The following is a 65,324-nucleotide window of genomic DNA, read 5'->3' on the forward strand; positions in this document are numbered from 1 at the left end:
CTCAAGAGTAACAGATAACTGTCCAATAAATATAGGGTCAAAATTGTAATAAAATACAACAAAATTCTACTGTGCGAATAATATATGTACTCATCTGAACAATGACAATTTTCAACCACCAGATAAAAATATACACACTTAAAATTCATAGTGACCCTTAGATCAATCCTCCCACAAATACTGCCTCACATTCTATCTTTCCACCAAAACCAAAATAACAAGTAAATTAATAAAAATTTACAAACACTCCCTCCAAATTAGAGTAGAACTGTCAAACACATTGTCGCACAAAACAGAACACCGATTGCAGCAGTTGCAAAGATTGGAGATAGAACCGCCAATCTACCACATGTTCTAGAGGGAACAATGATCATTCCAACCCCAAATGCACAGAAAAGAGGAAGAACTCACCTTCGTCTTACGAACTCTCTTTCGTCTTCTGCACAAACCTCTCATCCGCGTGTTTTTCCAGAGTTTCTTCTGCATCCACACTCAATTTACACAAACTTAGGTGATTTTTTTTTCTTCATAATTTCTACGCTCCGATTAAGTTATATTACCCACATGAATCTGCTTTTTCGTTTGTTTGTTTATTATTCTATATAATTTAATAAGGAAATTTGAATCATTCATGGCGTAGGATGGGATTGCTGGGCATTCAAAATTGCTCAGTGATTAGTACTTAATCGACCACACTGCTTATATTATTTAAACTTAATTGTTGTCATATGGGTTTTTTTTCTCAGGGTATGTTTTACTTCATTAATTTCTGCGATTTGCAATTTGCCATATGGATTTTTCTGGATTCCATTTCTTTTATTTATGTGATTTTAGTCGGTGGTAGTCAGCTGCATGCAATGAGAGACATTTGAGGCTGTAGCTGGGAATTTGGTTTCTCTAAAATTATATATATTCTAAAAGCCTAACTTTCCAATTAATTCCCAATATGTCATTTCAGACTTAGATCACTGTTCCTTCGACAGTGTTCTTCTTTTTTTGACCTCACTTATTTGTGTATTATTACAACCTTGCCCTTTTGGCTTTGCTGTCAAATGCTTAACAGTTACGAACACGTGTACATCTACCAAAGGAACAAACTGAGATTTTGATAGAAATGAAATTATATTTAATAAAACAAAGGACTACGGAATGGTGTATCAGCACTTTGTGATAAATATAACAAATTAAAAAAAAAAAAATTATGCCTGAACAAGTGGCTCTTCAAGAGACTTCTTTCTATAGTAATGGTTCTGTCACCTGGCAGGCTTAGCATAGTGACGCGTGTTGAGCGGGACGCGTGTCACTTTAATCATCTCCTCTTTCTCTGCTTTTGCTTCCGCCTTATCGTTGAAAACCAATGCATCTGTTGTCGGTTCAAATAAAATTTCAAGCCCAGAAAATGTATGGTTTTCTGGTCTCCGACCAATCTTGAGGAAATGGTATGCTATCGAATCTAATTGACGATTTTTTTGTATGATTGTTTGTTATTAAGATTGGGATTTGGGATGTTAGGGGATTGGGATTTGGAATCTTAGGGTTTTGGAATTAATTTGTTTGGTTTTTGTGCAGATGCAACTCGGCAACGACAAGTTGATCACATCCTGAGTTTTCCGACTGATTTATTCAATCCTATCGGTTCTGATTTTTTCCCTCCATAGTTTCTCCAGCACCATTTGCCTTGCTCTCATCACAGCTTCTTTCAGTTCCTCAGGTAAAGTTTCCACATTTTTTTCTTCAGCAAAATAACAAAGAATTCCAAATTTATTGAACAGATTAGTGATTTTCTGTTGAGTTTTTCTTCAAATTTTTAATTTAATTTTTTTAATGGGAATAGGTGGAATGGTGAATGTGAGTTTCTTTTACAGTTTTTCAAAGGGAAGAGCTTCAGAGACAGTGGACTCTTCCGCTATTCCTCCCCAATCACTTTTACCAATACCGTGGACTCTTCCCCTATTCCCCTATTCCTCCCCCAATCACTTTTACCAATCTGCACAACCCAAATTGAGAGACGGTACTCTTCCCTGAGGTATGAAAAAACTTCGAATTAATTTGAGTTGTGCAGAGGAAGCGAATGATTATTTGAATTCATTAATTTCGCTTGGGTTGTGCATATTTCCTTTGAATTAATTTAGGTTGTGTTTGAGCATTGTACAAAGGAAAGAGAGTATGGGGATAAAGGAAAGAGAAGATGCTGTGATTATCCGGCTCCATCGATTTGTTAAGGCACTTTTCGTACCTTTTTTCTGTTTAAAATTATATGTTTTTCGTCTTTTGGAAGTATTTCATTGAGGATTTTCCATGAATTTCTGAGAATTCCATTTGATCCAAGCTATGGGCGTTGAAATGTTAGTACCTTTTTATTCAAATTTTTCTTTATTTGAATATTATGAGTTTAGAAGTGTAAATTTGCACAATTTAATTTTAGTAAATTTTTCATACACTAATTGAAACAAACCAAATTAATTCCCCATTGTGATTTAATATAATTGAATGTTAATCATTTGTCATGTTATTGTAAAAAAATTCGTCTAAATTTCAGAGTTTTGGAAGATCCGTCATTAAACTTATGGGTTTTTTTGATATTTTTATCTGAGATTTAGTAGTTTTTTTTCTTCTAGATTTTGAAGAGTACTTTGATTAAATTTGTGAGTTTGGTAGTTGTATTTTTTTGTGCATTTTTGGTGAACTTGGTTGTGGGTTTTGATGTTTGTCTGCAGCAGGGAAAGGGAAGAAAATCGTTCCATGCCCTCCACCAGTTCCAGACTCTCATTGTGCACGGCCACCTAGCGACCAAGTGGTCTTTCAGAACTTGCAGGAGATGATTGAAGCGAGATGGTATAGTTTTTTTGTATTTTTTGCTATTGCTGTATGTAAATGACCTTGGGAGCAGCCTCTCCATAAATGGGGATAAGGCTAGCCGACATTCACCTCTCTCAGACCCTGCGTAAAGCGGGAGCCTTGTGCACTGGGTACGATCTTTTTTTTTGCTGTATGTAAATGACCAAATCGAATGCCTTTGAGCTCCTTACAAATTCACTTTCCTGACTTATTTTCCTTATGCAACTTTGTCCAACCATATTTTCTTTTATGGTTAAAGTTGGTGGCAGAATTCTTGAGGAGATCTTCCACGAGCAGTAAGCTTAACATTAAAGGATCATTGTTCTTCATTATCTTTATCAAGAGCATTACATCTTTAATGTGTGTGTACATTAAAGGATCATTCTTTTAATTTTCTCTTTTTTCTTCACTGAAAAAATCCCCAATTTGGTTGTTTTTTTTTTTTTTGAAAAGAGTAACGGCGCCTAAGGATGATTTGGAGCAAAAAAAAAATCCCTAATTTTCTCTGCTTCTTGAGATAGACGTGGCTTCCTTGATTATTTTCACCGAGGTTTCTCGCTTCAAATTGGTATGTTCTATAGCTCCGTTCGAATTCATATAATAAAGTAGTGAATTATTTGTTGTTTGTAGGTTTTTTCTAATGGATTTTTTTTTTGTGGGATTTATTTGAATATTTTGGGTTTGTTGGGTATTGCTGCCCTGACCTTGCCCATGAGTGGTCATGTAATGAATTAAAACTTTTTAAATTTTTGGGTTTTGCTTTAATGAATTAAAGATTTGATAAAGACATTATTTATTCCGTGGAATTCCTTTTAAACATTAGAATTTGTTTTGTCTCACATTTGATGATTTGGGTGTTGAGCAGCAATGCTTTGATGATAATCTCTTTATAAAAAGGAGCCATTTTTTATGATGAGAACAGAAGAGTTGCCACAATGCTCAATGTCACCAACCCCAGGATTGGAACTGCTTCAACCTGAAAAAAGGTTAATTATTTTATAATATAAGTTCCAATTTCTTAGTAGCTTGGCTTAATAGTTAACAGTAAATTCCAAGTGAATTTATGTTGTTTATAGAAAGCATATGAGCTTTCATCATGAAAGTTTCATGTGTATCATTCCTTCAATACCTCTATATGGTTACAAATACAACAACAACAACAACAAAGCCTTTTCCCACTAAGTGGGGTCGGCTATATGAATCCTAGAACGTCATTGCGCTCGGTTTTGTGTCATGTCCTCCGTTAGATCCAAGTACTCAAGTCTTTTCTTAGGGTCTCTTCCAAAGTTTTCCTAGGTCTTCCTCTACCCTTTCGGCCCTGAACCTCTGTCCCGTAGTCACATTTTCGAACCGGAGCGTCAGTAGGCCTTCTTTGCACATGTCTGAACCACCGGAACCGATTTTCTCTCATATTTTCTTCAATTTTGGCTACTCCTACTTTACCTCGGATATCCTCATTCCCAATCTTATCCTTTCTCGTGTGCCCATACATCCCACGAAGCATCCTCATCTCCACTACAGCCATTTTGTGTACGTGTTGATGCTTCACCGCCCAACATTCTGTGTCATACAACATCGCTGGCCTTATTGCTGTCCTATAAAATTTTTCCTTGAGCTTCAGTGGCCTACGACGGTCACACAACACGCTGGATGCACTCTTACACTTCATCCATCCAACTTGTATTCTATGGTTGAGATCTCCATCTAATTCTCCATTCTCTTGCAAGATAGATCCTAGGTAGCGAAAACGGTCACTTTTTGTGATCTTCGCTAGATTGCTCCGGTCATTAGTGTGGATAAGTATATAGCTGGATAGAGATAGGAAAGCAAACACAAGATGTACGTGGTTCACCCAAATTGGCTACGTCCACGGAATAGAAGAGTTCTCATTAATTGTGAAGGGTTTACACAAGTACATAGGTTCAAGCTCTCCTTTAGTGAGTACAAGTGAATGATTTAGTACAAATGACATTATGAAATATTGTGGGAGAATGATCTCGTAACCACGAAACTTCTAAGTACCGGAGTGTGGTATCGTCTTGACTTGCCTTATCTGTCTCATAGGTAGATGTGGCATCTTCTCTGGAAGTACTCTTCCTCCATCCAGGGGTGGTATCTGTAACTGGTGGAGATGCACAAGGTAATGTATCAATTTCACTTGAAGCTTACTTGTACTTTCAGGCTTGGTCAAGCGCGATACAAACCATGTAGTAGGAGTCCCCCAAGTCGCCGAGCTAGGGGATCTGCTGAAAGAGGTGACAGACAAGGTAAGCAATCAGAGCTCCGGCTGATTGTTCACATTCTCCCTATCTTGCAGGCAGCATGAAGGATAAAGAGAAGAAAAATGAGAAGATATGATATGGGATACTTTTGCTTTTGAAGAAGTAACTTTCCACAGGCTTATTCTTGAACTGGGCTGGAGGGTTTTCTGGTTTCCTCCAGAATATAAGGCCGACTGAAGAATTTGAGGGTCAAAACAAGTCCATCAAATCTAGAGTACGTTCGACTCTGCTGATATGGGATACGTTTGCTTTTGACAGAGTAGTGGATGTATCGGCACGTGTGCTGTTAATCTTGTCTCCACATGCTTCCTTGTATCCTTCTCACTTGCCCTATATGTTCCTCAGGCAGATGCGGTATCTTCCCTGGAAGCATAAGATGTTGAAGATGAGTACTCGAGAGCAATGCCAGGTAAGTAATCAAGTAAGGGGTTCCAGGCAGTCAGTTCCTGGCTGGAAGCTTGATTCCAAGTGCTGACTGATTGCTCTCTTTCTCCTTGTCTTGCAAGTAAGAACAAGGCCAAAGGAAAAGACAGGGAAAAAGCATGATATGGGATACTCTTGTTTTTAACCCTGATGATATGAGATATTCTTGCTCTAGTATAGCTTGTTTACAGAGGTATTATCGGGGGGAAAGAAAGCTGAATATTTCGAAAGGCTTCGTTGGGAGTGCCTTCTCAGATAAGAGGAAGGGTTGATCATTTTTGCAGGTCTGCCTGTCCGTTGGGGATGGAGGTCGACATATATACGAGTCTCCCTAACATCAAGTAATAATGCTATTCCTTTACCCTGCTTGGTCATAGCACGGTAGTGGGAGTTGCCAACTTCACATGTTTTAACTCTGTCAGAGCACTTTGAAAAAGTGGTTTATGGTATCTGGAAAGCTGATGTTGCGTGTGAAGATTACAGACAAGCTTTATCCAAGGAGATCCAGCTCTTGAAGTTGGGAAAGTGGTGCCTCTTCGGTTTTCGAACAAGCAATCCTGTCGGGGATCTGGCTCTCGAGATTCGGAGAAAGATGCCTCTTCGATTTTTGAGAAAGCAATCCTGCTGGGGGTCTGGCTCTCGAGATTCGGGGAGCGGTGTCTCTTTGATTTTTTAGAAAGTAATCATGTTGGGAGTCTGGCTCTCGAGATTCGGAGGGCGGTGCCTCTTCGATTTTTGAGCAAGCAATCTTGTTGGGAGTGTTTTCTCGAATGTGAGTAAAGGTTGGGCATGTTTGCTAGTCTACCTTTCCTCGAAGCACAGAGGTTGACACACAGGGACTTTCCAATTATCCAGCAGTGGTACTGTTCCTTTACCCTCTCTTCGATTTTTGAGAAAGTAATCATGTTGGGAGTCTGGCTCTCAAGATTCGGAGGGCGGTGCCTCTTCGATTTTGGAGCAAGCAATCTTGTTGGGTGTGTTTTCTCGAATGTGAGTAAAGGTTGGGCATGTTTGCTAGTCTACCTTGCCACGAAGCACAGAGGTTGACACACCGGGACTTTCCAATTATCCAACAGTGGTACTGTTCCTTTACCCTTGTGGGTAATAATATGGTAGCTAGACCTTCAAAATTTATGTGTCTAAACTTTGTTAGTGTTGTTTCTTTGCTATTCTTTTACCCTTCTTGGTCAGAGCGATGTAGTGGGAGCTGCAAGCTTCACGTGTCTCAACTTTGTTAGAGAACTTTGGCAAAGTTATCTGTGGTACCCATGAGCTACTGTTGCGTGTGGGAAGTGGGTGATTGAACAGTACGATTCATGTGCTTTCTACTTCGCCAGAAATCTTCGATAGAATGCCCATAATTTCCGCAAAGCTGAGTGTGCGTGTGACAGGTGCTGACAAGGCTGGAAAAGTAGGTGCCTCTTCGATTTCTGAGATTGGCCCTCGTGGTCTCTGAGCATCCCAGCTTTTGAGAAAGCAAGCCTCTTCGATTTCTGAGATCGGCCTTCATGGTCTTTGAGCAGCGCAGCTTTTGAGAAAGCAAACGCCTCTTCGATTTCTGAGATCGACCCTCGTGGTCTCTGAGCAGCCCAGCTTTTGAGAAAGCAAACGCCTATTCGATTTCTGAGCAGGCGCCTCTTCGATTTCTGAAGCTTCGTCGAGTGCAGATTTTTATAGGGGCGGACATTAAGTTCCAAAGCACACTTGAATATCCACCAGTAGAAGCTCCATTCTTGCACTTCTAAGATCTTGATTTGTCCGACCTCTTCTCTCTTCAACACCTTTGAAAATGTCTGGCCCCTCCGACCGTCGTTTTGACTTGAACCTTGTTGAAGAGGCAGCCCCGCCTTCTCCAGACAACATATGGCGCCCATCCTTCGTCTCCCCTACTGGTCCTCTTACCGTTGGGGATTCCGTGATGAATAATGATATGACCGCTGCGGTAGTGGCCAGGAACCTTCTCACTCCCAAAGATAACAGACTACTTTCCAAACGGTCTGATGAGTTGGCTGTTAAGGATTCTCTGGCTCTCAATGTTCAGTGTGCAGGTTCTGTGTCTAATATGGCCCAACGCCTATTTGCTCGAACCCGCCAAGTTGAATCATTGGCGGCTGAAGTGATGAGTCTCAAACAGGAGATTAGAGGGCTCAAGCATGAGAATAAACAGTTGCACCGGCTCGCACATGACTATGCTACAAACATGAAGAGGAAGCTTGACCAGATGAAAGAATCTAATGGTCAGGTTTTACTTGATCATCAGAGATTTGTGGGTTTGTTCCAAAGGCATTTATTGTTTTCGTCTTCTGGGGCTGTACCGCGTAATGAAGCTCCAAATGATCAACCTCTGATGCCTCCTCCTTCTAGGGTTCTGTCCAGTACTGAGGCTCTGAATGATCCCCCTCCGGTGCCTTCTCTTTCTGGGGCTCTACCGACTGCTGAGACTTCTCCTAAGCAACCTTTGTGAAGGCTCCCTCTTGTTTGTTTATTTTGACTCAAGTATATGTACATATTTGTAACTATTCGGGGATATCAATAAATAAGCTTTCCTTCATTTCAACGTATTGTGTTAAATACACCAAAGCCTTCTTCGCTAAGTTCTTTGAATTTTCTTTTGTTGAAGCTTTGTGAGTGGAGCATGTAGGTTGAGGTAGTGTTCCCTTAATTTCCTGAGTGAGGAAAACTTCTCGGTTGGAGACTTGGAAAATCCAAGTCACTGAGTGGGATCGGCTATATGAATCTTAGAACGCCATTGTGTTCTGTCATGTGTCATGTCCTCCGTTAGATCCAAGTACTCCAAGTCTTTTCTTAGGGTCTCTTCCAAAGTTTTCCTAGGTCTTCCTCTACCCCTTCGACCCTGAACTTCTGTCCCATAGTCGCATCTTCTAATCGGAGCGTCAGTAGGCCTTTTTTGCACATGTCCAAACCACCGTAACCGATTTTCTCTCATCTTTCCTTCAATTTCAGCTACTCCTACTTTACCCCGGATATCCTCATTCCTAATCTTATCCTTTCTCGTGTGCCCACACATCCAACGAAGCATCCTCATCTCCGCTACACCCATTTTGTGTACGTGTTGATGCTTCACCGCCCAACATTCTGTGCCATACAGCATCGCCGGCCTTATTGCCGTCCTATAAAATTTTCCCTTGAGCTTCAGTGGCATACGGCGGTCACACAACACGCCGGATGCACTCTTCCACTTCATCCATCCAGCTTGTATTCTATGGTTGAGATCTCCATCTAATTCTCCGTTCTTTTGCAAGATAGATCCTAGGTAACGAAAACGGTCGCTCTTTGGTATTTCTTGATCTCCGATCCTCACCCCTAACTCGTTTTGGCCTCCATTTGCACTGAACTTGCACTCCATATATTCTGTCTTTGATCGGCTTAGGCGAAGACCTTTAGATTCCAACACTTCTCTCCAAAGGTTAAGCTTTGCATTTACCCCTTCCTGAGTTTCATCTATCAACACTATATCGTCTGCGAAAAGCATACACCAAGGAATATCATATTGAATATGTCCTGTTAACTCATCCATTACCAACGCAAAAAGGTAAGGACTTAAGGATGAGCCTTGATGTAATCCTACAGTTATGGGAAAGCTTTCGGTTTGTCCTTCATGAGTTCTTACGGCAGTCTTTGCTCCTTCATACATATCCTGTATAGCTTGGATATATGCTACTCGTACTCCTTTCTTCTCTAAAATCCTCCAAAGAATGTCTCTTGGGACCCTATCATACGCTTTTTCCAAATCTATAAAGACCATGTGTAAATCCTTTTTCCCATCTCTATATCTTTCCATCAATCATCGTAAGAGATAGATTGCCTCCATGGTTGAGCGCCCTGGCATGAACCCGAATTTGTTGTCCGAAACCCGTGTCTCTTGCCTCAATCTATGCTCAATGACTCTCTCCCAGAGCTTCATTGAAGTTTACTTTTATTTTTTAAAGCAACAATCTGCAGCACATTTCTTTGTTAAAAATATGGAACTGATCCTAGACGAGAAGAAGCGTTGATACGCAATAATTTAGTTCCTAAGAAAGTAGCGTTGATTTTACTCTTAATGTATGTTCAATTTATAACCTAATCTTAATTTGTCTTCAATTTCTTTTAGAAATAAGAATTTCAATTTCAATTTTGTTTTGAGAATTCATATACTTACCTTTTTTTACAGATACCTGAAGCTTATGATAAGCCTTCCTCTTTAGAATGAAGCAATGAAGAAAATATCATGTACGGGTATTGTGTTTTATCTTTTTACCATTACCAATAGGCAGGTTTAGTACTGAGGTAAAAGTTCTAGCCCTTCTCACATAGTAATATGTATTTGATCATTTGTTTCTAAATACTACTGTCTTATCTTAAAGTGCCAATTGCTGAAATATAGGAATCCAATCTATTTTTAAAATTATTGAGAAGGATGCTATAAGACAATTTGGTTCTTCAGTCCACCATCTTCTAGGATATTATACCACATATATGCCCTTCTCCATTACAACATTGTACATCAATGTCTTCTCTATTTTAACATTCCTTACATGTTGCTCATTTATATGTTTTTGCTCTCAGACTTCACATATTCCTCATCCGCCTTTTAATACTCTATATGTTGCATTGTTTGCACATGATCCCTTTATGTATGGTTTTTTCATGAAATTAACCACAACAGATGATAATAGAGGGAAAAAATATATATATATATCGTTTGCACCTTCAGGATCACAAATGAACTCTATCTCAGTTTTACTTATATGTCCCCCTTCTGTTTCCTTATGTGAACGCACTAACAGCTCATTTTTTTCAAAATTTGTAGAAACTAGCTGAAATCATAAACATCAACATCATGAAGATGAAGATAAAGTGGGAAACAGTGAAATAAGAAAATATAGATTAAGTAACGTGTTCATAGTCTATGTAAATATTTCGAATAATGAGCAGTTTAATGCTGTTGATCTTTTATCACTGTAATATGTTGCTAATTTACCTTCTCAAACAACATACATGTAAACATTGTTGTATAAAACTTATTTATATGTTAATAGTATTGTTTTAAATGTTGTTCCTAAAACCCGCAGCAAAGCACGGGCGTTCATGCTTGTTACTTCTGTAATTGGTCAGAATTTATAGGAGTTACTAAAATTACCTAATTACTAGTTTCTGTTTTACTGTAGTTGGTAATGATTTGTGAGCAGATTGTACATTGAAAATATGGGTAATGTGTGAATTGAATTCCGATGGTTAAAATAATACGACAAACTGGTAAAAAACCATCACTGAAAAAAGATAAAGCATCACAATCGTAGAGTTTTGCCGAATGAAGAATTAGAACCGCAACGTGGGATTCAACCACCCTCCACGTTCTGTAAACTACCGACCATATTGACAAAGACTCTTCCTCTACATCGACTGATTCTTATCGTAGGTAACTTTCAAACTTGATTCTCAATTTTCTATGTATTCCTTCCAGCATTTGTTCAAACTTTCAAACTTGACTTTACTCGCCGTGATCAACAACTACAACTTCTTGAAACAGCCTTTCACTCGCCATAAACGACAAGTGTGGCTTCTTTAGCAGTATGTTTATTAGTCTCTTTTCAAATCAAATTCATTGCCATTAATTAACTGTTTCTCATATATCATTCATTTCTGATCATATTTTCAATTTCCGTTCTCTTCCCATTTATACATCTTTTTCAATTGTGTATAAATTATTTGCTTTGATGAAGCATAATTAGATTTGCATTCATATTCAATTCTAATTAACTGATGATGTGTTTCTGAATGCAGGGAAGAGGAATTTTGGAATTTAGTTTTGCGTGGGTAAAGTGTGGGCTTCGAGAGCGAGCCAAAATTATCTAGTGATTCGATAGAATCGAAGAGAGATTTTCCAGGGTGAACCATAGCCTGTACCTGACTATTGAGCCGTACAGTTTCCGGTTTCTAAGGTTTCGGATATCCACACAATCTATTGGGACCTGTTTGGAAATCCCCATGGCCATGTGAGTTGCGATTCTTCTTCTTAATAAACAACTTAGTTTTTGCATTTTTTGTTTGAATTCAAAGTTTTTTATATACAAATTTGAAGCTTTTCTTCAAGTTTATTCACTATATAGCGTAATTCTTTAGTTATTAGAGATTCCAAAATTTTAAAATCCTCTCAAAGTAGTAGGGATTTGGAAATGAACTCTGCTACAGAAGGCGACTTGCATTGAAATTACCATAATAACAGTGTTGGGTTGGGAATTTTTTACTAGTTTTTTGTTTAATATGTTTTGAATCTTATCTTGCAACCTGTCGTTTTTCTTCATGGGGTTCAGGAGGAGGAACTTCACCAAGTATTCAAGGTAATCAAAGATTCTTCAATCATGAGTTTTACCGATCATTTTGTTTGATCAGGTTGCTACTTTACCCTTTATGATAAGTTATTAGATGCATTTTAGTGTGTCCTACTGTTTGGGCTCAAAATATCGGTTTGGGCCGAGTTTAGAGTTGTTCTCGGCCTAGAGGCCGTACTTAGGAATCGCTGGGGATCATCCGGTTTATAGGCCACATAGCCAAGGTTGGTCGTGTCCTATTAGGAATCCATGGGTAGTTGAATCTTGATACGAGAAGAAGTTTCGACAAGATAAGGATGTTGAAGTTTGGGATTGAATGCGGCCTGATAAGGGGGTTGAGTTCAAAATCCTAGTAGGAGTAGGACTGGCCGAGATAAGGTTGGATCGGGGGAAGAAGTTCTAATCTGAGTATGATTGTGATTCGATTGGAAGCAGGTTGACTATTATAAATAGAGGGAGGAGGACATCATTAGAGCCCTCCCCAATTCCACACACAAACTGCCCTGCGTAAATCTTCGCTCTACTCGAAACCTCTCAACAACCTTGAGATTTTTATTTTCTTTTTTGCCGACACATCTTCAGTTTGGATAAACAACACTGTGAAGGCAACCGACGTGCATCTTCAGTTTGGATAAACAGCACTGTTGCTGTAGAATCAGCCGATCACGAAGCACCTTCAATTTGGATAAACAGCACTGCGTCAAAGTTGACTGGTTATCTATCTAAGTTTCGGTAGAGAAGGATTTTCGGATCCTTATTGGTAGAGGTCATCTCGTTAGCCTTCTCGGCAAAGTGAGGTGTTACAGTTTACTAGGGCTTAGCACGTTGAACGCCGAGTTGTTTTATGATTGGATATTCACATGTAGGCTTTAGAGTTTCGCATTCTGATGGCCGAACCACGTTTACCATCAAAACATATATCTGTTTTGAGTATATGTGTCCTTATACTCTGGTGTCGATTTGGCGTGCTTATACTCTTATGAATATAATCACTGTGACGGAATCCGACGCCTACAATTTGTGAACTTCGCAGAACTAGTAGCCTTGTCTTCAGGCTCTAGAACCCGGAGGTCGAGACGTGTTCTTTCCTCGGTCGCAATCGTGAGATTCAGAAGTCAGCAGCGCACCCAACGCGACATCAACAAATTTTACTCACCGGCCGAGCTCGGTCGTCGAGTTGGCACGCCTCGCACACAAACGAAGGACGTAGTTAGCTTATTAATTACTCGGCATGTGCACCACGTAGGCTTGGTAGTTTTTAGGGTCAACATTTTGGCACATCCAGTGGGACCCAGTGCTAAAACTACGAAGTTCATGACCATCGAGACACGATAAGTCAAAAAGAAAACAACCATGGGAAAATCAGCGACCGATCTGCCAGTTTAGAGTTCTGGACAAGAAGTGTCACATGCATGAAATTATCTCGTTGCTGTGACCCCTGAGGCTGCAAGTGTGACACACCGATAAAAGGAAGTTTGCATCGGTACCCAACCTCGAAACATAGAAGTAACCAATCGAACCGCAGGCGTTTTCATTGAAGGAATAGTGGAAGACTGCGACGAAGACGGTGGTGAAGGCTCTGAGCCTCCAACTAGGTTGTTTCTTCGAAGGCAACTTGATGAGCAATCTTGACAAGTTGAACAGACAGTTGTTCAAAAAATGAACAATTTGCTCGAGGTAATACGAAGTAATGGTGAGACCACACCAAATTGCTCGAATTATTAATTAGCAAAGTATTCAAATGAGGACTTGCTGATCAGGCTCGGCAACTTCCACTTAAAAGTAATCCGTTACAGGCCGAAGTAGTGTCTACTCGGCCCAAAACGATTGACTTAGAAAAAACGGGAGGATCAAGTAGTAGGTCAGATGGATCCAACCAGAGAATGGAAGCAACATCCGTCGATATGACCAAGGTCCAACAGATAATCGATTCGGTCATTAAAAAGGGGTCGAAATTCCCGAAATTCATCCATCCATATCCAACTTATGTGGAAAAGTTTGAATATCCTAAAGGTTTCAAGATTCCAGATTTTAGCCTTTTTGTTGGAGAGTCGTCCTTATCCTCGTTAAAATATGTGGCCCGTTTCACTGCGCAATGCGGAGATGTCAATAATGATTTCCATAAACTACGGTTGTTCAACCTTTTGTTGACAGGCTCAGTATTCGCATGGTATATCAACCTCCCACCTAATTCTATCCAAAGTTAGGAGGAGTTGGTCGAGAAGTTTCACGAACAGTTCTATCGAACGGGGATGAAAATGTCAGTTTCTTCATTGGCTAGGATGGCTTAAGCATCTGATGAGTCACCAATGGACTATCTTACAAGGTTTAAATCGGACAAGAATTGGTGCCAAGTACCTCTTCCCGAAGTCGAATTTGTTAAGCTTGCTCTGAATAGGCTCGACGTGGAGTACAAAAAGAAATTCCTGGGGGCAAACTTTCGGGATATGTATGAATTAACCCAACATGTCGAGCAATATGATTATTTGCTCCGAGAAGAAAAGATCTCAAAGTCCCCATCCCGAGGAACGATTTACAAAACTCTTACGATCAACTACGCATCAGCCGAAGGCGAAGATTCCCAATACGTCAGTGTGGACGCGACCGAGACAGTAATAGATAAACCATATGTTTGCAAGGCATTGACTCAAATTAAATCCAGGGATGCCAAAACTCGCTCAAATTAATTCCAGGGACGCCATCGAAAGTTTACACTTTTGATATCACAAAGGCCGAGGTAATTTTTGACCAATTGTTGTTAGCAAAGATTATCAAACTTCGGCTAGGACATAACATTCCCAAGGCCGAAGAGCATAAGGGGAAGACGTATTGCAAGTACCATAACTCGACAAAGAATACCACAAACAACTGTGTCATATTCCGTGATGATATTCAAAGTTGGATTGACAGGGGCAAGCTAAAGTTTCCCGAAAAACGAATGGTAGTCGACGTTGATCCATTCCCTTCGACAACAATTGGCATGGTAGATGCCCATTTACCCAAGAGCAAAGGGAAATGGAAGGCCGAGTTTGTCCCAGTACAACATGTCCCAAAGAAAAATTCCCGACCGCAACTCAAGATTGACCTATTTTCCAATGAGCCACCCATTAAGTTTTCGGGACCGGCTGTGGGCAAATCTATGTCAGATTCCAGTGCAAAAGGCATTGACAGGTCGATGGTTTTATGCAGCAATTGTAGGGCATGCGTCGTATTAACCGAACCAAAACAGAGATCGACACCACGACAACTATCCAAGTCCGTGACGACACCGCCGAAAAAACTTAGCGGAGGCCAGTGCCAGAAAGTGTTCGATAAGTTCGGCCCTCAGGAACAGATAGATGTCCCTACCTTGGCCAGACGGCATTTTGATTTCGACGAGCCGTTTTATAACGAGGATTATTACTCGCGTAATTCTAGCAGCTCGAGTTCATCAGTGAATCAAAAAACCTTCAAGTCGCTTGTGCCACGCGACCAACGTTGGTACAGGTACAACTCTACTACTGGTATATATACTGCACTATCCAAATCTTAAAAACGCAGACGCCAGTAGATAGATTGCATGGCTCGACGACAGGAAGCACATGTTATTTTGACCACTAAATGGCAGCCGAATTACTTCAAGAGAAAAAGGCAGTTGATCTCGATTTTGAAACCACCATTGAAGAGTCTGAGAAACGCATCAAACTTCTTCTTCGGCCTAGAGAGATGAAAGCTCATTTTGAGTGTTTCAAAAAAGAAGCCGAAAGCAAACCTCCCCAATTACCGTCACAAGAGCCATTAATAAAGATTTGGCGGAACCTCCACCCTCCATTCCTCTCGAATCCTTGGAGTACATGCACAAATTTCATAAGGAACATTCTGCTAATGACTTGTACGGCCTGCCTAAGGCATGTCAAGAAGCCCTCGACTTGGCACTAACCTGCCCTGATGCTGAACAGATCATCCAGAAAACCACCGATCCAGCAATGAAAGCCAAGTTCCAACACATACGAGAAGCTCGGGTCCTTGGCTTCGAGGTCGACCAATACACGAACATTGATATGGCCGAGCTTCATTTTTCTCTTGAAGACCTTCAATATTTACGACACCACTTCGAAGTCTTTTTTACCGTATCTCTCTTCGGTTTAACGGCCTATAAAAAAGATCGGGTGGCACAGTTGGACGCCTAGCTAGACACAAGAGACGCCCGAATCACCTATGAGGAACCAGCTCGTAAAACACTACAGCGGCAAACTTAGACACCAGAAACGAATGGGTTTAAAAACAACAGTCACAAGGAAGGAAGGTCGGGTTACTTGGCACAAGAGTAAGTACGTGGTGAGACACACGATAATCATGCCGAAGATGTTCTAACGAACGATGCTGCAGTCATCGATAACCCGGAAGACGACGACCAGGATCTAATGGGTCCTTCAGTCATTGAGAACATGGAAATCAGCATGGTCCATGTTCTACCTGCTGAATTCCAGCCAACTACACACCAACTAAATTTCTTGAATGGTGATGTTATGACCGAGGAAGCAACAGAAGTTGATTTCGTCACCACTACCGAAGATGAGCAAGCAAACAATGACGACCAACTTAAAACAGCCCTGGCCATATTGTTTCCTCGCTCATCCTTGGCTAATCTTCAACATTTAAAGCTGTTGTATGTCACGGCCCACATTGAAGGTTACCTAATCTCTAAAATTTTCATCGATTGCGGGGCGACGGTTAATATCATGCCCGTATCTGTCATGAAAGCATTATAACGATCCAACGACGAACTCATCCTATCAGGGATAATCATGAGCAGTTTCGTCGGTGATAAGTCTCAAACCAAAGGAGTGCTCCCTTTAGAGGTAAACATTGCAGGTCGCAATCACATGACCACATTTTTTATCGTCGACTCTAAGATCGAATATAATGCTTTGCTCTATTGGGATTGGATTCATCAAACGAATTGCATTCCCTCTTCCTTATACCAAGTTCTCATTTTTTGGGACATCAAATCGGTTGTGGTCCACCCAGCCGATAATCAACCATTCGAAACCAACATGATTCATGCCCGCTATTATGACGATCATGTCGGCTACATTACCCTGCAGGGTTTTAATGAAGATGAACGCTCGACTCGGATCTCAGTTCAGAAAGCCCTTGAAGTAAGCACCGAGACTGTACACCAGGATTTGGCAAAACTCGACTTGGCCGACTTAATTACCTACACTAATGACTGATGCCACAAGAGAACGATGACGGGCCGCAGTTTCATCCACGATGGAACGACTGCTGGCTCATTGGTATGCTATTTCCAAGCATCCACGTTCGGGCATCAACTTAATAGAATTTTTTGCCGAGGAAGATAACGGCCTAGTACTATCGTTAAATAAAGTTCAGGCCGCACCGGTTGAACTCGAGGACAGTCGACCTTAAGTTAAGGACCCCTTAGAAGAAATAAATGTTGGAACTACCTAAGACCCTCGACCATTATTTTTTAGTGCATTGTTACCCTATTCCATGAAAATTGAACTTTGTAAATTACTCAACGAGTTTAAAGATTGTTTTGCTTGGAGTTATCATGAGATGCCCAGGCCTTGATCGGACCCTTGTTGAACATGAATTACACATCAAAGCTAGTTATAAACCTTTCCGCCAGCCCCCTCGTCGATTTTCGACCGAAGTACAACTCGGCATAAAAGACAAACTAGTTCAACTTTTAAAAGTAGGGTTTATTCGGACCGCTCAATACATCGAGTGGCTGGCCAATATCGTCTCGGTGCTAAAGAAAAATGGTGCTATACGCATCTGTATCGATTTTCGTAATCTGAACTTGGTAACACCCAAAGATGAATACCCGATGCCGATCTCTGATTTGTTAATTGACGCCACAGCGCACCATGAGATTTTATCCTTTATGGATGGGCATGCTAGTTATAACCAGATTTTCATCGCCGAAGCTGATATCCATAAAATCGTTTTTCGTTGCCCTGGGGCACTCGACACATACGAATGGGTCGTCATGCCTTTCGGCCTCAAAAATACCGGTGCCACATACTGAGCTATGAACATTATTTTCCATGACTTAATTGGTACCATCGTCAAAGTTTATATCGACGATGTGGTAATCAAATCAGCACGTCGGCAGACACATTTGGATGACCTCCATCAAGAGTTCCTGTGCATGCGCCGGCACAGTCTTAAGATGAATCCCGCCAAATGTGCTTTTAACGTATCAGCTGGTAATTTTTTAGGCTTCCTCGTGCATCATTGTGGTATTGAGGTGGACGACAACAAGGCTCGCACAATCATTAATGCTCCACCCCCGACGACTAAGAAACAATTACAATTGTTGCTCGGTAAGATCAACTTTCTCTGTCCATTTATTGCTAATTCGATCGGGAAAATGAAGCCTTCTCCACACTTTTGAAACTTAAGGACTCTGACACCTTCGAATGGTGTGCAGAGCATCAATAGGCATTTACGCATATTAAGGTCTCCTTTACAACTCCACCCGCCCTCATCCCACCTCGACGAGGCCGACCTTTAAGCTATATATCTCAACGATCGAAGAATCCATCGGATGCCTTCTTGCACAAGACAATGACGTTGGGCGAGAACATGCCATTTTTTACCTTAGCCGAAATCTCAACCCACCAGAGATTAATTACTCCGCTGTCGAGAAGCTTTGTCTAGCCCTATTTTTTCGCTGCGTCAAAACTCAGACATTACATGCTCCCGTCAGTCACTCAGGTCATTGCCCAAAATGATGTCATTTGTTACATGCTCACTTGGCCGATCGTAAAGGGCTGAATCGGCAAGTGGATGATGGCCCTCTCTGTGTTCAGCTTGCAATACGTGCCTCAGAAAGCTGTCAAATGTCAAGCTTTGGCCGTGACGTTGACATTGGCATGGTGGAAACCTGTGATAATTACTGGACAATGTACTTTGATGGTTCCAGTACTTCAGTCTCGACTGGCATTGGGATCGTTTTTCAATCCCCCACTCATAATCGTTGGTATTTTTCTCTCAAGCTCGATTTCGATTGTATGAATAATTAGGCTGAATACGAAGCCATTATTATCGACCTTGGTGTGCTACACGATTTGCAGGCAACTCGTGTCCTTGTTCTTGGGGACTCCGAACATGTCATTAATCAACTCAATGAGACTTTTCGTTGCATGAGTTGTACTATGGGACCTTACCACATCTTTGCCAGCTATTTGGCCGAATCTTTCGATGACGTTACTTTCAAACACATTTCACGAGTTCATAACACTGATGCCAACGAATTAGCTTAAATAGCCTCCGATGCACAACTTATGGAGGGCAAATTAGGCCGAGAAATACCTGTGTCACGACAAGCATATTCGGCCTTGATTAATCAGCAAGTTCTTCAACGTGATTGCGTGATCTGTACACGGGTCATGTCCTTGCCTTCGTTGTTAGAACGGAAGGACATTATTGAGGTTTGTGCTGTCGAGGCATTACCAGACGATTGGAGAATGACGATTATGCGATATATTGATAACCCCAACAAAAAATACGATCGACGGACAAGGGTTCATGCCACAAACTACGTATTATACCAGAATGAGTTGTATTGAAAAAGTGAGGATGGGTTACTGTTGATGTGTCTCAGCCCGCAGGAAGCTGCTCAAGCCATGATAGAAGTACACGAAGGAAATTTGCGGAGCCTATCAATCTGGATGAAAAATACGTTGGCTGCTTCGGCGGCAAGGCTATTTCTGGCCGAGTATTTTAAAGGATTGTATTGAGTACGCAATGGGTTGTGTACAGTGTCAAATCCATGGGCCTATACAGAGAGTACAGCATAATCATTACATTCGATCACCAAACTATGGTCATTACGAGGATGGGTCATGGATGTTATCGGTAAAATCACACCATCTTCTGGTGCAGCCAAACATGCGCGGATACTCGTTGCAATTTACTACTTCACCAAATGGGTCGAAGGCAAGTCATACGCCGAGCTACCGTCTAAAGAAGTTTGTAATTTCGTTGAAGAAAACATTGTAACTAGATTCGGAGTGCCAGAAACAATCATAACAGATAATGGTACGATCTTTACATCCTACAAGTTTAAGGAATATTCGGCAGATCTAAAGATTCGACTCGAGCAATCTACGCCGTATTATCCATAGGTGAATGGACAGGCCGAAGCAAGTAATAAGGTCCTAATCGGTATTCTCGAAAAATGATAAAAGAAAGGCCGGGTATGTGGCTTTTAAAGATAAACGAAGCGTTATGGGCTTATCAAACTTTTCTACAGACAACCACTGGAACGACTCCATACGCGTTGACTTATGGACACGACACAATGTTGCCAGTCGAGATAAGTATAAACTTGTTGCGAGTAATTGAACAAAGTAGTTTATTCAGCGTCGAGTACAGTCGGGCCATAAGACAAGAGTTAGAAGATTTAAAATAAGCTCGGCTTGATGCTTATAACTTATTAATGGCACAAAAAAATATCGTCAAGCGAGCTTATAATCAACGAGTCAGGCAAAAAATGTTCGGCGAATGAGAGTTGGTTTGGCAAACCGTACTACCCGTAGGAATTAAAGACCCTAGGTTCGGCAAGTGGTCATCGAATTGGGAATAGCCATTCGTTATTCATAAGGTTCTTGGTAAGGGAGCATACCATCTTAGGGATCAAACTGGTAAAGTTCACAAGTTGCCAATCAACGAGAGATTTTAAAAAAAATATGATCCAGTCACATGGGAGATACAGGAATAAAAGTTCATTTCATTAAGCTCGCAAAAAGGTGTACAAATGGAGTTAGGCGATCAGTTACAATCAAATAATTCTAGGGTGATGAAGGTATGAGAGATTCAAGAACGACCTTCAACTCCAACCACCGCACCTCGCCCATCGTGACCTCAGCTTGCCGATTCCTCTTGTCCATCTTCAGCTGCTCGACCCGCTTCACGCTAGCCGCGAAGTCGATTAAGCAGGATTTTTCACTCAACTCAAAATCTTTTGCAAGCTCAAAAGCAATTGCTGACCTTCGATTTTGGAGTTCGGTAATTTGACGGTCAAGGTCGGCTAGGGTCTCTTTTTTCACCTTTAAAACTTCGACTTGTGGACGAAGAGCGTCTCGAACGGCTGTTGCAGCTTTCAAGTCGTCTTCAACCCGAAGAGCTTTCTCGAAAATTCCAAAATATTCTCGGGCTCATTCCAAGGTAGAAGACACTTGAGTAATAGCCTCAATGCTTAATTGACCATCAGCTGCGAGGTTGTTCAGACATGCACCCACTGAATTAAGGACCTGGCGTTCGAGAAGTTGTGAAACTGAAAGAGAAAAGAGTTCTTGCAACCGAACAAGAACAGTTGATTTGGCTGTTGATACGGAAGGCCTGGTTGTAGCTGCCGAAGGGCCAGCCACTTCTGAAGTACTCGATAGGAGAGCATCGAACTCGACTTCCCATGAAGGCTACACACGAAATGAATTTAGGCGAAAGGAAAATTGTAAAAGAATGTAGCAGAGATAATTTATTTTAGACCTGCCGAGATGAGACTTCGGCCATGTCTCCTGGTTCATTGCTCGAACCTAGAGAGCTTAATGGCCGAGCCCAGTGTTTTAGACTGCTTCTTAATTCACACAGCCGATGAAGGTTATTTACATTCGACGGCCACTGAGGTGGCCATGAAATATAGATAACACCCTTTGACGCATAGAATTTTTGGTGAAATGAATAATTGGGCACCTGACATTTAATATTTTTCTCGATTCAGACTCGTTATAACAAAATTGACAAGTGAAAGTAATCGAGCCTTACAAAAGCCGAATTAGCTTCTTGAAAGGGGATACTAAGGTCTTGGTCATGTGGGTGAATTGGAGTTTCTGACGTCGCTTCAGGTTCAATGATAGGCCTTTTTCCACGATCAGTGATAAGATGATCGACCTAGTCGGTCACCTCAACCACAGGGAAAGATCAAAGAATAGAGTTTTGGTTGGTCGAGAGCGACTCGTCGGCAAAATCTCGTCACTCTCGTCATCCTGAAACAAAAGAGTTGTTAACACGTTTCGACCAGCGGTACAGCAACTGGTTCGACCACGACCTCGGGGACCTCAGGGACCAAGTGAGCTTGGGATGTCGGGCTGGTTGAAGATGGTCGTTTCTCCACTGAGGCTTAGACAATAAGAGCAGAATAGAGACACTATGAGCGGTCGCTCCGATGGTATGGCTGGAGATGACGTGAATTTCCCGTGCTCATTTCTTCGCCAATTTCTTGACGCGTTTTATGGGGCAAGGGGCTTCACCTACCGTCTTGGTGTCCTAGCGAGGCCGTTTGCTCGGTGTATTTTGCGCGGTGATTTTAGGTTTCTTGGAGGAAGGGGCCAATTTTTTCTTGGCCACAGCCGGGGCGACCACGTATGCCTGTTTTGATACCCAACCGCTTGAGAAAGTGAAATCTAATTAGTAAAATCGATTAAGTGTTTGAAGAATAAAAGTAGAGATAGTCGTATACACTGAGGCGTCTCTTTGGATTGAGGGGCATAAGTTTTTTTTGGGTCGGTCACCAAAAATCTTGTTGACTACGTTTTCGACCAAAGCGCTAAAAAAGTCGTGGGTATATTCTTCCCACCAGTCACCGAAGTTGTCGTTGCCTAGAGATTCAGGAACAGTTGGTCGAAAGAGGAATTTCTTGCACCGTTCCTGAAACTCATTTTCGGTGTCTCTGCACTCCATTTCTGAGAAACCAGAGAGGCGTCATCGGCTTAGAAAGGAACGGGAAGAAAGTAAAGGCACCGGGCAACCTTGGAGGTAGCCAAGCTGTTGGGCAGCAAAGTGGGGGTGGTAGACTTCCCAACTTGCTCGGTGAGCATTGCAACCGAGGGGAAGGTCGCAAGTTAACACGAACGACCCCTAGTTTTGACGAAAACCAGCATCTTCACTTTCATTCCAGGTTGATGTGGGAAGTCAGATGGAGTGGGGGTATTCCTGACAACGACATATCAAAAATTCATCGTCGGAAAGGATGTCTAGGCAGAAGAAGTGTTTGAAGACTTCTTCAGCTCGGTGATGAGGCACTGGTCAATGAGCCAACTAAAAGTCGAGTGCTACAGTAGACTGGAGGTTGGGGATTTCTAGCTGAAGTGTGGAGAAATAAACCTGCAGCCAGAGTTGGAATACCCAAAGAGGTCCATTTTGGTACAGGTCAATCTTATTGACGGTCGTTTCAGCCAGGCAGCGCAGAAGGTTGGCAAGGATAGCCGGACTGAGCGCCAAAGAGTGATCACTAGCCAAGGCTTCCGCCACTGACATATTTTTGACCAAACACTTATTCAACTTGGTACAACAGATAAACTTGTTGTACCAATAAAATAGGAAGGCCTCATGTTCATCCCTCTGTAGACTCGTCTCCCCTCGGCCAACAAAATGGAGGATGAGGGTGTTGTAGTTAAGAAAATTCTTATGCAACTTCTGAACTTCTTTTTTTGAAGGTTCTTGACCTTCTTGGCTCAATGTCTCGATGACCCATTCGTCGAATAGTACCTTGAGGTCGAGGTTTGATAGGCATCCAATAAAGGCAGCGTCTATTGGAATGCCGGAAGGAGAAGTCCCGAGGATAGCCGAGATGTCGAGGATGGTGGGGGTGATAGGACTGAACGAAATGACCATGGTGTTGGTGGCCGAGCACCAGAGGCTTAGAGCTGCCATAAAGAGTTCTTTATCCATGGTAATCTTCATGGTTGAAAGCTTAATGGCGTCGTGGATGCTGAGAGCCTCCCACTCTTTACCAAAGAATTTTTCCATCTGTACGACCCAGGCTCTCCAGTTCGCGTTGGTCGAAGGCCAAACTCCTTGAGGCTTTGTTGGGCACCACTTCGACCAATCAAATCCTTGCAACAAATGTGCCAAGCAGTGTTCTTTGAATAGGTTGGTGATGGACGATGGCACTGCGTCTTTAAAGAGTGGTTCCAGGATTTGTTGAGTAGTGTTTAGGTCACTCTCGAAGCGCAAAGTCTTGATGGCGTTCCAATCGATGAAGTCCTTGCACTTGTTGCACTCATTGGAGAGTTGGGAGATGAAAGAGGCCATTGATGAAGGCTTAAAGATTTCTGAGATGAAAGCTTGGGATTTTCAGGGTTTTGAAAGTTTTGAAAGCAAAGTGGCAAGAAAGTTTCAAGGGTTTTGGAAAGCGTAAGGTACAAATGGAAAGGATTCGGGTATTTATAGGCATCTGTTCTTAATGATTGAAGCCGAACTCTTTTTACTCGATCTACTCCTTGGTAAATTGTGCTCAAAGTGTCCCAAACTTGCTTGCTGGTTGTTGCTTCTGCAACCTTCTCGAACGTTGAATCTTCTAATCCTTGATATAGAAGATACAACGCCTTCTTGTCCTTCTTTCGTAAGTCCTTGAGAGTATTCCTTTGATCTACAGTGTAGGCAGCTTCTTGCTCAGTAGTGGGTTCATCATACCCATTACTGACAACTTTCCATAGGTCATATGATCCAAACAATGCTTTAAACTAGATGCACCATCTTTCATAATTTTCTTTCTTCAATGTGAGAACTTGGAGCTGCACTAAGTTAGATGCCATAGCTACTGCATTTGCCAGAAAAGTAATCTGGCTCTGATACCAATTGTTGGTATTGAAAGTTTACTAACTCAATACCAAAAATATGTGGGTGATAAGTTTTTTAACTTTATCACACCTCCCACTATCATTCTCAATAAAATTGGACAAACGAAAGGAAAGAAGTAGCAAACTTGTTGATAACAAAATACTTTGAAATATTAGAAGAGTTTATAACTCTTAAAGGTTACAAGCTAAAAATGAGAATTGGGAATTACAAAGAGCCTTACGGGAAGGCTTTCTTATACTTGCAAAAACAAAAGGAACCACACAAGTGGTTTTTTTTTCATAAACAAAAATACACACACACATGCAATCAATGATGGTGTTTACCATCTTTTAATAAACAAACATCATAACCTTTCGGCTAGTAGCTCACACTTTCTGAAAAGTGTTCCACCACTTTCGGCCACTGTATTTGATTTGAACTTCCAACAAAAGCAGGTACTATATAGATCAAATTAAGAAAAATTAAGGAATATTAAGCAGGTCACTTTTGGCTTAGAAGCTGGTGATTGGGTACGCTTAAAGAAAGTATCACTCACCAGTAAGTATTCTTCATTCCATTACTCGTGATGGTAATGTAGCTGTGGGATTTATAGGGTTGGAAACTCTTTGGAAGGGGAATTATTCACAGTTTTAGATGGCATAATCATGTTGTCAAGCTGAAAGCTAATGTATTGAGCCCTAGATTTGACTGGCCTCGTAAGAGGAGAGCGACGCGGGCTACCGGGGAAGTATAATGGATCCTGCTACATAGGTGCCTTGGTGTCAAGTTCCCGGGAATGCTTACCTTTGTGGAAGAGAACTCTACCTTTGTAGCTGATCCTGCTGAAGTGGAATTGGTTACGTTTGATGCTTGTCCAGGAATTGTGAAGAAGTACCAACATTTTGAGGATTTTCATTGGGCTATGAGAGAAAGATTGAAAACAATCAGTAACTTAGAAAGAGAAAAGGCTTACCAAAATCTGAATGAAAAGTTAAACATCAAAATCACCTTCCCAATTCAATCCCAAAAGGAAAATCACTATTGACTAACCATGACTGGCCTGCTTCTTTTTGTCCAATAATCGAAAATTTCAAGAAATATCGGGAGGAAAATTTGAGATATATCTGTAGGAATTACCCATTGCAATTCTTTCAATTCCATCTTCTCCTCGCAAAACTGCTCATTTCTTTTCTGATGTTGTGTTTGAGAACAGTATGAACATCAAAAGTACATAAAACATAGAGAAATAATACATGTAAACAATTAGCTATAAAAAATAGAGAGAAATAATATCTCTAAACAGAATTAACTAAATCGTTTAAAACACAAAATTAGCCAAAAGCAATAAAGAATTAAATCATAATCAAAACCTATCGATGATTGTCCATGCATGCTTGTTTTGCGTTCCAACCAAAATCTGCATTGAACAACAATAAAAAAATAAATAAAAGAACATAGAGAGTAGCATTATGATTGATTATGCCAACATCAAAGCCAAACAATGAAGGAGTGGGAAAGAGTGAGAAATATAAAAAATAAAAATCCAAAATAAATAACTTAAGAAACCAACAGTATGGATTTAGAAATTAAAAGCCCTTGTTCTCTTCATGAGTTCGTATTCCTGTGTGGTAGCCTGGTAGATGAATATGAGGGGCAGTTATGAGTAATAATCGTTTATGAAAAATTGAGTTGGAAATAAATCCAAACTTATGCAATATTGCTTTGCAAAGGGACAAACATGGAGTTTATTTGTTTACATATGAATACTAACCTGCAATTTTGAGTGTGACAAACCTTGTTATGCTGAATCCGGTGACAACATAGAAAATATTCCAAAATAATCACACAAAAGAATATATGATAAAAAAGACAGAGACAATAGAAACGAAAATACCACTCAAACACCCAATGGCATTGGGATCTTTTGTAAATGGGTTGAAAGCCTCATCACCTCTTTATGCTGCGATTCAAAAAAGCATGATCAAATCTCGGAATTGAGTAGCAATAGAAGAATCTAGTGGACTAAAAAAATGCCAAATAAATTAAAACAACTAAAAAAAAGGAAACAAAAATAATATTTGAATACGTGAGATGATTGAAGAACTAATGGAGGAAGAAAATGAATGAGTTTTACGCTGGCCAAAGGTTAAGAGGGTGGAGTGGAGTTTGATTCAAACTGGCACAGGCAGTTGTGAAAGAGTGGGAACGTGTTGTAACAGTTGTGAAAGAGTGGGAGCGTGTTATACTGTGTTTCAGATTATGTCTCAACTCAACTCGATAACTGCTTTTATCAAACTACCCTTTGGGATATGAGTTTTTGTTTTTTTTACCAGTTTGTCCTTATTTTCTGATTTTTTTTTTTTTTTGGGATTTGATTGTGAAGAAAATAAAGGGATTTGTTTTGGCATTTTGAAATGTTTCACCTAATTAGGCTTCTCCCTTTATAGATATAGATAAAAAAGTTAAAAAGAAAAAGTCGCATTATGTAAACATAAAAGGTTTAAAAGAAAATGACAAACATAGAAGGAAGCTAACACATTTCATCATGTATGCATAAATGTACACAAGAAAAGTTTAATAAACGCATGAGAGGTTGAGTACAATAGCCAATACCAATAAGGATATACACTCTAATTGTTGTGCGGAAGCGTCAAATATGAAACCAATAAGTTACAACGGCAAAATATGACAAGACAAATAATCCAAAACACAAGGATTTATACTGGTTCGGCGTAAGCCTACGTCCAGTTCCGAGATGGCGAGGAAATTCCACTAATATCAAAAGGAGATTACAAATAGAGTTTTAACTCTCAAACCCAAATCCCACATACAATCAATAGCTCTCACTCAAACTAAGAAACAAATAGAGAAGAAGAAACACATATCAAAATCCTTCTCTCCCAAAAGCTACACAAGTAGGACCAACATCTTTGATTGAGTGATTACTAACAAAATGGGATTATTACAAATGGTGGGAAGGAGCAGCTCATATTCAAATGGGAGAGCCGAATGCTCTCCCTGGTTTCTCTCATCTGCCGCTCCCCCACTTCCCTCCCACATTCGGTTGCAACCTTTATCCATACAAAAGCAACCAATAAAAAATCCAAAGTAAAGGAATAATCATTCCTTTACAAACATCATCATGACCTTCCTTTTTCTTTTCAACAAACATAATCATTGTGTCTTTACTCATGATGATGTCCACCAAACTTTTCTTTGTTTAATTTACTAGCCGAAAGTGAATGTCAAGTTGGCCACTAATTTGGCCACTATCCAACAATCTCCACCTTGGCCAAATTCCGAAAACATCATAGAGAATCGAATCAACAATCACCATAAGCACCCAAAGTACAAACTAAAGACAACGGGAACTAAATCAAATTTCCCAAATTTTCGGTACTCATAATGATCTCCACCTCGACTCAAATTGTACCAAAGCCAACAAAAGTAGACCATTTCTCTACCGTCTTCTCCAAATTTGCAAACCATAAGTGCCTTGATCAAAACAAAAGGTGATTCAAGCAAAGAACTGAAATTCTTCAATATCACCAACAAAAGATCAAGCACACCATACTAAAGTTGGACACACAACGAACTCCACCTGCTCACAAACACCATGGTCTTAAACTGCACCAATAGACTCATTCACATAGCATGGCACATTCTCCAAGTCAAAACTGATTACAAATTTGGCAACAAGGTCTCACATACCACATACAAAAATATGCCCTTCACTCAAGTTTACCATCATCACATGAGCACCAACAGGACAACCAAAATTTCAAATTCAAATAATCAGTAAAAGATCCAAAACCATACCTCAACTGGAGTCTTCAAAAAAGCTAATTGCAGATGATGGAGACCAACAAACCAAATAGCAGTGGCAAACAAATCCAACCAAATGTACATAAACCAAACAAAGTTAGAAAGCATATAACTTGCCTTCTACAAGAGGGTCCCACACAAATGTTCTGCAGTGCAAGTGGTGTATCCAAAATAGTGTGATGTCTCACTATCCAAACCTTTGCAGAACTCAACAAATTGGCCCTCACAAACTCCGTCAATGTCTCCAGCAACTTGCTCCAAAGGCAACTAGTGGGAGTGAAGAAAAAACTTCTCTACCATTGAAAAAATGCCAAAGAAAAGAAAACTTAGCCTTAGCCTTTTTCCCTTTTCTTCTAGCCAACAACATCATTTGTCATCATGATGTCCTTCTGCCAAAACAAATGCCGAAAGAAAAAGAACCAACATTTTCTTTTCAATTTTCAACTGCTTCTACTTTTTCTCCTTCCCACTCAACTCGTAGACAACAGCCCACAAACACCTCCGGTGCAACGATGACCAACAGAAAACCCACCAAAAGCAGTACACTACACCTGCAGCCGTCGAACACCAACACTTCAACAACATCGACAACAACATTGTAGCGGACACGCTGTTTCCGAAACCATTCTTCAATCTGCGAGCTCAGTGACTGCAACATAGTCCCTTACTATCCTTCTTCAACGCCACGCATTTTGCAGCCAAACTCTGCATCTCCAATTGACCAAATGCCAAAGTCATTCCTCCTGTCCAATTTTTTCAAAAAAACATATTTCACTGTCATTCGAAGATTTCATAGACATACTAATACAAAACCCCAAGTCGAAACCCAGAGCTCTGATACCACTTGTTGTGCGGAAGCGTCAAATATGAAACCAATAAGTTACAACGGCAAAATATGACAAGACAAATAATCCAAAACACAAGGATTTATACTGGTTCGGCGTAAGCCTACGTCCAGTTCCGAGATGGCGAGGAAATTCCACTAATATCAAAAGGAGATTACAAATAGAGTTTTAACTCTCAAACCCAAATCCCACATACAATCAATAGCTCTCACTCAAACTAAGAAACAAATGAAGAAGAAGAAACACATATCAAAATCCTTCTATCCCAAAAGCTACACAAGTAGCACCAACATCTTTGATTGAATGATTACTAACAAAATGGGATTTTTACAAATGGTGGGAAGGAGCAGCTCATATTCAAATGGGAGAGCCGAATGCTCTCCCTGGTTTCTCTCATCTGCCGCTCCCCCACTTCCCTCCCACATTCGGTTGCAAACTTTATCCATACAAAAGCAACCAATAAAAAATCCAAAGTAAATGAATAATCATTCCTTTACAAACATCATCATGACCTTCCCTTTTCTTTTCAACAAACATAATCATTGTGTCTTTACTCATGATGATGTCCATCAAACTTTTCTTTGTTTAATTTACTAGCCGAAAGTGAATGTCAAGTTGGCCACTAATTTGGCCACTATCCAACACTAATCACTAACAAAAAAAAATTAAAGAGGAGTACTTATTAATCAATGCCATGAAAATGAAATTAAACTTGAGAAGCTAGCTAAATTACATGATCGAACCACGTATGTCAATGACAAGCATCGAGTCGAGGGGATTAAGAACATGTAATTAAGTTTAAATTTTTCAATATATAAGAAATACGAACACTAAATATCATAATACATTTATTATACGAAACCGTGTTTCGAAGACACTTAAAAATTTCTCTAATTAACAGGAGTGAACAAGTACGGTAGTGCGCATCATGTGCTTAAACTCGAACAAGTCAACGAGGCCGTCATGGTTGCGGTCAACGGAGGTGATCATCTTCTGAACTCTATCAATCTCATTGCCTTCCTGGAATCCAAGCTTGGCAAGCACCGTCTGCAACTCTTTAGCCGATATGTACCCGTCGCCGTCCTCATCAAACACCTTGAACGCCTCGGAAAGATCCGACTCCTCTTGCGACAACATATTCTCCTTTGAGTTTCCGTCGCATGCCGCTGTTGATGCTCCCTCAGCAGCGGAAGCAACAACCTCTTCGTCGTTGTTATTATTGTCGAAATAGGTGTCATAGAGGGATTGGTGGAGGGAGAGGAAGTCGTCGAAGTTGAGGCCGTCGTTTGAGGGTTGGATGAAGGATTTTATCGTGGAATGGAGGTCGGAGATTTCAGTGTCTAACCCGAGAAGTGCTAGGGCTTGGCTGATCTCGTGGACAGTGATGAAGCCGTCTTTGTTCTTGTCGAACATATCAAAGATGCGGCGGAGGCGGAGGGAGTTGAGACTCGTGCAGCGGAGGCGAAACGACCCCGAAGGCCGTTTTAACGACGGAGCACTAGTCCCTGAAACTGTAGAGGCCATTTATTATTGAGTAATTGACTAATTATGTAGTAATCAGTAGGATAACGACGATGACGACAACGCCAACGGCGGTGACGAAGAGGATGCAGAGAACAAAATGTACAAGAGAAGTTTGGTATGGTGGGATGATCAACAAGTGGTGGTATTATTATAGAGGGCTGGTGCGCGTGTGGCCGGCGTTTTGGTATTATTTTATTACTTATTTGGATGTGTTTTTAAAATGACTGAAAGCGTTTTTTGTGAAAATGTTTTTGAAATCAATCCTTAGTAAAAATGCAAATAAATTTTGAAAAGCATTTAAAGTGTTTCTTGAAAGAAGCACATAACTAGTGCTTTTGAAATCAAAAAATATTTTATTTAAAAGTTCTTTTAGTTATTTTAAAAACACATACAAACGAGTCATTAATTTGTGTGTTTGTTTAGACTTTTGTACTATTACATGATGCATTTTCGGTTGCCAGTGACTATTTCTGGGTACAACTTCCAGATGTTTGCCATTGCTTTTACATGGTAGAACAAGCAACTGCGTAACAAATTTTCCAGCTACAAGTCGGTCGTCGTTGACCCAAGACAAGAAAAGTCCGTGGTCGACAACCAATAAAATTTAAAAGTAAAAAGAAAAAAGAGAGATTAGAAAATGACCTGAGATTGGACTTTTTCCGTGTGGGTAGAGGGATTAAAATTTTTAAATTAAATGATATGATTGTTAATAATAAGATTATTATTTTAATATTGATTAACGTGTTTATTTTCTATTAATGATACATTTTTTGTTTTGCAAATTTGGTTGATCTCTTTAGTATTATCCAATTTGTCTAATTATAAGTAGACCAACATGGTTTGGTGAACCCTATCTCTATTAGGCGTATGGTATAACATGATATAAAAATACGTTAAGTGTAATATTACTCTTCCTTATGTTGCACAATGATCTAAATTGTTTACTTTCTAATTTATTCTTTAAAAAAATAAGCAAATAAAAAACGTTTAACTGTTGAACTAAAATTGTTAACATGATTTGTCTGTTTTATTTTACTGAATAACCATAAACGACTAAATAATTTTAAATTTCTTTGAAATGTAAAAAATTGATCTTAGAGCAAGTCCACCCGGGGTGGGATAGGCCGGCACCCAGTGGAAAAAACAGGCTAAGACTCAGCCAATCCACTCCAGCTCGTGGAATCGACTGGCACCCAGCCCAAGTCAGTCCACAGGCCGGCCTAAAATCGACAGACCTTGGGACCGGCTCAAGTGACGCCTAGTTGACGCCAGCGTGGTGTCGGAGGGCAAGGAGCCACGGAGGCAAGGAGCCACGGAGCCGTCAACATCGCGAAGCTCGACCTCACTCTCAAAACCCCCCTCTTGTCCACCGGCGACGGCTACTTCACCACCGCAAGCGACTTCCGCCCGCTTCCCGCTTCCCGTCCCGTGAGCTCCTTCAAATCTGCATGTGCATTTCCTCCAAATCCGACTGCCTCCCGCAATTCAACCACCTAAGATTGGAACTTTTGAGCTTTTCTGGGAAAGTGGATTCTGGGATTGGAGTTTTGGGGTTGGAGCAGTGATTCTGAGGGTCGGGTTTTTTTTTGTGTGGAAGGGATGGGAAGTTGCAGGAGATGCAGGGAAGAAAAAGTCAAAAAGTACAAATAAAATTATTATTTTATAATAAAAAATAATAATATTTTAATAAATTGACCAGCCTATTTTTTGTTTAAGGATGGAGATGCTTTGGCCTATTATTGTTCACTATAGTCTATTACTGTTTACTTGAGTGGATAAATACGCTGGATGCTGGCACAAAGTCTTTAGGGGTGGACTTGCTCTTAGAGAACAACCCAACAAATAAAAATGTCGGTCAATATAGTCGGCAAGGAATCTAGTTGAATAATTGGGCCACGTGTCGCACATTGATGCAAGATATGGTCTAAGCTGCATGTCTTGGCCCAATCGGGACAACTCGATTCGACCCGTACCCCTGCCTATACCACACACGCTCAGGGTATTTATTTTAGGCGCGTATCATAGTTGACTAGTCTTTTTATAGTTATATTCAGACATTTTTTTAATTATTTCTCGCACATTTGGTAGTATATTCTTTCAGGAATTGAGAAGACTTATAGAAAAATTTCAACATTATGTTATCATCGTATGTTTCATCAATGCTGAGAATCGAGTTAAATATGTATCATATGAAATACGAGTATATAATTCGTAATCAATCACTGAGCTACTTGTGGTAGTTTTTTTCTTTTCTTTCTTTTTTCTTTTTTCGGTCATACATGTGGTAGTTATTAATCTCCCATCTTTTACATGTGTACATTGTGTGGTGCCACTGCCAATCTATTTCCAAATACATTTTTTTATTTATCAGTATTTCCAAATACATATATATTGAATTGGTGAGGTAACAAGTGAGCAACAACTAATTAACATTTCCTTACTTCACAAGATAAGTTTGAAGGAAAATCAAATAAAGGAAAGAGCGCTCTTATATGGTAAAGTTTATCTTTTTTCCTAATTAACTTTCTAAAAACTTTTATATTACTGTGTATTTTGTTGCGCCAAAGTTTTTATTCATACAATAATTTTAGAGTTGTGTTATTCCCACTTTAGTGTCTTATCTCCCCACCCACTTTTCAATTAAATTTTTAATTACAAGTTTGCTCATTTGTAAAATGACCGATAAATACATTAAAAGATATCTCTCTGTTCACGTACTATTTATCTATCCTTAAACCCTCACCCAATAAAATTCCACTGCTACTCAAATTGAAATCATTCTGAATCCACACTATTTTCTATATTTTCTGCAAATTAATTCTCATAAAAATCTTGAAGACGAAGATGAACCCAAAAAACCAGGCAACCAGAGTTTGCTTCTTATCTGCTTTCTCTGGCCACTCTCTAGTTCAAATTTAATGTTTTTGTTTTGGTTAGATGTTTCAACAATGGATATCAGCATAGATTGGTATGTAATTTGAACTCGTTGCATATGTATAGATGCTAATATTTACACAAGTGTGGAAGAAGAACTGAGGAAGGGTATTCTATAAAGGGTATTGAGTTTGATTAGTAGAAAAAAAATGGTACAAGGTGTCACATCCTGGCCCAGGCCCTCACCAGATCCCGAGTTCGACTCCGTCGTAGCACGATATTATTCGTTTTAGGCCCCGACCACGCCCTCACGGTTTTGTTTCTGAGGACTCACAGGAGAACTTCTCAGTGGGTCACCCATCATAGGATTGCTCTCGCGCGAACTAACTTAACTTCAGAGTTCTGATGGAACCTAAAGCCAATTAGCTCCCAAAAGGCCTTGTGCTAGGTAGAGATGAGAATATACATATAAGGCTTAAAGGATCCACTCCCATGGGCGATGTGGGATGTTACAAATTACAATCCACCCCCTTAAGGGGCCGACATCTTCGTCGGCACATTTTCGATCAGAGATTGGCTCTGATACCAAATTGTCACATCTCGACCCGGGCCCCCACCACATCCCGGGCTTGACTCCGCCGTAGCACGATATTATCCGCTTTAGGCCCCAACCACTCCCTCACGGTTTTGTTTCTGGGAACTTACATGAGAACTTCTCAGTGGGTCACCCATCCTAGAATTGCTCTCGTGCAAACTCGCTTAACTTCGGAGTTCCGATGGAAACCGAAGCCAGTGAGCTTTCAAAATGCCTCGTGTTAGGTAAATATGAGAATATATATATAAGGCTTGAAAGATCTACTCCCCTGGACGATGTAGGATGTTACACAAGGTCTGTCACTGAGCTCTCTAAAATTATTCTTTACTGATACAATAATTTTAAAGACAAGCTCGGAGCAGAGTGAGAGTGCTAATGAGGAAATTTTAGGAATAAAAGTGGTTGAGGAAAGAGCATTTTAATTTTTTAACTTTTTATGGTGGATGAGATTATAATGTGGGTGGAGAAATAGAACAATGAAGACTATAAAGTGGGTCTATTAGCTCTCTAATTTTATTACCATGTATTCATTGGCGCCAATTTTTATTATCATGTAAAATTTCGTGCCATATTTTTCCCTCCAAAACTAATTTCCCACCATATTTTCCCCTCCAAAATATATTTTCCTTATATGCTTCCCACCAAAATACATTTTCCAAGACATTAGTTTCTTTCCAAAATGGGTTTTAATATTCAAACTTATTGTCAAATTCATAAGAGATTGATGATAAATGGCGTGAATTATAGTATCATAAATTATTATTATCCGCTACTTAATAAAGTTTTACGTTTTTACATGACGATCGTATCATAACATTGTCTCAAATAAACAATATTTTAATAAAAAATAATTACATAAAAACAACTCTGACATGAAAATTCAAAATCCTATGTAAATCAAACTCTGACAAAGAAAAAATAGTGACAAAAGAACATGGATAAAATGGTATCCAAGGGAGGTTTGGCATGTATTGAGTTGTTTTAAATTTTATTTATTTTTTTAGGAGGATTTAATGTCAATTTTATTAGAAGAAATTGTAGCAATGGACCCTCAATTTTAACCCAATTAGAGTAATGGTCTTTCAACTAAAAATTCATAACCATTGGTCCCTTAATTTCTTAAAATGTGCAGTTATGATTATTTTCATCAACTCCGTTAAAACTTCCGTCAAAAGAAAAAATAATAACAAAAGAACATGAATAAAATGAGATCCAAGGGAGGTTTGGCATGTATTGAGTTTTTTGTTTAATTTTTTTAGGAGGATTTAATGTCACTTTTATTAAAGGAAATTGTAGCAATGGTCCTTCAACTTTAATCTAACAAGAGTAATGGTCTCTCAACTAAAAATTCATGACCATTAGTCCCTTAACTCCTTAAAAGGTGCAATTATGATCATTTTCATCAACTCCGTTAGAACTTCTGTCAAAATAAGTCACATTTTATGCACATGAAGCTAAATTGAGGGGTAAATATGAAAAATCAATGAGAAAATTGTAGTAAGGGTCCCTAGACTTTAACTCAACTAGAGAAATAGTCCCTCAATTTTAACTCAACTAGAGCAATGATCCTTCAACTTTAACCCAACTTTAGTAATAGTCCTTCTAACATAACTCATTTAGCTGCATGTTTTGATGAGTTAAGAGATCAATGATCATGAATTTTTAGTTGAGAAATTATTTCTCTAATTAGATTAATATTTAAAAACCATTGTTACAATTTTCTAATTTTATTATTAGGCAAATAAGGAATGTTCAAGGAGTGAGTTTTGCAAACCGCCAAAAATAAGGTGGGGGGGAGTGAGTTGCGAGGAAAGTGGGTACGGACTCCTGTGTAAGTTTTAAGAACGAGTCGAGCCACTCAGATCTAACTGGAAGAACCAAACCCCCCAACTCGAAACAAAAAAGACACACCGACTCAGTTCACATTTCACAAACCACTCTCTTCTGCTTGCGGCTGCTCCAACTGCTTCTGCTGTTCTCCAACTCTCTGCTCTCTCTCTCTCTCCTCTCTCTCAGGTTACTCCAACTTTCTCTCTGTACTTTTACTCGTTTTTGTTCTGAACTGGAAACTCGATGAGTCTTGCTTGGCTGCTGTTCTGGGTTTTTTATTTATTTGTTTATTAGTTTCTTGAAATCAGGGTTGCCCGGTTACTTTTTGGCTGGGAAGATTGAAATCTTGAGTTTTCATTAGGAATTTAATTCAAAGTTCTAATCTTTAATTTTCATGTTAGATAATTGTTATTGTGTATCATGTTCAGAGCATATGGTTTATCTTTTTAGATTTAATTTCTTTAATAACTTCTCTGCAACCCATTAATTTATCGATTTCTGTTATTTTTTCACCAGTTTTTTAATGTAAAGTTCGATTCTCTGACATGGATTTTATCTGAATTTTGCTGCCAAATTCTAATTTTAATAATTAATTTACCATTTCAGCTGCTACCCTTTGTTTGGATTAATGGGTTCTGGAAGTTGTACCAATGGACTGGAGGAATGCAAACTGCAACCTCCAAAAACTTTGGAAAAATCGGATAAAGCTAGTGTTTTGGGGCTTCATAAGGACGCTGCAGAGCCACCGGTTGAATTGGTTGCTAATGGGGTGGCTTCTCTAGGGCCTGCTACTCCTGATGCAGTCCGAGAGAACGGGGAATTACCTGTTGGTTTGAAATCTCCGCCCTCTGTTTGCAAGAAATCATCCAATGTAACTTGCTTGAATCCGAATGCTATCCGAAATGGGGACGACCCATTTGGTTGTTCTGATGATAGAAGCCCCAGGACACCGGTGGATGATGTCTTCGATCCTTTTGCCCCTGGTCGGGAAGACCTGGCTAAGGCGCCGCAGTGCAAAAAATATGTCAGCAAGTGCAGGGGCATGGTTGCTCGTCAGCTTAACTTTGATTCTCCCGTCCAAATTTCAGAAGACGAGGTTTTGACTGATGTGGAATCCATTTCGGATGAAGAAATGTTTGAAGCTGTGTATAAAAGCCTATTGGAAGCTATCGTGTCAGAGCAAACTGAGGGAGCTATTGCTGAACGCTCGAGGAAAGATTGCGTTTCTGATGACTGCGTAACACCTCGTCCAGAACCGCGTCAAACTGGAGCAGCTGAAACTTGTCCTGGGGCACCCTTGAGGCCATCAGGGAAGTCTAGGAACATCGATATGCGGTTAATCAGAAAGCTCGAGTTCTAACTCCAATTGACTCATGCGGGTTACGTGGCGGTGAATTTGCAAGAATTCTGGTACTTCTTTCCAAATTCCAACAGCTTACCTAGATTATACACAGTAGTGCTAGCATTGTATAGTAGTTGTTGACATTATTTATGCATTTAGACACAGGGAAAGACGTCGTTTTGATATTAAGTTAGCATCGACTAGTGCTTTTTTGGTTTAAGTCAGAATTCTAGACACAGGGAAGAAATGAAACAGAAAATTCTTCCAACCTCGTTGATCATGTACTGAACTTATTCATGTTCAATGGTTTTCTTATCAAATTCCATATGCTTGAAATCTCTGCGCTTTAGGATTTGGAGTTATATTTTGATGGTTGGGAATGTTTGTCTGCGTGTTTTACACTATAAATGTTGTTGGATGATAACCTTAAGAAATCATGTTTAATGTCCTGTGACTAAAATTATGGTTTTTGGTTGTAGCTTTTGACTTCTATTTGAATAGAAACAAACCTCTATGAGACATTATTTTCACATGAATATTTGGGTGGTGTTGTTCCTAAGAAGAACACACACCTGTTCTTTCAAATGAAATAGATCTGAGTTTATGTTTTCTTTTCTGTTTACATACTGAGGAAATCTTATTTTGGTTAATTCATATATTCACCTCAAAATCCAATGTAGATGGAGCATTGAAAGTAGGAGAAATAAATTACAACAGAAACGTAAAGGTGACGATATACCAAACCAATCATATAGTACCATGTGGCCACATGAAAGCACATGGCAACGTGTGACACACTTGGAATACCGTCACTACTTTGGCATCCCGATTCCCCTTCTGTTTTATAAGCTTTTGAGGTCATGGACAGAAAGTTCGCACGAGTGTTGTATGTTCAGGCTGGTGGGTAAGCTTTAGAAACTAGAAAGGCTTGTGCCTGCTTATGGATCTTATGTCGTATTATGCTTTCCAGCACAGCAGATTGTGTTTGCAGCAAACCAATTTGTGCCCGTGAAGTCACTAATCAGAACGTTGGCACATCAAATATAATATAACCAAAATCTAAACGAATTTCCATATATTTTTATTCTGTTTTCGTACATCAAATTCTATGATTAAGAGAAAAAAATTTGTAAAATTTGTAGCCTAAAATTCATCCTAATTAACTCCCTCTGATTAAAACCCTACTAATTTACATGCTATTCTCTCCGTGTTTTTGCTACAATCTGCACCTTCTCATGAATCATTGAGAAGCAATAATAACTCGCACAACTCACAACTTGGCCTTGCTCTTGCAATCTTGCCTCTTCACCTTCATGTCCGGAAACCCAATCGTCAGTTGGCATTCTGAAATCGCTACAGCGTGCTTCTTGATGAACCCCAAGAACGTAACCCTGCCTGGAATCCTCGTTTTCGTTTCGACCATAATCTCACCCCCCACCACATCACTGATCAATTTGCTCATGTCGTTAGCCAGCTTGTCCACCTGTAAAGTAAGCCGGCAGGGCAGGGTGGCGTTGCCCCTCGCTGGAATGTTACCCGGGTACAAGTTTGCATTCCCAACCTGTGTGCCTTGGTAAAGAAGCAAAGTCTTTCCCTCGCCATGCCTGAAGCTTGCGTGGTTTTGATTCTCGACGTTGATCGTGATGTTGAGGGTAATGTTGAGTTCGACCCGGACTGCTGGAAAGGTGATGCGAGGAGCCACGCCATCCACGAAGGCGGAGAGGATTTCGGTTTTTGGCTGTTTGGGCTTAAAAACGGTTAGGGCAAGAATCAGGGCGATGATGAAGAGTAGGAAGATCAAGAATACGATAACACTAATGGCAATAAGACATGAACGTTTTCGCTTGTTGGGTTGGTTGTGGTTGCTATTTTCTGGCATGGTGTGAATTTTTTTTAAGGAGAGGGTGAGAGAAGGAGAGTGACTTATAGAGAGAAGAGTATTTAAGGTGGTTGGGGATTGGGACTTTTGATTCAATGCTCAAATCGAACGGCCAACTAACGCAATTTTGAACTGTATCGAACAACTAACTTGAGCTTTATTCGGGTCACCGTCTTTTAGTTGCTCCCCACACCACCTCTGTTTCACTTGTAGGGATTCGAACACACCTATATCTTGACCAACAGTTACGGAGAGGGAGATTTAAAATCTAAGTGAAAATAATATTCTTCTTCACTTGGAAGTGAGAGATCTTAGGTTCGAATCTCGTGGATAGCGAATTCGATATCAAATTAGGTTGCCCATTGTATGGTTTAGCCAAACTCCCCCTACCCCTAGTGTAAAAATATCAATGTACTAAAAAAAATAAAATAAAATACAATGCTTTGTCTTGACCAACATGCATAACCGGCTAACCGATATCAGATAAACAGACCAAATTTTCAATTTTGCAGTTTTATCAAAACCTCTTTTGATGGAACTTTAGTATTTTACTTTAATTTCTCTCATGTTTTCCTTAATTTGTGCATGCAATCCTCTTAATTTGTTATTAAATTACTGAAATCTAACCGTCAATTGTTACAGCAACAGCATATCTTAAACAAATTTAAGGCGAGATTAAAGACAAGGGTAAAGATTGTGGTCGATGCAAAGAGAGGGAAAACTTCAGGGTTCACACGATCTTATTTGATATGAAAAACGACTAGTGCATGTCATGCATTGATTCACATTGCATAATATGTACAGAGTTCACGTAAGCAATGAGGACTTTTAGGGCAGGGAGTGCATTTTGCAGCAAAATCCACCTAAGCAATTTAGACTTCTATATATCATGCTCGAAAATAGCACTATCCTAACCATTAATGGTTTTAAAGTTTTTATGCACTATTCTTCAACAAGGTGGTTTTGTAGGACTAATTGTGTTGTTCGAACCTTAACAATTGATATCAGATCGATTATTGTACCACGATTCGTAGTCAGACTTTACAATATAGATGATTTTAACTCATCGTGGCAAAGAGAAGAAAATAAAACATCTTCAAGCATATAAAATTAGAATTCACTAGAAATTAAATTTCGGAAGATTTCAAAATTGTTTATTAACGATAAATGCACTATTCTCAAAGTTATTTATTTATTGATTTTAGAAGAAAAGCTTTTAAAAAATTAAAATATTGTTTGTGTAAACAATAAAATTCAGCCAAAAAAGTCTAATGTTAGGAAAAAGCATCGAGTCTTATACGTTGTCTTCAAAACAACAAAGTCATGGAACCAAATTGGACACCAGAGTCTAAATTTTGCAAAGCTTAAAACTTTGCTAACCAATTTGCGTTTTTCAATTTGATTATCGATCTACTCTGCTATCTGACGTGCATTAGACCTACCACAATTCACAGCAAAATAAAATTGATCATTTGGTTTCTAGGATATTAAGAAGAAGAAAACAAAAAAAAACAAAATCGAACCAATCTAATGAATTTTGTTGGAGTGAAAAATGGCGCATGACACAAGTTTGCTTGCGGTGTTGGTTAGAATGCGATACTTCCAGCTTTTGTTTTGTCTTATGTGATGGAATTATGTTTTTCCTTGTAACTTGTATAACGCAGCAAAGAAGCAATACCAATGTCACAAAATATATTCAGAATCTTAAGAAACTCGAAGATTATAGATTTAGGTAAGTGGCACGAGTAAACAAATCATATAAAACTAGAATTTTGTTTTCTTTGTGCAGTGCTTCTTTCGAACAGTTTTGATACAGACATTGCAGGAGCAGGTAGAGACCACGTCCACATGAATATTTGAACAATTTGAGCAAAGAGTTTAACCTGCCAGAGATTTTGATGTACATGTTGAACGGCAAGGTACCAGCCAACACATATCCGAACGAACTATAGTTCGCTTGGATTTTCCCTGCAAACGATCAGCCAAATTAATAGTGAAAGTTAAATTAATGAATTTGTTCGCACCCCCTTTGTACCACTCCTGCATCTATAAGAGCCTTTCCCACCACCACGCTCTTGTACGGCAACAATGCCATGCTGTTGGCGTACGTGAAGGCCACATTGTTATGGTTCAGGACGGATAGATTCACTTCGAGACTAACCTAGATGTCTTAAGGCCACGGAATCCACCATGGTTAGGGGGGGCTGTTTCCATGTACACCGTCATGAATAAGATCAGTACTGTAGCAGATATTACAACAAGAATGGAGGCCACTGCCAGGGCTATGTTTATGAGTCGGACAATTTTGTTTTCCAATCACTTCTTGCATACTATGAACATCTTTTTTTCGGGCCCTCTTCATGAGAAGACATATTAACTTAAATGCTTAATTTCTCTCTTTTGCGTTGCATGTCTTCTTAAACTTCTGCATGCCCTTCATCCCTAATTTGTTATTAAATCATTCAACTCTAACTGTAGCTTGAACTCAGCAGCATGCTTAAATCGCATTGTTGTTGCATATACGTAGGCTAGGCCAGTTGATCATAATAGTGGTGCTTATCACCTTAACATTCTATTTAGAGTAAATTGTAGCAATGGTCTCTCAACTTTAATCAAATTGGAGCAATGATCCCTCAACTAAAAATCTATTACCATTGGTCCCTCAATTTATCAAAATGGGTAGCTATAATCTTTTTCATCAATTTTGTCAAAATAAGTTATGTTGGAATAACCATTTATATAATTAGGGTCCCTCAGCTCATCAAAGTGTGTAATTATGGTCATTTTCGTCAACCACGTCAAAAAATTTGTCAAAACGAGTTATGTTGGAAGGACCATTGCTACAATTGGGTTAAAGTTAAGGGACAATTTCTCCAGTTGAATTAAAGTTGAGGGACCAGTGGTAATGGATTTTTAGTTGAGGGACCATAGTTGCACGTTTTAATGAATTGAGGGACCAATGGTAATGAAATTTTAGTTGATGGATCATTGCTCCAATTGAGTTAAAGTTAAGAGATCATAACTGCAATTTACTCTTCTATTTAAACTGCTCCTTCCCAAAATATAGTATGGTTGCATATGCTTAAAAAGCTTAAGGTGAAATCAAAGGGAAACGTAAAAGTTGAGTTCAATGTAACAATACGGAGACTACTATAAGAGAAAATGATCTTATAATCTTATTTGATGCGAAGTACGACAACTCAATACTACGATTATTTCTAGATCAAATTTGAAGAAAAAGAATAAATTGGAACACTAATAAAAACATGTCTTGACACGAGAACTACAGAAGCGATTGTAACTTTTGTGTGTCTATGTGCACCTATAGTCCCCAACAGTCCTGCTACGGATATCGATGTCAAAACCGCACAAGTTGGTGGAGGTCACAGCAACCTTAGCCATTCCAAAGATCTTCACTTTGCCGGGGACTTTGGTGAAAGTGTTGAAAGGCATGCTACCCGCCAACATATCATAACTAACCGCGGGGTTGCCCATCAAACGATCAGCCAAAGCTGTGAGCGTAACATTCGTGCTTATGGTGGCTCCCGGCGCTACCTTTCCTACCTCTATATCAGCCTCACCGACGTTCACGCCCTTGTAGAACAAGATTGCAGTGCCCTTGGAGGGCTTGAAGGCCACCTTGTTGCCATTCTTGATAGAGAAAGACATTACCATGGTGATGAGTTTAGGCGCATGGTGACAAATTTCTAGGTTTCTTAAGACCAGTGCATCCACTAGGGTTATGGGGTCCTTTGGCTTGTAATTCGTAAGCCCTAGGATCAGCATTATAAACAAAATTATGGCCACAAGAACTACGATCGCTGCCAGGGAGGCGAGTACCGGCTTTTGTTTCAGCATCGTTTTTAGCTTGGATAGGTCCATACTTTGTTCTTGTTCTTGCTATATTTTCAGGGCGACTTTGGTTTACCTGCATCCTATGGTTTGAACCCTTTACTTTTATATACTTCTCTCAATTCGCTCGCATGTCTTTCTTAATTCAGCATGCTCTACCTCTCCCTTTGTCATTAAATTCTCAAATCCCACCATATCTTAGATTCGGCATGCTTATATTGACGATCAATCTGGGCGTGCTTAAACAATTTCAAGCCAATCGAGCTAGAAGACACTGTTGAAGAGACGGGTAAATATCGTGCCCGATGTGTCATGTAGCAGGGTCAAAAAGTGTGAACTTATTAGCTATAAGCAACAACTGCATGTCATGCAGGAAGGATTGAGCTCACATAATTATCTCATTTTATGAAGATCTCAAAGTTTTTCTTATTTGGTCCTTTTAAGATTTTATTTGGCCAACCAAAAGAAGAGTTTGGGATTTGAGTTGAGAAATGCAATTTATGTTCAAAATATGAAATCCCACATCGGAAAATTAAGTTTACAACTTGAAACAGAGAAGTGATGTTACAAATCTGGTCACAACTCTTATGAGTTATGAGCAATTTTGGAGCAAATTGTTTCCTTCTTTCACATACTTGGTTTAACATGAAGAAATTAAGAGCACTTCCACCGGGATGCAAATGTGCCAGCACCCAGTCAAAAAACAAAGCTAGGGGTCAGTCCATTCACTCCAGCCCACAAACTTGCATGGCACCCAACTCAAGCTAGGCAACAGACCAGCCCATTTTTGACAAACCCAGAGACCGGCCTATTTGGCTAGCGCGTGCAGTTCACTCACGAGTGGGCGCGAGTAGGGGACATGGGTGCAGGCGGCAAGGCCCGCTATCAGCCCACTTGTTCTTCACCCTGAAGTAGGTGACGTAGCCCTCTCAGTGTCGTTGGATTTCCAACAGCTAGTTTTTCTAGACCGTTGGGTTTCCAAAGGTAAAAAAAGTTTTAATTTTACTTTTAAAATGGACCGTCCGATCACAGATCAACAGTCCATATTTTTTCCCCAAAAATAAAAATAAAAAAGCCCAACGGTCAGAATTATGACCGTTGGCCACGTGGCAGCTCCTTGGCTCTTGGATTTGAATATTTTTCAAATCCAACGGTCCAGATTAATTAACTACATTAAAATTTATTAAAAATTATGAAAAAATACAGAAAAATTATTAAAAAATACAGAAAATTTTAATTTTTTTTTTCTATAAATACCTAACCCTCATCTTCCACCTTACACCACATTTCAATATTTTCTAAACTTTCTACACTTTCTACATTTCAATATTTTCTACATTTTGAGAGAAAAAAATGTCTATGTGGAAGCTCATTGAAGATGTTACATTGTGTGAATGTTGGGTTCACACAACTCATGACCCAATTACGGGTAATGTGATGGATAAGCGAGAAATGTGGAGTAAAATTACAAAAACGTTTTGCGATGTACATGGAAAAGACGCCAGAAGTAGTCAATGTCTTCAAGGTCGTTGGAAAAAGCTTAACACATCCTTTACTTGATGGAAAAACACCATCTCTCATGTTTCCGGTAATCTATGTAGTGGGACAAGTTTAGCGGATCAGGTGATAATATTTTTATTTATTTATATGTATTCCACCCTCATCAATATTTTAATTTATTTATTTGTGTTACACTCACATTTTTTATAATATTGTCTTATCCCACATTTATAGACACTGCAAGCACAAGCTTTCTACAATGTGAATACCACAACAAATCATTCAACAAATGAGAATGTTGGCAAATTGTCAAAGATTGCCCCAGATACAAAATTTTGTCAACCGGTCCAGAAGTTGTCATGCACAGCTTGAGTCTATACAATTCGCCAGAACCAGACACGGCTAAACAAGAAGGCGACACATTTGAAGACACGGAAGGGATGCCTGAAGAAGTGATGGAGACCCAACCGACTCGTCAGCCCCTCAGGCCTCAAGGTAAAAAGGCATCAAAGAAAAAAGGTAGTTGTTCCAAAAATGACTACACTAAATATATGGAGGAACTTGCTTGCCAAGGTGAACTAAACATGGCACGGGAAGTGGCTAGAGATGAGGAAAAAGTTGCTGCTATGGCAGAAATATTAGCAACTACTATGAGACGTGATGCAGCGACTGAGAGACAAAGAGAAATAGTTAATTGAGAGAACGAGATGATTAGAGAAGCACTTAATCGAGAAAATGAGAGCTTAGAGAAGAAATGATAGCTAAAGCAGATCGTGACATTATGAACAAGTCTTTAGTAGGACTGTCTCCGAAATCAAAACATTTTTTGACATCGGAAAAAAAGACGTCGTGCGAATGAGGCGTGAAAGAGATGCAGAAACAAGTCGAGGGGGTTATAGCTACACAAATCCTAGCAATGAAGATCGTAACACCACATATCCTAGCTCCAAAGACTTTGTATAATTTCTTATTTATTTGTAGTACTTTATTTAATTTCTTGTGTAATTTCTTATTTATTATTAGTACTTTATGTAATTTCTTATTTATTTTTATTTATAGATGTAATTTCTTATTTATTATTAGTACTTTGTGTAATTTCTTATTTATTATTAGTACTTTATGTAATTTCTTATTTATTTTTAGAACTTTATGCAATTTCAAAAAAAAAAATTGTACTTTATTTAAACACATCAAATAAGATCACATAACCTCACCAAACAAACTTTAAAAAAACAAACACACCAAATAAAATTACATAAACTCAAAAAAAAAAAAATACACTTTATTCTTCAACCACAAGCTCATTTTAATTATCTTCACCTTCTTGTAATCCCCATTGGTGCTCAATCAAGTCATTCTAGCGGGTTACGTGCCAGTATGGCTCTTGCACATCAATGTATTGTTGAACGATCAATTCATTGTAATGTTCATCTCATTCTAACAACTCATGTTGCACGGGATCTTTGGTCCGGTCATGGGCACAATAGATACGTGTTCTTAGGTTGTTCATCGGATCTAGCTCATATTCATCGACGACATCATAATCATACTCATCTTCCACAATCATGTTGTGAAGAATAATACACGTCATCATGATGGATCGAAGAGCCTTAACATCAAACAGTCTAGTAGCAAACCTGACAATCGCCTAACGAGCTTGCAGGATACCAAAACAACACTCCACATCCTTCATACACCCCTCTTGACATTTTGCGAAGTGTTTTTCTTTTTCAGTCTATGGATGTGGCACTGTTTTGACAAACGTAGACCACCTTGAGTAAATGCCGTCTGCAAGGTAGTATGGTCCGTCGTATTTAGTGCCATTAACCCAATATATGCATCTCGGCGATTTTCCTTGTAGCAGATTGTCGAACACTGAAGATTGAGTAAGGACATTTAGGTCATTCTGAGTTCCTAGAACACCAAAAAAATCATGTCAAATCCATGTATCAAATGAAGCCACCACTTCTAAAATGATACTTTTGGCTCATTTTCTATCGCCATAAGCTCTCTGCCACACACTTGGACAGTTTTTCCAAGTCCAGTGCATGCAGTCAATGCTTCCAATCATGCCAGGGAAGCCTCGCATCTCACCTTTCCTCAGAAGCCTTCGTATGTCCATTGGCGTGGGTGTCCAGAGGTACTCATTGGTGTACATGGCTTCAATTGTAGAGCAAAACCGCATCAGGGACTCCAGAATAATTGTTTTTCCCATCCTCGCGATCTCATCCACTTGATCTGCAAATGCTCCATATACAAGCATTCGCAAGGCAACCGTAATTTTTTGCTCTGGAAAAAGACCTAGAACACGAAAAGCATCATCTTTTTGCACAAAATATGGATCATGGTTGCAAATAGCACTCATGATTTTGTTGAACAAACTTCGTTGCATTCTAAAACGACGTCTAAAAACATGATCAGGGAATACGCTGTTGGGAATAAAATAATCTTCCAATAGATCTTTACCTCGTCTTTCCCTTTTTCTATTGAAGTTTGCAGTATGTCTGGGTTTGGCTATCTGACCCACAGCTTCCATGACACGGCGGGTATGTGAGGCCCTCTGCCTTCTATGGTCATCATCCGAGTCCTCCTCCATTGTGAAAGCCTCATCTCCACCTCCACCTTCCTCGAGATTGATCAATTTTTCCTGTTGTGCCAACAATCTTTTTTGTTGCTCCACAAATTGTTTATGCACTCTCCTTGAAGAAGACATTGTAAAAAAAACTCAAGATTTGAAAACGATGAAGAAGGATTCTGAGCTAAAAATAAGGATTGAGTTTGGTGTGAGGATGGATGTAGAGATGTACGATTTATATGGACAAAAAAAAAGATGAGGTTCTGGACAATGCCACGTGGCACTATGTGATTGGTTGAAAATCTTATCGAAATCTTGGCTAAATTATTGCAAACAGGAAGTGACACATGGCATGTCGGGATTGGTTGAAAATCTTATCAGAAATCTATCCACAAAATAGTACATTCGGATAATGACACGTGGCGTAATAAGATTGATTGAAAATCTTATTGTAATCTTGGCTAAATTATTGTAAACAAATAGTAACACGTGGCACATCGGGATTGGTTGCAAATCTTAGCGGAAATCTATTCACAAAATAGTACGTTCGGATAATGACACGTGGGGTTACGAGATTGGTTAAAAATCTTATCCGAAATTAAAACTATTTTATTTATTTATTCTTTTATAAAAAATTAAAATATTTAAAATGGGCTGGGTGCCAGCGCATTTTGTAGGGGTGAAGATCGTTTGTGCCAGCGTATTTTTAGACTGGGTGACATCGCATTTTTTTAGGGGGTGGAGATGTTTGGCCTATTATTGTTCACTGGGGCCTATTACTATTTTACTTCAATGAATAAATGTGCTGAGCGTTGGGGCAAAGTCTTTAAAGGTAGAATTGCTCTAAATGCATGACAACGATTGATAGGGTGAGTCGTACATCATATAAGGCTAATTCTGACAGTTTATACTTATTGTCATAAATTCAACAAGCGTAAATAGTCACACTCGCACTTTATAGTTCCACTTATACGAATGCCTAAGATTAGTCCCTGCACCAGCACGACTCATCTTAACATTTCTCTCGAAGAAATGAAATGAAAAATATTTAATCGCAACACCATCAGAATCAGCAGAAATCCAAGACTCATACAATAAAATGTTTTGGGAAATGTCATGTAGCACAAGAGTGGCAAATCAGTTAATTCAGCTCGCACAAGCAGACAGACCATAAAAATCCAGAAATAAGAAAATCCGGGATAGCAAGCAAAAAACAAAAATCATAGTTTTATCTTGTATGTGCAGTGTTGCTGTCCGACAGTGACGTTACCGACATCGATTCTGAAGTCGCAGGAGGAGGTCGAAACGACATGAATCTTAAAAATCCCCAAAACGCTGACTTCCCCGGAGACTTTGGTCAAAGTGTTCAACGGCAGCGTTCCGGCCACCACGTCCGAAAAGAGCTCCGACTTCCCCAGCAGCCGATCCGCCATGATTGTCAGTGTCATGTTCATGGACTTGGTCCTGTCCGCGAATATCTCGCCCGACCCGATTTGGGCCTCGCCCACGTTGGTCCCTCTGTAGTTCAAAAACGCAGTGCTGTTTTTGTACTTGAACCCGACTTTATTCGGGTTATTCACGGATAGGTCCACGCCCAGAGTCAAGTTCACGTCCACGCTGAGACGTGGAATGTTGAGTGCCAAGTCGAGGTCTTTCAAGACGACGGAGTTAACCGTCGTGGTGGGATCCTTGGCTTTGAACACCGTCAGGCAGAGGATCACGAGTACGATGGTTGCGACCAACACAACAGATGTCGCCGCCAGGCAGACGTTTCTGCAGGTTCGGGAGCGGCTGGGGGGGAAGGCATCTCCACCGTACACGGCTTTCATTGATCTCTCTGAAAATGCTCGATTGCCAAAAGATAATCTTTTTGTAACAGCCTTTTGTATAAAGGTAGAAGCTTTTGGTGGTGGGTTGATATTATAGTGGATGGATGCGTTAACCTAGGGGTTTGAGCCCCACAGAAGCTCCAAGACGTGTTAATGGGGGTTTGAGACGTTTTCGGAGCCAACTTGCCTAAATGGTTAGATTAGGGTTTATTGGTGAAGTTGATTTTTGTGTACTCTAGCATAAATCTCTCATTCTCAATTCGTTGTATAAAAAAAAATATTAGCAGAGATAAATTGAAAAATGTATCTAATTATAAGCCTTGTTGTCCTCTAATTTTCACATTAATTTTGAGCCCCTTCCACTTTTAGGCTGTGTGACTAGATCAGTAAGACTCACTCATGTGCATCTCAACACACTAATAAAAAAAAATAGTGGAAAGACCAAATTTATTTACAAAAGATTCATTTTCAAGGACTAAATTGATTACTTTTTTTTTTTGTGATTCACAAGTTCTTTTTTCATTGTCTTCAAATTTCGTAAATTCGACTAAATTTTTTAAAACACATCAATTCATGTTACTAACAAAAAAATTCATTGTTTTTAATGGTTGTACAGACTCATTGGTTGCTGATCAATTTGTCGGGGCTTGAAGAAAATGAAAGTTGAGAAAGTCTATTCTTGCCGTAAAAGTCCTATTAGCAATGAGCCTTGAAGAAAAGGAAAGGTGAGAACAGCGGAATAGGTGGCTTTTTGCTATTGGCACCAACTTATTTCCAAAATTTCCCTTAACCTTTGCATTGCCACTTTGCGAATGTGTTTGCATTTTATGATATAAATTCCTATGTTATACATGCAAATAGTTATAAGAACATTTATATAATGTTTTCTACCTCATTCAACAACTTAATTACACTCCCGCTGTTTTGGTTGGAAGTTGATTAGAAGAGTCTTCATTCCATCAACATCCTTTCCTTTACAATTTATGCTGAAAATTACTTCCAAAATGTAATATGAAAGGTTTAGTTGGCATGTTAACTTTCAGAAGCATGAGATGAACGAATATGTCCTATTTGTACATGATATTTTTTTTTTATCTACAACCTCCTGTGTCGTCTTCATTTTCAATCTCAAAAGCCTTCCTTGACTTCTCTTTATCTATTTCAAATTCATAGCATAGTAATAAAAACATAATGCAAACAGTTTCACTATGCATTAAAATTTAGCAACACAATTCCTTGAGCTCTCAACATTATAAATGAAAAAAAAAGGTGTTAATGCAGAAGTCAAAAGATATAAATCACTTTCAATTGATAGAACTAAAAGATCACCAAAAAAAACAAGGACATAGCGTTAATACCTGATAAGAATGTCCAAAGGCTATTCCTGTTAACTTAGCCTGGTTTTCTCTTGGCCAATTCTCCATCAACTCCTCCTGCTTAACCTCAATTATTTCAGTTGGCACCTCATTCCTCCCCCTCTTTTTACTGACTTTAATCTCACTTGCACTAGCAGCGGGGATGGCTGGCACAACAGTCCCGGACCCACCAAACCAATCATTCCAAAATTTCCCCTAACCTTAGCATTGGCACTTTCCGAATGTGTTTGCATTTTATGAATGGCCACCTATGTTATACATGCAAATAGTAATCAAAACATTTATCTGATGTTTTTTACCACATTCAACAACTTAATTACACTCCCACTGTTTTGGTTGGAAGTTAATTAGAATAGTCTTCATTCCATCGACATCATTTCCTTTACAATTTATGCTAAAATTACTTGCAAAATGTAATATGAAAGGTGTTGATGCACAAAACCGGAAGTCTTAGTACAACGTAAATCCGACCGTAAATCTGCAAGTAATGTAAATAACACAAGATCTATCTTGGTTCACCCCAAGGTTTGGGCTACGTCCACACTGATTGTATTGTATTTCTCTGAGAAGTGAGGGAGAGAGTGTGAGAGCTTTGCTCTATATAGGAGAGGCTTAGGGTTTGTGAGGGTGAGGAGGCCCTTTTATAGAATAAGGGCTCCTCCCCTAATTACATATTTGCCCCTTCCTTTATTACATAATTACATTTAAGTCCTCCGAATATTTATACGAGGTCTAAATACGAGGCCCTATGGTATAAACAGTAGTCCCTCAAGTCTTCAGTCAAGAGAGTCTTTTGGCTGGAGACTTAAAATTCAGTCCATGTGTGGGCCGAAGTAACTAGATACTGTCTTGAACTGATGCTCGATATGAGGCAGTGCTCAATCTGAAATGACGCTCAACTAGAAGTAGCACACGCTGCGAGGCTGCTCGGCTCGTGGCTTATATTGCCTTGGATGGCTCGGCTTGCGGCATTTGAAGGTAAGGGAGTCCCTTTTATAGAATAAGGGTTCGCTCCTCAATACATGAATGATGGGCTAGAGTTGATGCTCTCTAATGATGGTGAGGGAGTCTCTTTTATAGAATAAGGGATTGTTCCTCAATACATAAATGATGGGCTAGAGTTGATGCTCGCGGCGAGGCGGTTGCTCAGTAGGCGGCGATGCTCTCTAATGGTGGTGAGGGAGTCCCTTTTATAAAATAAGGGCTCGCTCCTCAGTACATGAACAATGGGTGCTCTCTAATGAAAGTGAGGGAGTCCCTTTTATAGAATAAGCGTTCGCTCCTCAATACATAAGTAATGGGCTAAGTCCCCCAAATATTTTTCACGAGGCCCAATTGAGGCCCAATATGCAGTCCCCTAAGTCTTCGGTCAATAGAGTCTGTTGGCTGGAGACTTCAAATTGAATCCATGTATGGGCCGAAGTAGCGGTTGTTTGGAGGCGGTATTTGTATACCCTGCACTGAAGCTTTGTAAGTGAAACTTTGAAGCTGGAGCTCTGTAAATGAAGCTTTTGAAGCTAGAGCTTTTGTAAATGAAGCTTTTAAAGATGTAGCTCTGTAAATGAAGCTTTCAAAGCTAGAGCTTTTGTAAATGAAGCTTTTGAAGTTGATTGACATGAGTGATGCTCATGAATGTTTGATTGACATGAGTGATGCTCATGGATGTTGACATGAGTGATGCTCATGAATGTTGATAGGAGTGATGCTCATGAATGTTTATGTATGATTGATATAAGTGATGCTCATGAATGTTTATGTATGATTGACATGAGCAATGCTCATGTATAATATGAAGTACTGGGCGTACTTTTGATCACCTAGTTGGTGGCATGAAGGAGAGTACGGGTTGTACATTTCATCACCTGTTTGGTGGTAATAGCGGCAAGTTGTCGAATAATTTTGGAGTACTGTGCGTACTTTTGATCACCTGGTTGGTGGTAGTAGCGGCGGGTTTCCGAATAATTGTGGAGTACTTGGCGTACTTTTGATGACCTGGTTGATGCTATTTTGGGCTTATGGGCCTTCGCCCTCCACAACATGCCAGCCCTTTTTTTTTTTTAGCTTTGCCTTTTTTTTTTTTGGTATTATTACCCTCTGATGGAGTTTATACAGATGTCTCCAAGAGATAAGAAAAATAAATTACATCATACATCTGTCAAAAAAAATAAATCACATCTTTCTGGTGGGGTGTTTATTCCTTGCTTTTGCAGTGTCTTTTACTTTCTCTTTTGCTGATGTTTTTCTTGATTTCCCCGTTCCTTCTCTATCCATCTTGATTTGTAAGATATCTTTTGCCAAACCCACTTGCTTTGGTCGTGCCCATCCATTCTCTCTGTCTCTGTCTTTTCCTTTTTCTATTTGCTTTTCTGTTCCCACTGCTTTTCTCTGGATTTTTAAAAATAGGAAAATGCATCCGTCGACAAAAGCAAAAGTATAATCTTTCTAATTTAGCTTTTGCTTTTGCTTTTACTTTGCAGAGTGCAAATGGCACTTAAGTTCTCTGTTTCCCCATGGCTTTCCTGGCCGTCAGTGTTGGTTTGAGCAATCATGACCTCAAGACCACTGCCAGCCAAGGCACTCATGGTCGACTTCTATGCATCGAAAAGCTTCACCTTCTGAATCCCACTATCCTTTAGCATCTGAACCACCATCTCCGGCGGCAACTTATGGGTTGCCATCGTTCCCCAATTCACACTAAGATCTTCCACAACACGAGAAAAACAAAGCGACCTCGTTTGGGCAAATGGACATTGTACTGCTTGAAAATGGTGCAAGAAGGCTGTGGCGGAGGACATGCAGAGGTGGAAAGCTGCGGCGGCCGTTCAGTTATGGTGGGGGTGAAGCTGTACTCGAAGAGCAGAGAGCTGCTGATGTGAGCTTTTATCAAGGTGGGTCAGCCTGGTGACGGTGGGTCAGCCTGCTAACGTGGGTGTAGGCGTGGTCAAGGGGTGGAAGATTCCCTCGCTGCCACTATGGATGACGAAGGCATTTCCTTTGGTGGTGAATCTCTCAGTGGCGTACTTGTGGACCGATGCCTCCGCGTTCAAAATGCAGAGCAGAAACACAAGGAGAGTAGGAGCTGGAGAGCATCGCATTATAAATTCAAATCCCTAATTCCCAATTCCACAAATCTCGAATCTAAGAGACCTCGAGGAGAATGAAGTGAAGGTTTCTCTGTGTGTAGGTCGGAGGCTGGCCGGCGGGAAGATTGTTACTGGGCACTTCACATTCAAACTCCACGGGCAAACCCAAGAAGGAGAAAAGGGCGAGACCGAGTCTTTGAAAAGAACATTGAGGAAGCTTTAGAAAAATTTGGGTTGTTAAAAGGTAGGTAGCCTACGTTCAGAACAAACAAAATGATGCCGCACGACCAGATGTCGATCTTCGCACCGTCGTACCCCTTCTTCATGAGAATCTCCGGCGCCACGTACCCGGGGGTCCCGCAGAGTGTCTGGATGAGACCTTCGGACTGGACCTACTCCGTCACAGCGCTCAACCCGTAGTCTGAGAATTTGAAGTTCCCGTTCTCATCGAGGGGCAGATTCCTGGGCTTCAAATCGCGGTGGTACACTCCCCGCAAGTGGTAGTATCCGACGGCGGAGAACAGCTGCTAAAGTACCGACGGCTGAGATGCTCGCTGAACCGCCCCTTGGAGATCTTCGTGAAGAGCTCGCCGCCCTTGGCGAACTCCATGATGAAGTAGATATTGGTCTTAGTCACTAAAACATCGTTGAGCTTCACGATGTGCAGGTGCCCAAGACGACGAACAATTCCTCCCCTTGAATTCACTGCCTAAATCAACAAACAATCTGTTAGGACGAATTTCCATCGGAAAAATCTCAACGGTGTCGTATGGATTCGAAACAGAAGAAGTTCGAGAACAGATTTTTGAGTTGGGAAAGAATTGAGAAACAATTGTGTTTTTTTTTTTTTGGAAACAGGTTTTGTTGTCGCCATTTTTGGGTGGTTTAAGAATGAAGCAAAAAAGCTGGGTTTTTTGGGTTTGAAATTCGGAGAATTTTCTGGGTTTTTGTGATTTTGCATATTCACGGCGGAGGTGAAAAATTGAGAGAAAACCGACATAACTTTTCGTGTCGATTCTCACAGACGGCGCCAAATGTTGGTGCACAAAACCAGAGGTCTTGGTACAACGTAAATCTGATTGTGAATCTGCAAGTAATGTAAATAACACAAGATCTATCGTGGTTCACCCCAAGGTTTGGGCCACGTCTACACTGATTGTATTGTATTTCTCTGAGAAGTGAGGGAGAGAGTGTGAGAGCTTTGCTCTAGATAGGAGAGGCTTAGGGTTTGTGAGGGTGAGAAAGCCCTTTTATAGAATAAGGGCTCCTCCCCTGATTACATATTTGCCCATTCATTTATTACATAATTACATTTAAGTCCCTCGAGTATTTATACAAGGTCTAAATACGAGGCCCTAAATATGGTATAAACAAAAGGTTTAGTTGGCATGTTAACTTTCAAAAGCATGAGATGAACGACAATGAATGTGCATGATATTTTTTTTTATTCTACCGTGTTGTCTTCATATTCTGTCTCAAAAGCCTTCCTTTTTTTTTTTTTAAGGAAATGATAGAATTTCATTGCCATAATTAGCCACTTACACAGATGTTAGTTGGGTACATATGCTCCAGTGATCAATTTCTTGATCTGGAGTTAATAAGCACAAATTACAAATAATTGAAACCCCTAAACGGCTATCACACAAAGCACACCTCTACAACGAGGAGTCACGAGATTGATATGTCCCATAAACAAGACGTGACATACCAGGAATCGAAACCCTCACCAAAACCATCGCTAGACAACAAGGCTACAAAATTGCAAAACCGACACAAACCAGTTGCCGAAACAACACTAACCAGTCATAATAAACTAGACTAAAAAACAAAAGGACAAGGTGATGTGTCCACAAGGAGATGCAACTGCAAGTTGGCAGTAGGCGTAAGGAGCATAGGTAGAGGCAGGTGTAGAAATGTCGGGAGGAATGCGAACACCAGTTGTGGTCGGGACGAACTCAGAGAGGTAGAGAGGAAAGGGTTCCAACCAGAGCCACCATAGTCGTCGGAACCGGAGTTGGTCGCAGTAGTGGTAAGAAATAACGGTAACGACATAGGTGGTAAAGGGGTTGCCAAGCCAATACCACCCACGTCATTGAACTGCCATCCTCACCACCACTACAGACCCAAAGAGGACAAAACGATAGTTCTAAGGGCAGAGCCCTCGGATGTCCAAACAACCGAGAGACAACAATTGGTAAATATGCACACCAACACAGATCTGCAACCACCATTTTACCCAAGACTCGCAAAAAGGCGAGACCCCAAAACCCGGCCAAACGAGGCCCAAAAATCTACACTAATCCGAGAATAGAATCCACCAATCCTCTAATCTTAGTGGAGGACAAGGACATACAAAGGAAGACCACCTGCAACTTCACCACACAAGTGAGATTCGTAGCTTTCACGAGGCAAGAAGCAGAGCTGCCACAAAACTGGGCACTAAAGGTAGAGCAGCCACACAAGAGTGTCACCACCATGAAATCAAGCAGATGAAGATGGATTTGACCCACCAACAACCACAAATTCAACCTGAAATCACGAATCAAGCCTCAATTCAAGGAAAATACCTCAAGATAAGGCAAGGGACGAAATCTAGGTGGGAGTCACCAGAGCCATGCCCATGGCAACCCATAAAATGGCGCGGAGGGGGGACCTGTGAAAGGAAGAGAAAAGAAAAGAAAGAAAAAAAGTGGATAGGAGAAACGAAATCGAGGATATGGGAAAAACAGAATGGCAGGGAGGGTGAAGATTGGGGGAAGATGGGAAGGGAAGAAGAGCTAGAAGGGGGAGAGATGGGATGTCGTCGACTCCAAGCCGTAGCAAGGGACCGACTCCACTCCGTAAGAGCAACTCCACCCATGGAGCCTTCCCCCCTAGCAATCCACTATTGAATCCACCATTTTGAACAGTAACTGCCTTAAATGAATAGTAACTGCCATTAATGAACAGTAATTGCCATTTGCATCTCCACCCTTGGAGCCCTCCCCCCAGGCAATAGGCAATAAAATATTAGTTTTTTTGTTTGTTTAAATAATACAAAATAAAATTATTTGTAATTTCGGATAAGATTTTTTAAATCGTTATCGTTGCGCCACGTGTCATTTTATAAAAACAAACAATTATTTAGCGATGGATTTCGATAAGATTTTTATCCAATGTCATCGTGCCACGTGTCGTTATTTTTTGAAAATCTATGACGATAGATTTTGATCAGATTTTAACTCGTTCAAAATTGCGCCACGTGTCATTATCCGAAAAGATAATTATTGGAAATCGATTTCGATAAGAATTTTATCCAATGTCATCGTGCCACGTGTCGTTATCTTTTGAGAATCTTTGACGATAGATTTTGATCAGATTTTAACTCGTTCAAAATTGCGCCACGTGTCATTATCCGAAAATATAAAATTATTGGAGATCGATTTCGATAAGATTTTTATCCAATACGATTGTGCCATGTGTCATTATCTTTTCAGAATCTTTGAGGATAGATTTTGATTAGATTTTTAACGAATGACGGCATGCCACGTGGCCTCATCTACAATCCGATCCTTTTCTGAATCGTCCATATAATCCACCATCCATTCTCACAAATCTCACACCAATTTTCTCAACATCTTTATCTCATTATTCATATTTTCTGCTTCTTCTTCACCATCCATCCTTACAATGTCTTCTTCTTCATCAAGGATGATGTGGGAAATCGATCAGCAAGAGGAGGAATTGTTTAACCAATCTGAAGGAATGTTCAACCTTCAGATAGCCGAAAATGAGATGGAAGAGGATGAGGAGCGTAGAAGGAGAGATGATGAAACAAGAATGGCCAGAGCCTCACATTCCCGTCGAGTCATCCAGACTGTTGCTCAGATAATACAAACAAATAATAATAATGAAATTAGGTCACAAATAAATATTGCAAACAAATAAATAATACAAACAATTAGGTAACAAATAAATGAAACAAACAAATAATTATAATCAAATTAGGTAACAAAATTATAATACAAACAAATAATTATAATATATTCTTACCTCATCCGCATAATTTGCCCCACTTCGAACATTATTACTAGCTTGTGTCAAGGCATCTCTCCACGTACTAAAGGAATGGCTAAGTATTTTCCAACGACTGGATATCGATTCTTTGGTTCTTTTCCCACTCATTTGCTCAACAAATTTGGTATGAATTAAACTCCACATTTCTCGCAATTGCATCTCATTACCCGTAAGGGAATTATGAGTAACTTCAACCCAGCTAGTGCACAACGCAACATCTTCAAGAAGTGACCAATTCGAACCTGCATCAGTAGCCATTTTGTGGAAAAAATGTGGATTGAAACTTTGAGAGAAAGATAGGAATTTGATTGAAAGTAGTTGAGAAAATATGAAATTGTGGTGTAAGGTAGATGGAGAAGAAGTGGTATTTATAGAAAAGTAAAAACAAATTTTTACAATTTTTTTTCAGATTTTTTACAATTTTTTCGGATTTTTTACAATTTTTTTTTAAATTTTTATTCAAATAATTAATCTCTGCCGTTGGATTTAAAATTTTTGAATTCCAGCACTCCAGATTGTGTCACGTGTCACAACGATAACTTTTCTTAATTTTAAAACTATTTTTTCTTTTTTTTTTAAATTTATAAAGCAGATTAATATCAACCGTTGATCTCAGATCGAACGTTTGATATAAAATCAGCTTTTTTTTTTTTAACCATTGTAAATCGGACGGTTCTTATTAAAGAACCGTTGGGATCTAACGGCCCATGGGAAGCCACGTGGCTTCCCAACGGTAACTGACGCGCGGGCCATCCCCCTGAAATCATGTCGGGCGATGCGCCCCCACTCGCGAGTGAGGGGCACGCACCTGACATAAAAAAAAAAAAAAAAAAGGCCGGACCCAACCCTTGCGTCAGCGTGACGTCACACGAGCTCGGGGGCCAGGCCTGTCAACTTTCCACGGGCCTCCGACTCGGGCTCCCACCCTCACTCGGGCCCGTCCCCGCTGGAGCTGCACCCACCGGCCCGAGGGCCCTTTCTCCTCGCTTGTGGCCCGAGCAACCAACATGGCTGGCGTTGCTCTAATAAGGGACCGACGGCTAAAGTGGTTGCAAATCTAGGGTTTTGGGCAAGAAGGAGGGCAACAACTTGAGAGAGGTGGAGACGATATCTATCTCAAAAGTCTTCCTTAGCTTCTCTTCATCTATCTCAAAAGCCCTCCTTGCATGTTTTAGCTTTTCAGTACAGCTTTTAACTTTTGGATATTTTTTTGCAGTTTACCACATATTTGGCTAAGTGGAAAATAAGTTAGTAATCATGTATGAGTTCAGATTCCTTGAATGCTCAATATTTTAGTTGGAATCGAGTGATGTGCTTTGTGTTGTGTGATGTGATTCAAAGATAGTTGGAATTGATTCCTTGAATATTTCTCACTTTTCTTTTTCCAATTTTGTAATGGAGTGGTGTGATGTGTGCCTTCTTAGTTCAATAATTAAGCTAAGTACCATTTGGAATTGAGCAAAATAATTGATAGAAACATAAACTAAATCCTTTGGAATGTATTCTGAAGATTTATGCATCAATTTTTTGTTGCAGACCTATTCATTGGGCCTTCGACAAAAGGGAAGGTGGGGAAAGTGTATTCCTGGTAATGAAAAGAAAAGGGTGAGCCAGTGACAGAAGTTTGTGAGGATTCGATCTTTCAAAACAAATTCTTCCCTAAAAACCGAAAATTCCATTGGGTTACTAATTCATGTTTAAATTTTCATTCTCTTCCCCTTTTAAACAATATTTTTCAGTTGTGTATGAATTGTTGCTTTCACTTTGTTTCTTTGGTGACTCAAAATTGTAATATTAACTTGTGCTCTTTTATACATGCGTTAAGTTCCAGTTCCAAGTTCATATGCATCTCTAGGTTCATTTCTTTCATTTTTAGAATCCTCAAATCCAATGGTTATCAGTTTTCTTTCATTTATGTTTTTCTTTTAGTAATTTATGTTTTAATTTTTCGTTCTCTTTCAATTTTCGTAAATCTGAGTTTTTGAAAACACACAAAACTTTTGATGCTTTTACACACTCATTGTTTTCAGACCCATTTGTCCAGGTTCGAAGAAAAAGGAAGCGGGGAAAGTTGTATTTTTGCCATAGATTTTCTGTTGGCAGTGAGCCTTGAAGAAAATGGAAGGTGATAACAGCGGAAGATGTGGCTTTTTGCTTTTGGCCTTTTGTTTTCTTCATTTTGCTAAATGTTGAGACTTGAGAAAAGAACTTCTAATGTTGAACACCCCAATTCAATGTGAAAACGTAACCTAATCATGTTAGCATACAAACTTGACTTTTAAACATTTGACAATTACATAATGTTCATATATAAATTAGAGGCATTCACATTAAGCTAACTCGACAGGAAACATATCTCATTGGTGCAATAGAAAATGTTGGCATTAAACAATGAGGATCTTTTTCCCATCCGTTGCTTGACAAAGCTCATAGAAAAATATTTTACCTTGTACAATGGAGAGCAAACTAATCAACACGCAGCCATAATCATTGCAAAATGACACATATTACTGTGTAGAAAAAGAGAACAAAAATTAGTTGAAAGCTTCATATATTTCTGTCTACTTAAATCATTACTTTATATAAAGTGAAAACAAAAAACATAACTTTTTAGAACGTGCATGGTAAAAAAAAGTTTCTCTTCATACAATACATTTAAAATATATCTTAACAATTACAATGAAAAAAAAAACTAACACAATACACTTTTAGGGGCGCATAGCACCCGTGATGCAAAAACGCCTATCGCATGCACATTAGTGCATGTGAAGAGGCTAGTAGGTATGAAATTGTAATGGCATTTCTTAGATACGTTTGACATGGTATGTATGTTCATCGTTTCTTTATCTCTAAAAAAAGTTATATTAAATAAAACTGATAAAAGTCACCGTCTATGTGTGTGTTTAAATTTATGACAATTAAAAAAAAAGAATTTAAATTAAGAATTTAAAAAAGGAAAAGTAGGAGGTGGGAGAGAGAGAGAGAGGAGAGGAATAAAATTATAGTTACGTGTAGGTGAGAAAAGGAAAGCGAAAACAAAAATTTGTTTATGCGAAATTATTTTAATGTTCAGATTTATCTTGTTAATTTTCTTTCAATTAAATATAAAGAAGGTATAGTAATAATTTTGTTGATTTTTGGTTCACAAACAAAGCTCCATAAATATGCAGGTTTAGGTTTGCAATACGTTAGGTTGCGCTCAAACGATGAAATAAAATTTGTAAAGATAATGTGTAAAAGGATCGAGTGTTTGAAAGCTATATAGGATTGTCAATGTGTAAGATTATTATTCAAGATATTTCTATGCTTTACCAGACTTTAACTTTATCAAGATATTAACTTGTAAGTAGGGGTATGGTATCATGATAGTGATCTTAATATTTATGTTTAGTGTATGTAGTTAGGCCATCATGGGAGATTTTTTTTTTTTTTTGAACAAACAATATTATCTATACTAAATGGGAGGGGGTGGATTTATAGTCTTACTACGGGCTATCAATAATGTGATTACCTAAGACCTCTCACTTACAAGTAAAGATGAATACTACTAGACTGTAGTACTAAGTAATAAGTCATTATGAGAGAGTTAGATTTGTTAGTAGTCACTTTCATGTTGATATAGAGGCATTCATCGTTAGGAGTTGTTTTTACCTACCATGTCGATATAAAGGTCTTTATCGTCGAAATTTGGTTAAGTTTAATAGCTCTTTTGTGTCACAACTAGTGACGTAAACATTTCTATTCACTTACAATAAAATCATATCAACACAACATACATTAAAAACACCTAAAAATGGTCCTGCCAACTAGCAATGCCACCAAGCAATGGAAAGACAATAAATTTAGTAATGGCTAATTGCTTTGGTGGAACCAAAATAGGCAGTGCAGTTGTCTTCTCTAGCACTAGGGCTTAAGCTTAGATGTTCATATTTTAAATGAAAGCTTAAATAACGTAAACCACACGTTTGAAGGGATTTATTCATCGTTGAAAAATGACCAAGCAAAAAAAAAAATGATGAGAGAAAAATAGCATCCTCAATGAGTAAGACAAATAAAAAAGAATAATGTGAACAAAAACAAATTGCTTTACAAGAAAGATAAACTATTTAACAACCACAGGATGATCTAGCGGTTGGGGACAAGCTCGAAGAAGCATTTAGAACGGGTTATGGGTCTATTTCATTGGCAGAATCGATCACATCCATTCAAGACATCACGGATCCCAAAAATGTGATGACAAATTCCACAATAATGAGAAATAAAAATTAATCGTTCGATGTCGCCTAGTGGCTGTGTACGAATTTCAGGCTCATATTTAACATAAAACATCTTGGGTTTGATTTATGGTGCTTGTGAATCACACAATGGTGTCCAATGAGAGGTTGAAAGACCTCTGTATATTGGGTACCAAAAAAAGTGGACTAATTTGACGAAGTTACCAACTTGTCCCCTTAAAAAAAAAGTAAAATGAAAGATTTTCACTTGAAATTACGTGTCTAACTGTGTTTTTTCTTGTTTTGGTTTTTTTTTTTCATTCATTAATCGTCAATTCTGCACACGCAATGCAATATTTTGGAAGCTTCTAAAATACCAATTTCATGGAATCATGGCATATTTGCATCTGCGGTTTGACTAATCATGTGTCCTTTGGCACTGTTTTAAAAAGTGCTAAAAACCCTAATCAACATTTCTTAAATTGAGCATATCATAAAAATACTAATACTCCTTTCTAACATAGAACATCACTTATAAATGTAAGCGCTTTCATTAGACATATATAAAAAAGTTATTAAAAATCTAAAAGCTTTTAGAAAAAATAATTTGAAACACTGTTGCAACTAAGCACTCACAACTTCTTATGACAGATGTTGGTAAAAACGTTTTTGGTTTTTTGAAAATATTTTTAGCTGTTTTAGCAACATATAAATTGCCATTATTCAAGAAGTACCTTAAAATGCTTTTAGGTTTTTAATAAGAATCTGGTTTTGCTTGAGTAGTTGTAACAAAAACACTTTCCTGAACAAAAAAACAAAAAAAATTGTAGACAAATATACATCCGACATTAACGATTAACAAATGGGTCGTTTGCTTATAATCTAATATCCTAGTAAATAAGGTATTGAGTTTTGACACACCCCGATCCGGATGATCCAGGTGTGCTGGCCGTCACGTGGGCGTGACGGCCAGCACACCTGGATCATCCGGATCGGGGTGTGTCAGTGTGGTATCAGAGCCTAGGTTGCAGTCCTGTAAATTTGTTAATGTCTTAACGATCTTTTGATGTTTTCTGTCAGAATCATGCCGCCTCGTAGAGAGCGTAGGGAGTCCCGCCGTGCTTCTGAACCTAATTTCCCGGATATTACTCAGTTAGGGGAAGCAATGGCCCAGGCTTTACAGAATGTGATTCGTCCTCCTCCTCCTCCGAGGACACCTCTGGAGACCATGTACAACTTGAAGTTAGATCGGTTTATGGGTAATGAAAGTCATGAGGGGGCAGAGAAATGGCTAGATCATATTGAGAAAACCTTCCAGGTGATGCAGAGTCAGGGGAATCTCCCTGCTAATAGGTGGGTGGAGACCACCACTTGGTTTTTGGGTCGTGAACCAGCAGCATGGTGGATGAATCAGGCTAGGTACATGTCACCTGAGACGGCAGCCGACTGGAAAGTGTTCAAAGAGAATTTTATGAAGAGATTCGTTCCTCCTGAGTATATTGATCGTAAGAAGCAGGAATTCACCAGGTTGAAACAGAGAAATATGTCAGCACATGAGTATTATAGAAAGTTTACTGATTTGTCTCGTTATGACACTGATACAGCTGGTAATCAGGGAGAGATGCTTCGACGTTTCAAGTTGGGATCTAAGAAGAAGTGGCGTACTTTTGCCAATGCACTTCCCTGCGCTGATTATCATGAGTATTTTGAGATTTTGGTTAGGATGGAGGACTCTGATAATCTTCCTGACAGTGAGGATGACGAGGACAAGAATGAGGGTCAGAAGAAGAATGACAAAGGTAAGGGTATTTCTATTCCGGGACCTCGACAGACACAGAATTTTAAGAAGAGTGGAGCGAGTTCGAGTTCTTCTAGTGGGGGATATAGTTTTACTGGCCCGAGGAGAGGTGGTGGAAGATTTTCTGGTGGACCCAGATTTCAGGGTCAGAGGGATGCTGGTGGATCTGGCGCTCCATGGTGCCGCCGTTGTAACTTCCGTCACCATGGTGAGTGTAGGAGAGGTACTGGTGCCTGCTTTACGTGTGGGCAGATGGGACATCGGGCTTCTCAGTGCCCCCAGGGTCAACAGAGACCACAGCAGACCACTATACCACCTCCAGCATCAGTTCAGCAGAGTTTGGGACCGGGTGGTTATGGCCAGCCGAGTCGTGGTGGTGCTTACCACTATCAGGGGGATGCTGCTCCGTATGCTCCCGGACCTTATCAGTATTCCCAGGAGCCTTACTCTCAGGCTGGATATTCTCAGGATTTTGGAGGTTATTCATCTTATTCCTCTATGCCAGCTGGTGGATCGCAGTGGCATCAGGGAGGCCAGCCCCGTCAGGGGGAAGTTGCTACTGGTGGTGCAGGATCATCCAGGCAGCCTAGTCAGCCAGGTCAGGGGCGTAATCCTCAGGGACGAGGTAATCAGGGCAATAGAGGCCGAGGTGGACGACAGCAGGCTCAGGGACGAATTAATCATATTTCTCTGCAGGAGGCTCAGAACCATCCAGACTTGATTATGGGTACGTTGAATGTTCTTGGTCATTTTGCTAAGGTTTTGATTGATTGTGGTGCTACGCACTCTATGATTTCTCATACGTTTGCTCAAATGACCCAACCTCACCCTTCACCTCTAGGATTTGATTTAGAGTTCGCCATGCCTAGAGGAGATAAATGTTATATGGATAGTGTGTATCTTGGGTGTCCAGTGATGGTTGAGGGCGTAATTATGTCCGCTGATCTTATTCCGTTAGATATTGTGGATTTTGATGTGATCTTAGGGGCTGATTGGTTACACCATAATCGTGCCCATATTGATTGTTATGGTAAATCAGTTACTTTTTATCGTCCTGGATTACCCGAGGTTACTTTTGTGGGCGAGAGAAGTGGGGTGAGACATGGAGTTATTTCTGCCATAAGGGCGAGGAAATTGTTATCGAAGGGTTGTCAGGGATATTTGGCACATGTGATGTTAAATGATGCTACTCCTACTAGTATAGAAGAAGTTGGTGTGGTCAGACATTATCCGGACGTATTCCCTGATGATTTGCCGGGATTACCACCAGACAGGGAGGTGGAATTCACTATTGATTTGCTTCCAGGTACTGACCCTATATCTCTGACTCCTTATAGAATGGCTCCTGCTGAGTTGAGAGAATTAAAAATCCAGTTGCAAGAATTACTTGATAAAGGTTTTATTCAACCTAGTTCATCACCGTGGGGTGCTCCAGTATTATTTGTGAGGAAGAAAGATGGAACTTTGCGATTGTGTATTGATTACAGGCAACTGAATCGGGTGACGGTTAAAAACCGTTATCCATTGCCCCGCATTGATGATTTGTTTGATCAGCTGAAGGGTGCGTGTGTATTTTCTAAGATTGATTTGAGATCCGGGTATTATCAATTGAAGATTAAAGAAGATGATGTACCTAAGACGGCTTTCAGGACTCGGTACGGACATTATGAATTTTCGGTTATGCCGTTTGGGTTGACTAATGCACCTGCAGCTTTTATGAGACTGATGAATGAGGTATTCCAGAAATATCTTGATAAATTTGTTATTGTTTTTATTGATGATATTCTGGTATACTCTAAATCCCAATCAGATCATATCCGACATCTTAACTTGGTGTTAAGGAAATTAAGGGAGCATCAGTTGTATGCAAAGT

The 65,324-nt window shown here is 39.7% G+C and overlaps 6 protein-coding genes and 2 long non-coding RNA genes across 12 annotated transcripts; 3 read left to right on the top strand and 5 right to left on the bottom strand.

Moving 5' to 3' along the window:
• The first annotated feature begins 1,281 nt into the window (after positions 1 to 1,281).
• LOC126617921 (uncharacterized) lies at positions 1,282 to 10,597 on the top strand. 5 transcript variants are annotated; one of them, XR_007621583.1, is made up of 7 exons: positions 1,282 to 1,439; positions 1,659 to 1,711; positions 1,835 to 2,026; positions 2,133 to 2,223; positions 2,718 to 2,835; positions 3,761 to 3,824; positions 9,718 to 10,597. XR_007621583.1 is itself a non-coding variant. In XM_050286003.1 (6 exons), the coding sequence occupies exons 1-5, from the start codon at positions 1,404 to 1,406 to the stop codon at positions 2,820 to 2,822; spliced, it is 477 nt and encodes a 158-aa protein (XP_050141960.1). In that variant the 5' UTR covers positions 1,282 to 1,403; the 3' UTR covers positions 2,823 to 2,835; positions 3,098 to 3,283. The 5 variants fall into 5 exon arrangements, 3 of the variants coding, with proteins under 3 accessions (XP_050141960.1, XP_050141961.1, XP_050141959.1); XR_007621582.1 differs by having other exon boundaries at positions 1,283 to 1,439; positions 3,704 to 3,824; XM_050286003.1 differs by lacking the exons at positions 3,761 to 3,824; positions 9,718 to 10,597 and adding an exon at positions 3,098 to 3,283.
• Positions 10,598 to 24,968: 14,371 nt separating this feature from the next.
• On the bottom strand, positions 24,969 to 26,342 carry LOC126617922 (uncharacterized). Its single transcript, XR_007621585.1, has 3 exons — positions 26,226 to 26,342; positions 25,463 to 26,087; positions 24,969 to 25,374 (listed from the first exon to the last, which is right to left on the bottom strand). It is a non-coding gene; the product is annotated as an uncharacterized LOC126617922 (long non-coding RNA).
• Positions 26,343 to 29,916: 3,574 nt separating this feature from the next.
• Positions 29,917 to 30,786, bottom strand: LOC126617917 (calcium-binding protein CML42-like). Its single transcript, XM_050285999.1, has one exon. The coding sequence runs from the start codon at positions 30,646 to 30,648 to the stop codon at positions 30,019 to 30,021; it is 630 nt and encodes a 209-aa protein (XP_050141956.1). The 5' UTR covers positions 30,649 to 30,786; the 3' UTR covers positions 29,917 to 30,018.
• Positions 30,787 to 35,926: 5,140 nt separating this feature from the next.
• On the top strand, positions 35,927 to 37,625 carry LOC126617916 (uncharacterized). The gene is made up of 2 exons (XM_050285998.1): positions 35,927 to 36,133; positions 36,554 to 37,625. Exon 2 carries the CDS (start codon positions 36,576 to 36,578, stop codon positions 37,305 to 37,307), a length of 732 nt encoding a protein of 243 aa, XP_050141955.1. The 5' UTR covers positions 35,927 to 36,133; positions 36,554 to 36,575; the 3' UTR covers positions 37,308 to 37,625.
• A 708-nt stretch (positions 37,626 to 38,333) lies between these two features.
• LOC126617918 (uncharacterized) lies at positions 38,334 to 39,566 on the bottom strand. Its single transcript, XM_050286000.1, has one exon. The coding sequence runs from the start codon at positions 39,166 to 39,168 to the stop codon at positions 38,560 to 38,562; it is 609 nt and encodes a 202-aa protein (XP_050141957.1). The 5' UTR covers positions 39,169 to 39,566; the 3' UTR covers positions 38,334 to 38,559.
• A 2,914-nt stretch (positions 39,567 to 42,480) lies between these two features.
• Positions 42,481 to 43,026, bottom strand: LOC126618267 (uncharacterized). The gene has a single exon (XM_050286317.1). It carries the CDS (start codon positions 43,024 to 43,026, stop codon positions 42,481 to 42,483), a length of 546 nt encoding a protein of 181 aa, XP_050142274.1.
• A 5,138-nt stretch (positions 43,027 to 48,164) lies between these two features.
• On the bottom strand, positions 48,165 to 49,037 carry LOC126617920 (uncharacterized). The gene has a single exon (XM_050286001.1). It carries the CDS (start codon positions 48,922 to 48,924, stop codon positions 48,316 to 48,318), a length of 609 nt encoding a protein of 202 aa, XP_050141958.1. The 5' UTR covers positions 48,925 to 49,037; the 3' UTR covers positions 48,165 to 48,315.
• A 9,425-nt stretch (positions 49,038 to 58,462) lies between these two features.
• Positions 58,463 to 59,693, top strand: LOC126617924 (uncharacterized). The gene is made up of 3 exons (XR_007621587.1): positions 58,463 to 58,537; positions 58,976 to 59,044; positions 59,470 to 59,693. It is a non-coding gene; the product is annotated as an uncharacterized LOC126617924 (long non-coding RNA).
• The last annotated feature ends 5,631 nt before the right edge of the window (positions 59,694 to 65,324 follow it).

This window comes from Malus sylvestris, chromosome 4 (assembly GCF_916048215.2).
Source record: "Malus sylvestris chromosome 4, drMalSylv7.2, whole genome shotgun sequence".
Classification (NCBI taxonomy): Eukaryota; Viridiplantae; Streptophyta; class Magnoliopsida; order Rosales; family Rosaceae; genus Malus; species Malus sylvestris.

Coding starts and splice junctions, on each gene's coding strand:
- LOC126617921 (XM_050286003.1), top strand. CDS start 1,404: ATGGTTTTCTGGTCTCCGACCAATCTTGAGGAAATG. Junction 1,712..1,834: donor AGCTTCTTTCAGTTCCTCAG/GTAAAGTTTCCA, acceptor TAATGGGAATAG/GTGGAATGGTGAATGTGAGT. Junction 2,027..2,132: donor AGACGGTACTCTTCCCTGAG/GTATGAAAAAAC, acceptor GAATTAATTTAG/GTTGTGTTTGAGCATTGTAC.
- LOC126617917 (XM_050285999.1), bottom strand. CDS start 30,648: ATGGCCTCTACAGTTTCAGGGACTAGTGCTCCGTCGTTAAAACGGCCT.
- LOC126617916 (XM_050285998.1), top strand. CDS start 36,576: ATGGGTTCTGGAAGTTGTACCAATGGACTGGAGGAATGCAAACTGCAA.
- LOC126617918 (XM_050286000.1), bottom strand. CDS start 39,168: ATGCCAGAAAATAGCAACCACAACCAACCCAACAAGCGAAAACGTTCA.
- LOC126618267 (XM_050286317.1), bottom strand. CDS start 43,026: ATGCTGAAACAAAAGCCGGTACTCGCCTCCCTGGCAGCGATCGTAGTT.
- LOC126617920 (XM_050286001.1), bottom strand. CDS start 48,924: ATGAAAGCCGTGTACGGTGGAGATGCCTTCCCCCCCAGCCGCTCCCGA.